The sequence below is a fragment of the Corvus kubaryi genome, unplaced genomic scaffold (genome assembly GCF_017639235.1).
Source record: "Corvus kubaryi isolate FWS band 111438036 unplaced genomic scaffold, C.kubaryi_AGA036_p1.0 37392, whole genome shotgun sequence".
Taxonomy (NCBI): Eukaryota; Metazoa; Chordata; class Aves; order Passeriformes; family Corvidae; genus Corvus; species Corvus kubaryi.
In genome coordinates, this window is record NW_024581131.1 from 7,347,198 (window position 1) to 7,417,688 (window position 70,491).

A 70,491-nucleotide genomic window follows, 5' to 3' on the forward strand; every position below is an offset into this window, starting at 1 on the left:
TTTAAAGAGTGACTCTCTAGTCTGTTAAAGGAAAAGCAGAAACGAGCCTCACTTTCCTTTTTGTTGCTGGTTTTTTTTTTTTTCATCCCACCCCTCACCTTTGCTCGCTGTTTTCTTCTTCTTGTGCCAGGGCTCTATTGGCGCCCCGGCCCTGGCTGGGCGTTTGCAAAGCTTCCCTGCCCGATATGCTGTGATGTCACGCAGGGGACTCTGACTTCATGGCCCTAAAGAACAGGAAGGCGAGCCAGGCAGAGACTTTTCCAGCCACCCAGGGTGGCTGTCACTAAAAACGGAGGAAGTGACGAAGCAGATGGCTTCTGCTACAAAGTTATCTCTTGTGATTTTTCGGCTGGTGAAGAAGTTGGGTAGTTGAAAAGTATCTTTTCTGAAGAGCAGCACAGCTTTATTGTCAGCTGAGATTCCTAATAACCAGCTAGGATTCACCACAGCCTGCTGAAGTTCCCCGACAGGGCTCAGGTATTCTACTCCTGGGGCTGGGCTCCTGTAGCCCTGGGCTGTTGTAAAGGCTTGATCTGAAGGAATTGGCAGTGCTCTGGTCAATAAGTAGTTAATGGCATGGAAGGCAGAGCAATGTCCTCTGTGTTGGTAAAGTGTCTCTCTGAGAAGTTTTGCCTGTCTCTATCTCTTCTTCATGCTCTTATCTGTCATTTCTGCCTCTGTGTCCCGGAGCATCTGCTCCTCACAAGAAAACTCAGCTCCCTCTGTGCTCTGTGTTTCCTTTCCAGGGTGCTCAAACAACTGAATTTACCCAAGAGGCTTTCATGTTTGTTCAGAAATCGAGTGGGCCTTTTTTTTTATTTTATGGGGGGCAGGGTGGGGGCAGACAAGTTTGCAGCTGTCTCAGCCCCGGATCGCTTTTTTCTTCCCTTGCTGCACCTACAGCATCTTCCCACTGCTGGTCTCGCAGGCAGGAGCACAGTGTAGCCACGTGGAGAGAGGGAGGGAGGGAGGGAGGGAAACCTGGTGCAAAATCCACCTGTGTACAAGTGTGTCTGAGAGCTGAAACTGAAGGCCACAGTCCCCCACCACCTCATTTTATAGGTGACCACGCATGTAACAAACCTCTGTCTGAAAATGAAGGTGCTTTGTTTCTTTTTGAATAAACAGCCCTGCGTTTGGGACTGTGCTGGCTGGCGACTTAACCCCAGGAGGTGCCGCTGGCAGGAGCAGCTCTGCAGGTCGTCTGGCAAGACTTGTCCCAGTTCCCATGAGCAGCACTATGGTATGAATGCTTCAGACTTCCTGCTACCTATGGAACGATCCTGTTCAGCTTCAGTAAGCAAAAGGAAGGGGTTGAAGTGAAGTTTGTTTGGTTTTGCCTTTTTTGTGTGTGTCTCCAGTAAGTGGGGGGAGCATACAGCTCAATTCCCGTTTTTAACATTCTTGTGGCATGATTCTAAACTAACCTGCTGTGCTGTCACCTGAAGTCTTCAATAAATGTGCAAAACCAATGTTTGGGTGCTGATTACTGTAGTCCAGGGCATCAGACCAGCTGAAGAGGAAAGCCATGTCTTCTCAGTGATGTGTCTGATTGCACTGCATTCCTGGTTCCTCCCAATCTCTCTTACTTTGTGTCTGTGGCCAGTGAAGGTGGCTTGAAAAGGAGAGCAGAAGGATGCGACCTGGTTGTCCCTCAAGCAGAAAGCCTAGCATCAGTCCTTCCCTCCCGGCCTAGCCCCAGGGTGCTCCTGAGCCACGAGAAAATACACCAGGGTTGCGATGCCCCTTGGTTTCATGTTTTTCAGTAGCTAATAAACAGATTTGTAAGATGGTACTTAGCTTGGTTAGAAGAGTAATCATGTGCTTATGCTCAGAACTGAGATTTTTGGTGAGAGGCAGGGGAGTGCCTTACAGGAGGGGAAGATGCTGAATTTCAGGCCTGTTGAGCTGAAGGGACTCTCTGTGCTCCTCAACGATTTTGTGTTTCTGCACTCCATGGAGGGAAGAGAACAGGCCTTACTCTTCAAGCACCACGCTAAGAAGTGCCTGTTGTGTTCTGTCCGTAACACATCCCAGTGTCAGGTGAGCCTCACCAAAGAAGCAAGCTGCCCTATGAGGAATAGAAGCAGTACATGAATTGTTTAAGAGGAAGTCAGTTGGTTAAATGCAAGCAGGGACTTATATAATACATCCTAAAAAAAAAAAAAAAAAAAAAAAAGAAAGATTTCTGCTGGCAGGAGGTTCCGTTGGGAGAGAAACTTGCTCATCCATAAACAAGAAAATTTCCCAGCCTCCTCTAGTGCTTTATGATTCTTTTTTTCCAGGGCAAGGTAGAGTACAATCAGTCTGTACTCTGAGATGGAGAAAGAAAAATCACCATAGGAGAGCTGACAATGCTCCCTGCATGGACACACATGCCAGTTCAAACAGCTCTTCTTCATCTGCAGTGAGCTACGCTGGTAGAAGCTGTGCATCCAGGAGCAAGCAGCAGAGCATCTGTACACCACTTGGGGAGCAAAACCAACAGGCATTTTCTCCTCCAGACATTCACACCTTTCCTTATGTAACTGGTGCTGAAGTGTGTGCTATAAAAGCTGCTTGCCAAATCCAGGGGCTGGGAGGCAGCACAAATGCTTCTAGCACTCTAGATTAAATTGAGGGGGAAAAAAAAATCCAAACCCAAACACCCAGGAACTCGTACAAATGCGTAACTGCGACTTGGGCATGGTTCAAATGTCTGCAGCAGTGTTGCCCTAAAGAAACTGTACTGGCCTGGGGCAGCACTGGCACCCAGACCACCATGTGATGAGAATGGTGAGGAGCTGACAGTCCAGGATAGAGGGGGCAAGGAGCTGGGGGCCATTTTTCCTATACAATATTTAAAAAAAAAAAAAAAAAAAAAAAATCAGGTAGTGCAGCCCGGAAAAGGGCGCCAGGGAGACTGGAGGTGGCTGAAATACTCTCCTGAATGGTGCCTCGTGCTGACAGAACCTGCAGATTTATAAAAATAAACCAACAAAAAAGCGGGACTGCTCACTCGTGAAAAACAGGTATATCCCTTGCTTTGTGATTTTTGGGTGGCACTGGAACTAGCCAGGAGAAGCATCTGAGGAGAGAAGCTCTGAAGTCCATTCCCGCCCACTACAGGGAAGGAAGACTTGCCCACAGTGCCATGGGGACACGAGTCCCCACGCAGCCAGGCACAGCATCCTCGAGCCACCCTGCACGCTTGGATCCCTGCCTTGCCCGCGAGCCAGTTGTTCCCTCTCCAGTACGCGCCATACGCAAGGCTTTTGGTTTGTTTTTTAAGGGAAAAAACCAATAATTTATTTGCTTTGTTTTAATCTCATAACAATGGGTAATGGTAATTTCTTCCTACCACTCTGTAGTGGCCTAGAAAAGGACAGCATCATCTCCAGTGTAGCAAGAAGGCTTGTCCCAGGGCATAAAATTTTAATTAGGAACAATCACGCAGCCTTGAAATGGGAATTGCGAGCAGCAAAAAAGTCAAACCATCAATAAAATATTCAATGGCAGAAATGTATTATTGACACAGACTTTAGAGCAGATAAAAGCGGGAAGGCGGGGCAGCAGGAGCGGGTATTGAGCCTCGCTGTGTTAAATAACAGGCGGGGACCCGTGCGCTCACCCAGGCAGCGCGGGCCCCCCGAGCCGGGAGGAATATAGGTCACCCTCGCTGGGGAGCTCCTGAGGTAACACATGAGTTTGATTACCACCTCTCCCCCACGTGCACCACAGCAGGGACAGAGGTGTTAATCAAAGTAATTTATTACCTCACACAATGCTGCTGGCCTAGGCAGCAGCTGGGTGATGGTTTGTTGGACACAAAATGAAGAAAACTGGCAAAGAGCCACAGTCTTGAGCTGAAAACAGTGAGGCGCTGGGTCACAGCACTCTCCCGAACCCCATGCCTAGTTATCAGACTTCAGTGGGGGACACAGTCAAGTTACATACTCTATCTCCTACCCACGCAACTGTTCCAAATCCCGAATGCCAGCCAAGGGGCAACAGCTGAAGGGCCAAAATTTGCTGTGATATATGTATTTTAAATCCTTATTTTCCACACCCTCCCACACCTCCCTCCAGAAAAGACTGGTGCTGGTTTGGCCTGTGAGATCATGACTGAACCTGCAAAACCAATAAATAATATATGATCGTAACAGAGGGGGAAAAAATCCCCCACAAAGTCAGTGATTTGGATTAATTTTCTCTCCCCCTTTGGAACTGCCATAAGGGATGACCCTTTTCCCTTTAGTCCTGTTTGTTTTGCGGAAGGCAAGGCTACAAACGTAGCTCCAAAAAAGAAAGATCCAGTTTAAACATGCAGAGGTCAGTTTTTTGGGATATGCAGACGATGTCCTGTAACAGCCTGAAATCTGGTCATGTCCAAGGCAAGTGGGTTTTCTGAACCCACTTTTTCCCCCTATAAGCAGTACTGAAATGCTCTTTACAATCTCCATCACCCTACTATTCACAAGGCAGAATCTTTAAAAACAAGAGTCCAAAAAAATAAGCACATGAAGCCCAAAAAGCAAGCAATCAGGAGAAAGTAGATGCAGCTGCATGGAACAAACACATTTTTAACTAATTTTCCTTGAGATACATGAATTAAGGAGGAGGGTGAGGAGGAGCTTGAAAACAACCCGCCCGAAAAACCCGATTCAATAAAGGCAACTTAGAAATTGCATCTCCCCACTGTGGCGGCTCTCCAGTCATAACCTGAGACACAGCGGTACCAGTGGATCTCCCAACAAAGCAAACTTTAATCCTTTACTATCACTTGATCAGCCTGCTGGGCTGTCCTGGCACCTTGCAAATCAGCTTTGAGAGGGGAGGATGTCCTGAGAGCCCAGCAGAATCTCAGGGGAGATGGTGACGGACAGCAAGAGCTGACATTCCTGGCTGCTCTTATCCAGATGCGGACAAAGAGGCTTGGAGGCAAACGGGAAATTTCCCCTTACCTGCTCCTGTCTGCAGCCGAGCACCACTCCCTTCACCTCCTGTCCTAAAATGCTCCAAGCTGCTGCTGTGCATTATTAAAATGCTGCCATGTTTCATCCCAGAGATGGCCACATCTCACCGGAGACAAGCTGCATCCCCTGGTTGTAAAGCACTTCGTGATTTAAAAAAAAAAAAAAAAAAGGAGAGGGGGGAAAAAAAAAGCAGAAAAGAGCACTGTGTGCATAAGACTCGGTTATAAAATACTCACAGCTCTCATTCGGCAAATAGAAAGAGATGGCTTGGAAATGGAAGAGGCAGCTGCGGGGTGCACAAACCGCTCGGATGTGGCCGTCAGGCACTGAAGCAGGCGCCGGCAGGGACGGCTCACCCTGGCCACAACAGCACGCTCACACTCGCTTTGCTCAAATCCTTTCCCAAAGATTTATTGAAAATTGGATCTGTGGCGCACAGGATTTACATTTGCACAGAGGAAGCGGGGTTTCACGGTGAACGCTGAGCCCAAGTCACATCTTTTGCATACAATACGTTGAAAACAGGCTCGGGGATCTCCCCGATGAACTCATCCCCTCCCCAAACCACTTTGGCTTTGCAATTAAAATACAAGGCAACCCACTGGGACAGATGAACAAAATGGTAACTACTGGCCATCAAGTAAAAAAAAAAAAAATTAAAATATCAGGGAAATGTCACCAAGAGTATTTTGTTCCTGTTCCCCACTCACATCACCCCTGGGGAAGGGCTCATTCTGCAATTTTTTTATTTTAAAAAGAAGTTGAAAAATTAAATGGATTTAAGAAAAACAAGCTCCCGCTGTGTGCTGTCTTGAAGCGTGGTCCATGGCACCACGGAAAGTGGGTTTCTCCTACAGGTTTCTTATAATATACATAAAAAAAGAGGGGCCAGAAATTTGTCTTAAAGCTGCTTTTGTGCCTCCCCTGCAGCCAGTGAAGAGGCTGTTTGTCACGGCCCCGCTTGCTGTGACGAGTTGCTGTAAAATCTGTTAACTTGCTCCATCCAGGTGAGCCTCCACGCAGGTCTCCACTGCAGCTTCGCTCCCCTAGTCAAAGGAACAAGGACTTTTCCAAATGCACGATGGGTCTTTTGAGAAGGCTATGCAGAATGGATGCACTGCTGCTTTCTGTTGAATATAGAAATGGCTTAAAAAAAATTAGAAGGGAGTCGCTTTCATCCTCAGGGGAAGAGGGTTGTTTTGTGTCCTCAGTCTCTAGTTTTACTTTAAAGTCTGTAAAAATATTCTGTCTGGCCATCCACATCCATTCACAATATAAAGCAGTAAAAAAAAATATAAAATATATATATATATATATAATATGGTTTATTTATACAGTTACACTTTGAAGGCAATTGATCCTCCACTGCCTGGGCCCTTCTACCTCCAGATGCTCTGCCTGGTTGATACAACTGCAAGACAAGAGAAAAAACCACCTGAGCAATCCCACCATGGTGGGTGAACACCTGCAAAAAGGGGAGTGGAAAACAGGATGTCTGCGAGCACAAAGCCTGGACTGGGAGATGGAAATGCAGTTGCTGCAGTGTCCTGAAGGATGAAGGTGGATGGATTGGGCTGTGGGGAGGATGGCAGCAGGGCTTTGCTGAGGCAAAGGTGGCGTGGGTGGGAGTAGGATGCCAAGGTGGAGGCAGCATCACCATGGCAGGGAGGTGTCCCTACAACAGCTCACTTTTGCTGCACCCAAAAAACAGGTGCAAGGTGACAAGAGAGTCACAGGAGGTAGAAAGGGTTTTGGGGTGAACTGGTCACTAAGATGGAGCAAAAGTAGCTCCTGTAAAAGACAGGAGACAAGTTCTCCCCATCCCAACTGAGCAAGGTCTTAACCCTAGGGGATACAGAGTGGCAGGACAGGGGATGAGAACCATCCTCCACAGCTCCTGGCAGGGCAGAGAGCCGGGCTGCCAGCGTGAGAGCCCCTGGCAGCAGAGCAGAAACTGCCGGAGTGTGAGCTTTGCGCTTCCTAATGGCATCTATAAATAGCTCTGGCCTCCCACCACCAGCACACGCTTGCTCTCTGCAGCCCATTTTGGGCAGCAAAAGCCTCTCCCCTGTTCCCACCCATCCTCTGCAGACCAGCTCAGGCTCCCAGGGCCCCACGAGAACATACGCACCCTCGGGGTTCAGGCTGGACACCAGGGGCTCCGGCAGGGTCCTGGGATGGCCGAGGAGCTGCTTGGTGCTGACCTGGGGAGGCGAGTCGGTGCCAGCGGTGGGAGAAAAACCTACAGGATGGGGAAAAACATCCAGCTCAGGCAGGGCTCGGCCTCCCACGCTCGCTGGGAACGGCCGCCGCAGTGCCGCAGGGCAGTCACGTCACCCGCTCCGGGTGCTCCGCAGGAGAAATGACCAGGTCCCTTTCCATGAGAACCCCCCGCCGCCGCCTCTCATGCCTGTGAGGATGCAGACAAGGCCCTGGGCACCACCCTTCCCTCGCCAAATACAGAAAGGTCTTTGGCGGCCAGAGCATGTCCCCACCAGCCCACAGCCCCTGGGGACTGACGCTGGCCTTCAGCCACCTGCCTTTTGCTTGCAGCCGCTGTGGTGACATGAGCGAGGCCTCGAAGGAAAGCTCCCTGCAGCCACCTCGGCCCCAAAAGCAGCAATGCAGGATCCGACTCCTGTGCATGTCTACGAGCAGCCCCCAGGCTTCAATGGGGAGGAGGAAGGAGCCCCAGGGCTGGCAAATCTCTGCAACCCCCTGGAGTGGTGAGCGACTGCCATGCCAGCACACAAACCCCCACCTGCCTAACCTGAGTGCCCAGGGGAGAACTGGTCAGCCTTGGGGCTGACCCCTTGGAGAAGGAGGCAGGGAGCGGGCAGGGGTCCCGCGGAGCAGCCCCCGCGGCCGAGCCAGCGGCAGCGTGCTGACCTCCGTTTCTCCGGTAGGCTGGCAGCTCGCACGGGCTCGGCTCCGGCTGGGCGTCCTCCTCCGACCTGGCCTGCAGGACGGTCACCGTGGCCCCCGTCTGCTGAATAAACTGCTGCAAATTACACTGCCTCAGCTCCTTATTTAACTCCTCCAGCTCTTGGGTCTGGGCCTGCAAAACACACACCGAGGGGGGGACAGGGTGAGCCGCATGTTCCCCCCATGCCCCAAGCCAGATTGCATTCATCCCCTGGGGCTGCTCCCCCGCTGGGGCTCACCCTGCCGAAGCCAGCAGAGGGGACCTCAGGGGTACTGTGGCTCAGTCGCCCCTCTCCGAGGGCCCGTAGGAAGGGGGGTGCCCAGACAGTGGGGACGAGAAGGCGTTGGTTTGGGAACAGCCCTGCTTTGCTGCATCTCCACAAGAGGGTGCGAGCAGCCATCAAACGGCGGCCGCCGCCGTGCCGGGAGATGCCAAACGCAAATGAGATGCTCAAGGAAAGACGCTGAAAGTATGGGCAGCCTGGGGAAGGCCCGGCTGGATAAAAGCTTCCCCGTTTTGCTCCACTAAAAAGGACCCGGTGGGTGGACGGCGGCAGTCATGCAGCCCCTTGACCCCCCGATGCTGGGAGGCTGCAACAGGCGAGCTGGGGGGCATCACAGCTCATCCCCAGAGCCACCATCTCCACACTGCACAGCCCCCAGCCGTGAGCTGGGGGGGCACCACGGCTCAGCCCCAGAGCTGCCATCTCCACACTGTGCAGCCTCCCACCATGAGCCCAAGCCCTGCATGGTCAAAAGGCTTTGTGCACAGGCACCATGGGGACCTGTGCTATCCCCTTTGTGAGTCCTTCATCCAAGATGACATTGACCCTTGTGCCAATGCCACCAACCCCACACATGGACCACTTGCTCCAGCACCATTGTCTGTGCTGGAGCAGGGTGATGCTGTGCTCCCGGTGCACTGGTCAGCAGGAGCATTAGCCCAGACGCAGCTTGCACGGAGAGCGATGGGTGTGGGACCCTGTGCCAGTGGAACAAGAATGGTGGTGTCCCTCTGACAGTGATTACTGCTGCTGAGAGCTGTGCACCCAGCCCCAAGTTCACTGCACAGGTGTGGTAACCAACCCCACTCAACCCATTGGTCTAATGCGGCTGGCAAGCTGGTCCCACCCACCCCTGAAGGTCCTGCCACCCCATGGGGTGGCTCAACTCAGTCCTATCTACCTGCAGGTTCTTTTCAGCTTCCTCCAGGGCCTTCTCCACGCTGGCCAGGTTGCTCTCCAGCTGGGTGCCTTGCTTGACCTTGGCCTCCAGGTCCCTTTTCATTTTGGTGGCCATGTCCTCTAGCTCTATGGGACTGGGCACAGAGATCTCCTTCCCCCTCTTGGCCCTCTCAGCCATCTCCCATTGGATCTCCTCCTGCAGGGCTTCAGTCCGGACACTCAGCTCATATATCCTCTGGGTGTACTCCTCCAGGCTGGCCCGCAGGCTCCTAACCCGCTCCTGCCGCTCCCGCTCGCACTCCTTTTCCAGCTGGAGCTCACTCTGCCAAAACTCCTCCTCACCCAGCTCCGTCTCATTCCTCCGCACCAGTTGCTCCAGATAGAGAATCTCATTCTCCTGGCCGGCAACCCGGCTGCGCTCCCAGAGCTGTAGGTCCATTTCTAGGGTGTCCCCATGGGCCTCCAATGAATGCAGCTGCTCCTGCTGCTGCAGCACTCTCCTAAAAAGCTCCTCCTTGGAGGGCTGGACAATCCCACCACCCTCCAAGTCTATCCCATCCCGTGTTTGGTGCCTCCATCGGCCCACAGTGAACAGGTCGCTGGAGCCTGTAGGACCCAGGCTGAAGGTCATGGATTTTTTTGGCTCCCTGGAACGGGGTCCATCTATGCTGGTGAGCCTGGGCTTGATGGGCAAGCTGGCCCGGATGAACGTCCTCTCGGGAGCTTGGGGAGCGCCCTCCGAGGAGGGCCGCTCGGCCATGCTGGGGCCTGTCCGCCGCAGGATGAACTGCACGTCGTTGGCATACTGCCCGCACTTGGCCAGTGACTCCAAGGGACACTCCAGCGGCAGCAGCTGCCGCTCCTTCTCCCGCAGCTTCTGCACCAGCACATAGCGGCCCGTCTGACCTGCCGGGAGGAGGTGAGCACATCAGGTCGAGAAAGCAGAGGCCAGCAGGGGTGTGCTGAAGCTGCTGCCCCACAGGCATCCCCACCACCACAGAGCAAGACCTCCACCCACCCAAGGACTCCTCTTCCCAGGAAGAACCTGCAGATGGGGCGTTCCCCCAGCAGATGGAGATGGCTCACCAATGGCCCGTGCCAGGGCGATGACCACTTCTTGGCAGGTGGTTTGCTCTGAGACTCCACACACGACCCTCTGGATCCCATCCACCCAGACCTTCAGCTCCATCCCCACGGCTGCTGGGCCTCAGGTGCTCTGGGTCATTGCAGGACAGGCTGCCTGTGCAGAGAAAAGAAACAAGGTTTCCATCCCAAGCCACTAACAAGGAATGCAAGAGGCTTTAAAAGCGGTGTCATTAAATCATCATTCCATGGGGTGAATCCTAGACCAAGAAGTTGTTCCCTGCCACCCTCTGCACAGATTGCCTTTTTGCTGATGTTATTAAACACTGATATTCATCTGCAAAGAAAATATTTTTTTCTTCCCTCATGTCTGGACAGTGGGTCCAAATCTTCCCGTGGTGGGAAACGATGGGGTTTGCATGCCTGTGTGGTGCTCAAAAGATGCCCAGGTTATTTTTGCTGTGAGCACAGACTTTTAATGGGTTTGCTGGACTTTCACTGCAATTTCTCTGACAATTTGACAGTGGCAGTGAGGGATTTTCTAAACTGCATTGGAAAAGGCAGAGGAACTGCTAGCTGCCTGCTTTTGCAATGATATAGAGGGAAGGTGCAGATAGTGCACATTTTAATCTTTTCATATTTACATCCATCTCAATTTATCAGAGAGGGATTAAGAAATTAAAATAAAGCCTCTTTCTGAACAAAAGCATGACTAAAGGTAGGGTTTGGGAGGGGGAGCCAGGCATAAACACCCATGACAAAGGCCAGGCTCTGACCAACACCAGGGCACAGCTCAGCTCCAATCCAGTAGCTACTACTACCTTAAAGTAACACCTGTTAGCCTGGGCACACCCAACTCCTGCTCTTCCAGCAGCTCAACAACTGCAACTGTCATAAATTTTAAAAAATTAAGCACAAGCTGTAAAGAACTCCAATGTTTGAGCTTACAGTGTTTTCAAACACCGTGAAAAGATGTACCTATTTTCCCTGCTATAACACTGGTTCTGACAGTATCAGTCTTGTCTGAAAGCCCTGGATGGAGTAACATACGCAAAATTTCCAGGCCCTCCATCCAGGGGGTCACAAACTGCTTTCCCAACCTCACCTGGCTAGTTGCAGCCCCATCATCCCTCTCCTCCAGATGTCCCAAGTTTGCAGCCAGACCGTGAGAAAGTGTGACCTTAGGTTAAACTCCACTTCTTCATTATTTTTTGTTGCCTACTTGAGTAATCAAAGGGAGGGCTTGAAGGGTCCTGTCTCCGGTGACAAAGAATTTTAATCATGGTATGAGAAAGGCAAGGAGAAACCAAGGAAGACACAGCTTGGTGAGGACGTTCTGCGCAGGTGCCAGGTCCTGTTGGTGCCACCTCCCTGCCCACCTCCAAAACACGGGCACAGATGAGCCATTGCAAATACCTCGGCGCTGAGCTCATGTTTGCCTTGGCTGAGCGACCGGGGAAAACTGTGGAGCTGAAGGACACCTTGGGTTCGGCCCACCTCCCTGTAAGCCCCAAACCACTAGAATTTGCTAGATTTAAATTTAAAGCCGTGTTTTGGCACCACTCCTCAATCCTGTGTATTCAAGGCTGCAAGTGTCCACCGGCATGGAGCAAAGTCCAGGTGCCACTGCGGCACCACCCAACTCACTCTGAAGCCACTGTTGTTCACCACCCCCCAACCTCCCCCTCAGCAGCACCCTAACACCAAAACTGGAGCACAACACACCTCAGAGAGCACTCCCTCTTCACCCCCCCCCGTCCTTGGCCAGGGACCAAACTAGTCTCAAATCCGCCTTCTTGCGCTGTGACCAGTAAGGTGGTCAGGAGCTTAAGAATAAATAAGAAAAATAACCCAGCTTGTTGAGTCACACCAAACAGTCTCACCTTGCCTGCAAAATCCAGTGGCTGCTGAATGCTGTGGGCTGTGGGAGCAGGATGGCTGCCGGCACACGGGTCCCGAGCACCCGTCCGGGTTCAAACCAAGCACCAACCTCCAGCCCCGCCTTGGCCCATGTTCCAGGCAATCATTTACCAGCATGCGGCACACCGCTGCCAAAAAGCTGCAAGAGAGGCAGCCAGCTTTCCTCCTCATGTAAGAGAAACCCCCCAAAAAGCAGCCAGGGCATATCCCCCACCACATTCTCCAGCACCCCAAAATCCAATGGATTTTATTGTTTCCTTAGATCCTTGCAAGTCCTTGCTGTAACCTCTGGGGGGGTCTTGGGAGTCATCTCCAGCTCGCTGTCAGATACAGGATGTTATCTGTCCCCTTGAAGGGTATTGTTAAATAGGGCTGGGGGCTGCTCCTTTCTCTGCCTGCCCTCCCCCTGCCTTCTGGGCAGGATCAGCTCCCACCCAAAACCAGCCTGGCTGCCCCTCTTCCCCTAAATCCCTGGCCTCACGAGGGAGCTGACAGGATGAAGGCCCGTCCTTATCTGAGGGCACCTGCAATGCTCCTCGAACCCCTCAGCTCCTGCTTGGGAGGGACATCACAGGCTGCACTCAGCACCACCCTAGTTCAAAAAAACCCACCAGGCAATAAACCTAAAAACATTCACCTTGCCCCCAGCATCACCTTTGCTGTAACCCACTCAGTTCTTTACCACCACTCAAAACCACAGCAGCTGGAGGAGAGTCTCATTGCTCCACTTGCAAATAGACCCCTCTATTCATGAGTTTCTCTGCCGACCCCCTGCATTAATAGTGGGTGTCTTCATTACACCACCGGCTAGGAGAAATAATGGACTCTTTTTTGGGCAAGAATGACTTTTCTTGGGGAAGAGCAGCTTCTCAGCAGAAGGCAGGTTTCCAGCTGCCTCTGTTTGTATTTGCCCTAGGAGGTCACTTTGATCATGAACCAGAAGTGCAGGCAGCTGCCAGGCCCTGCCCCAAAACAGCACCAGGGAAGCCAGCAGGTGGCTGTGGGTGCCAGGATACATGACAGCTGCTCATTTTATTCTTATCCCCTCCTCACTATAGATTTCTAAATAATTTTTATTTGAAGCAGATTAACAAAATGACTAATTTTCTGTTCCCTTTCCCCATGTGATGGGTCCTGAAATTGAGGGTAGGGATGATTCATACCATGACTTCAACAGATTTCCTAACTGAAAGTCAGAATTTCAAATGCTGACGCTAAAAAAAAATTTTTTTTAAAAATTAAAAATCTCAGATCTTGCAGCTTTATTTTGATTCCTGGCACTGCTGTCTCCCAGCCTCCCTGAAACTGTCAGGCTAAAGAAAGAGGAGATGGAGTATTTCTGCATGTGCAGGAGGATACACATTTTGTTCCTGCAAACTGCCATCCTGATGGCTGCTGGGACTCATAAGGGTTTGGTGACCTCCCCTGGCCCTGAAATGATACACACCCAGCCAAGAAAATCGGCCAGTCACCCTTCTCACAGAAGTGAGGACCACCCCTGGTTTGTAGGGCCACCTGCTGTGTATCCTATGGGGTCTCTCAGAAGCTGAGACAGCACCTTCCAGCCAAGGACTGCAAGCACTTTGCAAGAGCCTTTCTACTACAACTCGCCACACACAAGAATTAAAAAAAAAAAAAGAAAAAAAGAAAAAAATCCACTTTGGAAAAAATCCACCCATTTTGCACCCAACAGCAAGGCCTGCTGCAGCCCAAATCCCAAAGCACCCCAACCACCTCTACCACAGCTCCTGAAAAGGACCATCTGAGACCAGAATAGAGGTTTTGAGATGGGCAACCTGCCAGCACTAAGGTTTCACCCATTTTTGCAGGTTCACTCACCTCCCTCACTATGTCCACCCCCTGGCAGTGAGCTGGGTACAGGGCCAGGTGGCAGGAAAGCAGCACCACAGGGAAGGCTTCCAAGAAAGCCTAATTAAAAGTGAAAAGAATCCAGAAGACCAGCCTTTCGTGTCAGGGTTTGGACTGAGGGTAGAGTCAAAGTCTCACAGTTAATAAACTGCATTTGTACTTGGGAGCAGGCTGTGATGAGCCCGCCATCCTTGAAGCACCAAGGTGTCCATGGGGACCAGCAGCTTTGCATCCCTTTGGATGCAGTCCAGGAAAATGCTGGGGTGCTCTCAGTTGTTTTATTTCTACTTCGAACCTGACCCTCTGGCTCTTCTCCCACCCAGTGCCAGGGGGACGCTCATCCTGGCCGTGTGCAGACACACCAGTAAAAAAGCCCCAACCCAATGCATGAGTAAGCAGCAAGAGGGGAGGGGAGGGGTGGCCCTGTGCTGCCATCCTCCATGCCGGGGCGCTGGCAGGCTGGCTGTGACTCACTGCCCTGCATCAACTGCTGCGGTGACACATCCAGCAGCTATTTAATACTTCCTCATGTCTCTCCCTGCTCGAAGTACCAGGCCCAGCTCCCGGGCACCAAAGGGGAGATGGTACTTGCCCATCTGCTGAAACCTCTGGTGGGGCAGAAGTCTCCCTGTTACTCAGGTGACCAACACAGAGAAGATCCATAAATAACTGAAGCCTCCTGACAGCACCTGCAGCAGGCTGGAGGGGATGGAACATGGTCCAGGTTTCCCTCCAGACCATGAACTGTATCTTCCTGCTTCGGGACCCTCTTTTGGAGTGGCATCACCTGTCCTTGGCTGAGCTGTTGCAGGGATTGAGCAGCTCTGCTGGGCTTTCCATGCCATGTCCATCCCAGGACAGAAGGCGATGCTGTGGTCAGGGTTGACCAGCAGGGCCAACACTGAGCACGGATCAGGTACAGCAAGGTTTGATGCCGTGGCACTTCCCAGGCTGGAAGTTCCCATGCCGGGCACAGATGACCATCCACATCTCTGAACAAGCTGTCCGTGCAGCAGAGTCTGGCAACCACCGATGCTCCCTGCCACCGCAGCTGGGAGCACCAGGCAAAGCCCCTGCCTGCAGCCACTTGGTGCATGACCTTTCCACCATTCCAGCTCGTCCTGAGGATGCTGGCCCCAGGATCCTGAAGGAACACATCCCCTGGCCCGGTGCAAGGCAGTCCAGACGGTCGCCTACCAAAGAGGGCAGTGTCCTGTCCATCACCGTGGGGGCTATCAGAGTGTGGGCGAGATGCTTGCACAGAGCTCCAAACTGGAGCAGAAAATGGGTTAACTTCATCCCTGCACAAAGAGTTGACATGGGTTAAACAAGCTCAAGAGGTGACAAACGAGTCCTGCCAGAGTGGTCACAGCCCAGAGAGGCAGCTCTTTACTCTTCCACTGTCACAGGGAGGGTGTGCAAGGGCTTCTCAGCCCCCAGGCCTAAGGAAGCCACCAGCTCTTACGCAAGGCAGCCACAAGCACCCAGGAGCAAGGAAGCAGCAGGATGGGGCTCTAATTCACGCCCAAGCAGCTTATTTAGGGGAAGCCATAATAACCCCATATCCTCAGTTCACCCATCATCTCCCATCCAGCTCCCTACTCTGATATGTTGCACCTGACAGAAAGCCCTAAAACTTAGCCAATTACCAAAATAAGTAATTTAACCTGATGGTGCACTTTTACCAGGGATGTATGGATGGATCCGAGCCCAAACACTCCCTAGGGTCTGCTGCCTTTCAATAGCAAACAGCTTCTGCTGGGGGCATCCTACAATACATAATGCACACTTGGCATCAGCAAAACTTACATCCGTGTTTCAAGGGCTTTTTGCACTAAAGGAGATCAAAGGAAAACTATGTCTTGTGGCATTTGCATGCTCGAGAGCTAAAGCTTGACTTGAGCCAGAAGTCACAGACCACCACCAAAATCCTCTGGCAGCCCACGGGGGACTTGTCCCACACAAGGATCTTACAATCTTGCAGGAACTGCCCAAAGAGACAGATTTCTGGAGAGCCATAAGCACCATGTCAGCAACCCCCCATTAAGAGAAAAATAGAGGCTTAGAGGTTTTCTGCTCCACTTCCTCCCAAAAATTACAGACCCATGCTAACATGCCTGAGGAGGCTGGCCAATGTTGAGCAGGGCAGGAAGAGTCAGGGACAAATCCTGCCCAGGGCTGTGATGCAGGATGGGGATGGTCCTCAGGGTGATGGCCTTCAGCAGGGATTTAGGGGAGGGAGGCTCACATCATGACTGATGTCAAAGACACTCACTCCATCCCAACCCCACCTGTCAGGATTTCTAGTTTTTAACCCAAGCTTTTGGGCCTGTTACAGCATCAGACCTACATGGAAACTTCAGAAACAGCACTGTGAAAAAGCAGGGAAACCTTCTCTCCCTCTTAGACAAGTTAAGATTAAGATTTGTGGCCATGGCAGGTCAGCATTGAGAGTCATGTGAAACATCAAGAATCACAGGCAGTGACATTTTAGGGATGATTACTAGTCAGTCCACCCCACAGATGAGCCACCAACCAAAAGCTCATTATAAATTAAAAGCAGCAAAAACACCCCTCCACCTACTGCACACACTCACATTACAGCGCTTCAGCCTGGAAGCGGAAGGATCATCTTTCACACCTTCCCGCATCGTGTTTCTCCCCTGCAGCACTAATGGTTATTGTCCATGGGGGGAGAAGAGCTGGCAGGGCTGGCTAGGAAAGTCTGCCCTAAACACAAAGGTTTGCAAGGGAACCATTGGCAGCACCTGCTATTCCTGTAACCATTACTGTCACCCCCAGTCCCACATGCGAAGAGTGACTTCATGAAAGCAGCTGGAAGTAAATCCGTAGTTTCTTCACAAGGGGGAGAAGAAAAATTAGCAAGTGTGTAGATTAGAGGGGAAAGACGAAAGGCTATTGCACTGCCATGCTCTTTTTTTCTTGTGCAGTTGTGTGCACCCTGATGCCATGCCCAGGATGGACCTAGCTTTGCCCCCAGTGCAGGGGCAAGACTAGGTCTAGGTATCTTGGGGCTCTAGGCTGATCTAGATTTGGTGCATTATCTTTAGGGGATGACTCACAATATAGCTCTTAAAAGGCAAGCTCTGAGGGGTATTTGCCAAAGCATCCACACAAACACAACTATGGCACTCATATGCCAGCAGGTCCAGAATGTCTGCTGTGTTCATCTTCCACAGCATTCAGTCATCAGCGAAAGCACAATGCAAGTTGTGAACATTGCCCTGTTATTACACACAGTCCATTCCCCATGTCAGAACACAGGTTATATTTGTCACCACACAGAACACAGGAGGAATCTTGAGAGGGAAGAGCCTGCTCAAGCCTTGGAAATACTCCTCCCCAGCCAAAGAAGAGAAAGAGAATTTCCATTCCCTTGCACGTTCAAGGATGAGACCAAAATGGGGAAAACCCAAGCAATGAGGTCTTTCTCCCAATGCCTCCAGAAGAGTCAGAAACGACCCTCAAAGCACAGCTTCCTTGAGATGCTCGCCCAGTCCAGCCCAGAGGATGAGATGAGCCTTGGCAACCTATAATGCAAGTGGAGACAGACACTCTCCCTGTCTCCTGTCAAATTAATCAAGAATTTAATCTCCATAGGATTACAGGAAAATTCAGGCTCTGTAGCTCTCCTGCAAGTAGGACCGGGGACATAGAAAAGCCAAATGACCTACAAATATTGTCCCTCCAACCTGCCTTCCATCCTCCTTTAGAAGTGCTGGTGTCAGCCACCGGCAATCCTCTTTCCACTCCAATTCTCCTCCTACAGGAGAGGGTAATTAACAAATTAGCAAATGCACAACTAGGGATAAACCTTCCAGATTTTACTCTCCATTTCCAGAATAACTTGCAGTTTCCTACCCTGCTTCAGAAAGCAGCCCCATGTCAAGGACACACTGCTGGGTGTCCAGAAGAGAGGATGCAATGATGAATACGCAGGTGCATGCTGTCATGGATATTTATTTATAACTTTGTAGGATTAAAAAGGATTTTAATAACCCTTTTCAGAGAGCTGAATAGGCTCCTTTCTCTCACATACAGAGACACGAAGACAAATAAACAAGAGACTCAGAATGAATCCTGGCTGAAACCTTTGATAAGACCCTTGGGTAATTTAGAAGCCTCTGCTTTCACACTACCTGGCACATGACTAATTAGGTGGAGGTGCTATCAATCCCTGCCTGAACCCACCCAGAGACAATAAGCTCTTTAAAGCAGTAAAATCACGGCATATCTCCAGAGAGGCAAGTGCACCTGGGACATCCATCCAGGGGTACAAATCACAGTCCTACAAGTGATGGAAATCATGGCTGCATGACCAACTCTAATCCCCCAAACTGCCTTGCTGGACCTTTGGCTGAAGGGGTTTTAATGCCAGCAAAGGACTCCACCTCCTGCTCCATACATAGGTCAAGCACTCAGTGATACCTGAAGGACCAAAATGGGATAGGAACACATGCTGGGGACTGGGCCAGCAATCCTGCCTGCACAGAGTGGGAGACTCAATAAAAATATATTGTTTCTTCTGAAGCATTTAGGTACTTAATCCTCATGCAACTAATGCTCACATGGGATTGCTTTGGGGAAATACGTACTTTTGAACTTCCTAGCCTAACTTCCTTTAATGACCTCCCAGCAGGTCATTAAAAAGCCAAATGAATTAAAAGAGGACAAGACCAAATCCAATGTCTCAGTCTAGGCAATCCTCAAACTGCATTAAGGCACTCCAAAAAGTACTTGAGGAGAAGTAGCTTCGAGGGACAGCTAGTCCTCAGCATGCAGCATCTCAAAGATTCAAAGCCATGTTTCTAGTCCCTCCACTCCTGGGTCACAATGATGCTTCCTTTCCAGAGTGGGAGAAAAAAATGTCCTTTCCCAACATACAACGCTGAGTTTGCAAGATTTTTAAAAGACTAGAAAGAGCAATAGAAAAGGTCTTTAAAAAACCCAGCAAAAACCCTCAAACAACTACAGGAATCCCTTATGCACTAACACCTGTGCAGACACAGCTTTTTTTCCCCACTGATGGTGGGCAGGTGGGAATACCTTGGATCACGTATGATGTGGTACAACCTTGTGCCCAGGCTGGGTTAGCCCTGGGAAAGCCTCACAGAGCCACTCCTTTGGGATGGGACCCCAAGGACTTGACAAGCTGCCCTGAGAAAGTCCCATCCCAGAGGAATCAGGGCAGGGAATAGAGGAAGGAGAGATGACCTCAGAGCAATCCTGGGAAACACCTAACTTTCTACAGGCACACACCATCAAGCAAAGACCTGGGCATACTGGTCAAGACCCAGGGAGATCACGAGCTGCTTTCTGACAATTAAGCTCAGAGAAGAGTGTGTGTGTTTGTGTTGCAGGAACCAGCCAGCACCGATCACAACATGCAAAGAGGTCCACCCAGCATTCCCACTGCAATTATGTTTGGCTCTTAGCAAAACAGAGCGCTGACACCTCCAAACATTGCCAGAACTTGGAAAAGAGAATAAAAATTGGCAAGTGAAAACAGCAACCACAAAGCCTCCAAAAAAACCAACACAACCCATCTTTATTCTTATCTAGAGATGCCTATGGTGTTTATCTAACCTGCTGCACACCACTGGCTGCCTCAGGCAAGCATCCAGAGGCAGACACCAGCTCCCTGCTGCACACTCATATTTCCTGGGGAAAGCAATGCTCACAGCAGGAGTCACTAAACCAGCAAGAACCCTACAAGTGCTCTCCCAGTCAGACAGCTTCACAACACCATCTGGGTGCCAATGGTTTCCTTGGGCTGGCAGGAAAAGCAGGGAGCAAAGGGGAGCTGCCACTCACTGGGCTTCTCTGCCAACACAGCTACTCTCCTGCAGGATGCTCTAGGTGCTTCCAGAGTTCCTGCTGTTCACAGGAGCCCAGTGCTAGGTCTAACACCATGCAGGACATCCATGGAGGGCTCTGGATGCCAAAAGGCTGTTGAGAGCACTGTGACATTCCACTGTCAGTCCTCCCAGATATGCAGGAGGCACCAGGGAGGACACGGGAAGGTTGAGCATGTGGCTCCAAAGATGAAGAGTTTCAGCAGGACCTGAACTGCAGCATGGTTAGGAAGCAGTAGAAAAAACCTTCCCAAATTCAGATGGTGCTCAACTGCCCCAAAGTTTCCATCCAGCTTAGGGCTGATCCATCCATGTGTTTGGTTAAAAAGTGTTTCAGGTTATTCCCCCACTTTTTTTTCTTTTTTAGCAACAAGTTATTCTTGATGACTAGCCTGGGGCAGCTGGAAGCACCCCAACCCTCAAGAAATGCTGAGTCCAGCCCACAAAAAGCCAGATAATCAGCCGCTTTTAGGAGCTCCTGAACCTGGCATCTGAAAAATGGAAGGACATAAAAATGTTAGCAATCCTTTACAACAATAGGATTCTGTTAAAAACCTTCAGTGGAGCCACGCTTATGCTTTCATTTGAATACACAGGTTTACAAGGGCTTAGACAAGTTGGGACAGATGGAAGAACATCCTTTAAAAAGATGCTCTTGAAAACAATGCATACACACAGAGCTGACACTTAAAGTGTCCCTCGCCTTTATTTAAACTTGGGCACAGAGCAACCCATTGTCAAGCAGCACCTGGATTTCTACCTAGCTCACCACAGCACCCAACCTTGCATGACTCCAGAAAATACTCTGCTCTGAAGCCTTGGCACACACATCATTGCCTCCCAGCCAGGCAGCATTAACCCTTTGTCTGGATTTGGTCCCAAAGCATTCCCTCCCCAGCACATGGAGAAACAACAGAACATGGACTTCAGTCAATTCCGAGCCACCACTGGAGGCTTTTCCTATAGAAGACAACATGAACAAGACAGGACAGAGAGATGCTGGAAAACATGGAAGGGATGAACCAGTGTGGACCATGCAGCTGCACTCAAGCAATACTTCCCTGCAGCACGTGGCAAGAGTGAAGGCAGCCACAGGACACATCTCCACTGTGGAGGTGGACAACACACCCATGTTGGCAGATTATTGCTTGGGTCTGCCTCTTTAAGACCTGGGCAAAACTAATTCCCATGTCCCTCTCACACTCATTTGCAAAGAGTTTTATATTTTAGAGCAACTGGCATCCCCTTGCTAGGAAAGAGTGCAGGACCCCCAGCACTGCAGTGCCCAATCCTGTGAGTGCTGCAAGCGGCACTCCCTGGCCTCGCAACTTTGAACAACATGGTGGAAGAAAGGCGTCAGGAAAATGTATGCACTTGTGGGAGCTTCTGGATTTCCATGCCATTTCTTTCAAGAGGGCACAGGGAAGCCAGTGGAGCTATGCTGAGAGGGAGTCCAGGCGCCGTGCTCCGGCTCCCCCAGCAGATAACTGGGATGTGGGAGGATTCCTGGCATTCCAACGGTACCAGCAGAAGGTAAGAACATCCCCCCTTCCCCACAACTCCTTCCTGAGAAGACATCACCGGCACTGCCTGATAAGGAAAACCAGCAGCGTTCGGAAAACGCTTCCCACTCCTACCCACTGCAGATACAGCATGTGCACACGGTTTGCTCTCTTCTCTCTAAGAAGAGCTGCAATTCCTGCCTCATGAGGAGTGCAGCTCCCCACAGAGCTGCCCCTCGAGGTGCGCTGACAGGTGTGTGCAGCACCGCTGCCCCATCCCGGCAGGCGCCAGGGCTCCGCCATTTGACAGCGGAGCTCTGGCGTTCGTGCTCCCACACGCTGCCGGGGCCCGGTGCCTGCCTGGCAAGTCCCGGCAGAGCACGGGGCCCGGGCCCGCGCCGTTAGCACCGGCATCCCGGGGAGCGGGCCCCGGCTCACGGCGAGGAGCAGCCAAAGCTCCCGCCTCGCCTCTTTCGACCATTTCTCGTCTGTTTCCGCCCAATTTCTCCTGAAATCAGCCATCCCAAGAGGAGTGCCATGGGCTGTGCCTGAGGCAGCCACTCTGAGTCAGAGGTGCACGGCTGTGACCCTTTCTTCTGTACAATACCCTTGAACCCACGTTTGGGTTTCTAACCTGCAATTACAAAGTGCTGTTGCAGGGCAGGGAAAAAAAAGCCAGGAGAGGAGTTTGGTGTCCCGTCCCGCCCCCTTCTCCCCCCCGCAGCAGGCCACAAGTAGAGTTACGAAACAACCTGCCAACCTGCCGGCAGAGTTCACAGAAGGCATCAGAAGTATGCGGCTGGAGCACGGCTCTTATCGAGGAATTTAACCCCTCTCCTCGGGGAGCCGGAGACGTCTCTGAAGGGAGAAAGGACGGGCGGTTTTGCCCCACGGATGCGAGGGGAGGAGGCTCCTGGCACGGGCAGCTGAGACCCCCACGCCGCCTCGGCTCCTCCGCTGGGGGCTCCGGACAGCGTTTGCCGCGCCGGTGGGGCCGCGCCGCTGCTTCTGCCAGCAGGGCCTGGGTGCACCGTGCTGGTGGGCCGGGGCTGCTGGGGATGCGTCGGGGAGGTGGGAGGCAAAGCCACTCGGTGCTCGACCGACCGGGACACGACCGGCGCGGCACCGGGCAGGTGGCAGCGCGGCTCGGGGTCTCGCCGGTGCCGAACGCCGCTCCCAGTCACCCCAGCCCGGGCTCTCCTTACGGGAGCCGGGGTTACTGCGGCGCCCTGCCCCAAGCCAGCTGCTCGCCGCCCCTGCCCCACTTTGCAGCCCCGTGGGGCTGTCCTCCGCCCCGGTGGGCCCTGCCAGGCGGGCGAGCCGCCGGCAGCCCCGGGGACGGCTCTGTCAGCGGACACCCGGGGCCAGGGGCCCCGCCGCAGCCGCAGCCCCCCTGCTCGGCGCCGCTCTCGGCGGTACCGGCCCGGCTGCGGCAGGGCAGGGCCGCGCCCCGTGCTGCAAAGCAGCGGCAGCCGCTGCCCGGAGGCCCGGCCCGGCCCGGCCCCACCGCGCCCGCCCTCACTCACCTGCCGCCGGCCCGGCCACGGCAGCGCAGCTGCAGCTGCGGCTCCGGCTGCTCTCCTGGGCGGCGGCAGCGGCCGCCCCGCTCCCTCCGCTCCGCAGCGCGGAGCCGCGCCGACCTCCGCCCCGCCCCGCCGGGCCCCGCCCCGCCAGGTGAGCGCCACCCCCGCCAGGTGAGCGCCGCCCCCGCCAGGTGAGCCCCGCCCCACACACGAAACCCGCACCGTCACCTCGGCTGCTTAAAAAAAAAGTCTGAAATTCTTCTTAAAAAAAAAAAGTCTTAAATTCTTCTTTTAAAACCTCCCCCAACAACCTTAAATTCTTCTTTTTAAGAAGTCGTAAAACCCCTCTAAAAAACCAATAAATTAAAATTCTCCTTTTAAAATAAAATCTTAAATTCTCCTGTTTGGTTGTTTTTTAAGAACTGATAAATTCTACATTTTCCTCCTAATCTCTTAACTTTAAAACTCTCCAATCAAAATAAAACTCGTATAAAAAACTTTTTTAAAGTATTGAATTCTGCTTTTATTTAAAAAGGTTATTATCTTTAAAAAAATTTCCAAAAAACGTTATCATATTTTTTAAAAGAAGACTTAAAATCTCCTTTCCTAAAAACAAACCAAGCAAAACCACACTGTACTTCCCTATCCCTGACTCCTGGCTCTGTGGGGCCATATGGGCAGGCTCATTCCTGGCTGGAAGTGCTCAGCCTGTCCGACAGCAGGGCCCAGACCTCCACCTGCCCCAGCAGGTCCCTGAGTAGAACAGAGAAAACAACCCCTTTTTGGGGAGGAAGAGATTGGCCTGGCACAGGAGGAGGGTGCAGCCCTCAAGCCTCGTGCCCTTCAGCTGGCCGGGGGCTTAAATCACCCTAAAACCGCAGAGAGATGATGGCAGGGAGACAGGTTCAGCCGGTTTTGGAAGAAGCAGGTGTCTGCTGCCGTGCTGGAGGCTTTGGAAACTTCTCACCTCCTTCCTCTTTCAGCTTTTGCCATCCTACCTCTCAAAAAACCCACCTGAAAGCTCCCCCCACCCTGTATATCAATGCCCATCCTTTGTGGCCCCCCAAGCAATGGGGATGGCTGTGATGGCATCAGCATCCCATCCTCCAGGTCTCTGCTGGTGAAGGTGCTCCAGCAAGGCCTGTGCTGGTGCAAGCCCAGTGCCAGACACACAGTTACCTTTATATTTCTTTATCCAGAATGTCTTGTGAAGTGTCCTACTACTCATGAGAAAGGATAACCCACCCATCAGACCCTGGATCCTGAGGCTACTGCTCCAAAACAGATCTCAGGTTTGCTGCTCCACCACAAAATATGTGTCAATTTTAACTTAGAGTCAGAAAAATCCCCATCTCATATGGGCCTTATGATATCCATATCTAAGGTTTATGATATCCTTAACTACTCCCTTCTCCACATGGAAGCTGCTGGGATTAGGAGGTGATGCAACACACAAGTACGTAGCTGTCACTCGGCAGCTTTAATTGGGTTTTTAAATGAAGTTTTCTGTTGTTCTGACATATTCCTCATAATTATGATCTCCTAAAATCAGATAGTACATCTGGCGCTCTGTAACACAGGCCATGCCCTGGAGACCTTACAGCACAGGAGGAACAAAGATCTATAAAAGAAAACAACAAAGGCTGTTCTCAGGAGATGAATATCTTATTTAATAGGTTGGATAGTCTTCTGAGATCCCAATCGGACACAAGCTGAGCAGAGGTTCATTTGCCACTAGCAAGGACGGTTGTCTTTCTTTTAAGAAAAAGATTTTGAGTTTTAAATCTTTCTACCTTTAGCAGGTTGTAAAAAGATTGGAAATCCCTTTTCACTTGTAAAGTTATTACTGTGAAAAATAAATAAACTAACTCTGACTCGCATGTCTGCATGATCCCTTGATTCCTCACCCTACAAAGAGTTCTCCACACCTTCTATCTACTGAGATGGATAAAAATGTCTCAGGTATAATTTCACACTGGTGAGCTTTTCTAGACTGGCTCATGGACCGTCTTCTCCAGCCATAGCTCTGTCTCAGCCCACCTTCAGATTTATTCTTAAAGCTCCTGTGATGCTGAGGCCATGTTCAGGGACTGACCAGGAGTAGTGAATGAGCTGATTTCTGGGTTTATGCTCACTGGTTCCTCTCTGGGTTTTCTACAGGTGTATCTTAGAGTTTTGAAAAGTCACGTGCTCGTTGTACACTGAGCAGCCAGGCTGCTTTAGGGAGGAGAGCAATGCTGTCTCAGCATCCTGAGCAGCTGAATAATAACCAAGCAGGTCCTTTGCTCTCTCCAGCAGCAGATGAGATAGTAATCCTATCTGAGTTTCCCCAAAGAAGATGATGCTGTCTTGCTGCTGTGCTCAGGAGCACAAGAAGTGTCCTTGTTCTGAGGCTTCTTCAGATACAGAATACATTTGCACAAAAACCCCATCCTGAGTACAAACATACCATGGGTAAGCAGCAGGTCACCAGATGTAGCCTCTCTTAGCAGAGCACATCTTCCCTGGGGCAGCCACCCAAGCCCAGCAGTGCTAGTCCGTGCTACAGTCCACGGTCAGTATGGGGGATGAGAGGAAAATGGGTATTTGAGGGACCAGAATCTGCAGAGCTGCTGGGTTTTGGCTTTTGGCACAAACCCAAAACACTCTGAGCTGTGGTTGGGAGGAGAAAGTAGAGGAAAGTCTCTTTTTCAGGCCCCTTACAAAAAGGAAAAAGTGGGAAGCCAGATTTTCAGGGGTGCCCCACATCCCCTGCTCCCCACAGGAGCTGGATGTGGTCAGCATCATGGCTGTCAAACCTTCCTGCCTGCTTTCCTCTCCTTCTCCCCTTACCAAGGACTTCTTGAGGCCTTGGGAATGTGCCTCCAGATCCTGCAAGCCTCAGGAAATTTGTTAGTCACTATCCTTTCCTGACACAGCTACAACATTTCATGTACCTGAGAGAAATTACCCAGTGCATCCCTTGCCTGGCGGAGCACACGGAAGGGCACGTTTTCCCCAGAAAGATGAGTTTCCCTCTCAAATAAAGACAATTGTCCCCAAAATCCCAGTATTTCCAGGAAAGGCCTGGCACCAGGAGTGAAAAGTGGTCAGTACCATATGGCATGTTGACTTTCTCTTCCAGCAGACACCCTCCACCTCAAAAGCTGTAATCCAAAACTAGAAGTGAGGACCTCTCTCTCTCTCTCAACAATATGTATAAATAATACATATAATTACATCCCTAAAAATATTTACATATACATTCACAAGAGTACTGCCTTCTGTTGCTCAACATACATTGGTAGCAGTGTTACGAAGTGCTCATTGACCCTTTCAGTACACTTAGGGCTTTGGGAAAATTTGGAGACTATTAAGTTTTTCCAGGTTTCTTTGGAAGGCTTTGAACTTGCCGTATATTTTCTGGCAAGGGTTTTATTTTGTGACCATACACTGTTTTGGTGAGAGGCAGCAGACGCTGCCTCAAGCGTAACAAAAGGGTTTCTCTGGAAAAATTTTTCCTCTGTTTCTAGGACAACAAGAGACATGAGAAAGAAAAGATGCTGCAGCATCACACGAAAGCCAAATTGGGGCTTGGCACCGCAGAGCCCTGCAGCTGACTGCCAGGGTACTACAGACTCTACCCCCTAATTTCCACCTGCAGCCCTGCTTGGGCTAGGGCTTGCAGGGAGGAGAGACCTTGGATTGTTGGGTAGATGAGCTGTTCTCCTTCAAGGGCAGGCCTTCTGACCTCTGAAATGTGATGCATTTCCTGTCCTCTTGCTTTATTCAAGGTAGTATTCCTTCCGCTTCTGCAGCAAGCCAGGAAAAGTTGCTGAGCACTTGTCTCCTGCGGCTGCAATAGGAATGGGGATGCCCAATAGCAGCCTGCAGGATTGCAGTCTGAATCAGTCAACTTCTTGGCTACGCTGGTCTCATGTCTTTGGATTGCCCTGTGCAGGCATACAGCCCTTTCCCAAAAGCACTGACAGCCACTGCAAGGTCTGCATGTGCCTCTCTGCTTTTCACATCTCTGGTGGTGAGCACTGTGAAGGGAGACATGCAAAAGGTCTCATGAAAAGTGGTGCCCACCACACTCAGAGTACAAGAGGAACATGAAACCCATGATAGAGTCAGAGCAAAAAATTCCAGGTCTCTACATCCTCCAGAAGTTTGCATTGCCTGGTCTTTGCTAGAACGGCTCTTGCAAAAGGTCCAAACAAGAAAAATCTACCTTCAAAGTGAAAGCGAGTAACTCAAAATGAGAAGCAGGGCTCTTAAATATCCCTTTTGCAATAAAAAGTAGGAAAAAAAAAAAAAAGATTTAGTTAGGTTGGAGCTCCTGCATTCCCATTCAGCAACCCCAGGGGACAGCATGGCTGGATCATTACAACTTCATTGCCATTCCCCACTTCAAACAGCGAGCTGAGCTGTGTGACACTGGGAGCAGCGGAGGAAAAAACGGCTGAAACAATGGTGGATGGAAGTGAGAGAGAGAAAATGGATGGGAGAAACAGAAAGGGGAAAAGGCAACAGTATCTGGAGAAGAAAAGACGCCCAGGGGCACATCCCGAAAGGTTTTGTTTCCTGTCCAGGTGCTGGGCAGAAGACCTGCTTTTCGCCTAGGAAATAGCCTCATTAATTATGGCTGTTGAGTATGGGAATGCAACAGCTCTTTGCCATTCTGCTGCTCGGGTAGCCTGTGACCCGAGCTGTTTGGGTTTCCCAAGCATTTAGCAGTGTGGTCATGCTAATTTAGTTCAGTTTTTCAAAGGCTTGTGGGGAAAAGTCCTCTTCTTCCCAGAGGCATTGAAAGTTTTGACCTCCTGACCCTCCCTTTTACTAGGAGGTTCAAAAGCAGCATTGCAGCTGTTAAAGTTTTTCTTCATGCCTCAGTGATTCTCTGATGGGGGACCAAGCTGGTGTTTATCTAGGCTTGACCTCTCTTCTTTGAGCCCGGAGATGTCTCTTTTGTTCAGTGCTACAGGCAGGGCAATGCTGGAAACCTCCCTGCCTTGCCATTCACTCCCTCCCTGTGTGCAAATGCACCAGTACCCATTACTAATCCATCCCCCACCAGGAGCTGGGGTTCCCGGCACTGATTCCATTTGTCCATCACACTGCAGATTCATTTACATTTAATCCACCATGACTTGTCTATGAAACACGACCCTCCTCCTGCTCTGATGTTAGAACCCATTTGGCTTCCAAAAGTCAACCGTTGGTTTCAGGGGAAAAAAAATTCCCCTTCCCAACAGGCTGAGCTTGCATGGACCTTTGGTGTCTCATCCTCCCCTCCACTGCCAAAGCTCATTATTTGCAGGGGACATTCTCCCCTTAATTTACATCTCTGTCACACACCGAATCCAGGGAGACAGGCTCCCTCTTCTTCAAGGGCCGAGATCCATCAAAGCACTTGAGCACAGGTTTAATGTCAAGCATCTTGTTTCAGGATGTCGCTCACATGTCACATCCCTTACCTGAGACACTGGAGAGAGATTGCCTGATTTGTTATTGTTGCATCCTGGATATTTACTCACAGCAGTCAGATTTTCAAGCCAGGACAGGGGTGGTACCATCTGCTTTGCACAGGTCTCACCAGCTCATCTCAGTGCTGGAGCATTAGGTTAGGATGCTAAGTGAGGTGTGAGAGGGCAGGAGAGGAATCGTCTCTGAACTACTGGTCTCCAGAGCTGTGGGATTAACCACACTCACACTGACAGATTAGGGTCATTAACGTGGTCATTAAAAAAAGGGAGAGTCCTACTGTGAATAATGGCTGGTACTTCCATACACTGGCAGGTGCCTGGTCCCTGTGGTGGAGGCTTGAAGGTGATGAGATAGTGATGAGTGTGAGGCATCTCCAAGGCAGGAGCAACACTCACCCTTTTTACACCTCTCCTGCCATCTGAAAATGGAGGCAAGCACAGGAACGTGCATGGATGAAGGACTGAATTACCCTGGACCACACCCCCAGTGCCCACATTGCGCTCGGCAATCTGCAGAAAGGTGCTTGCAGTCGAAGCTGGGATAGGGGCCTGCTCTCTGGGCTCCTGCACCCCTGCTCAGTTATTATCTCTTTAGGTGAGCTCAGCTTCTCGAGCTGCAAAATTGGGATAATGCTTACTTTGCTTCCAGGGGTGTGGAGGAATAATTAATTAATGTTTATGAAATGCTTTCAGATCCCTGAACAAGAGGGGTGAGATAAGCAGCAAGGGTTCGTGAGGTAGGTGGAAAGTGCTATGATGAATTATTGCGATTCAAAGGTAAATTACTGTTATTGCTGCCTAATAAGCAGACACAGCCATTAGCCTCTGACAATCTGATTTCTAACTCTGTTAGTTCCTTTTCCCCTCCGTCTTCCCAATAAAAAAGTGGTTTCATCTTTGCTACTCACACCCAGCTGAAGTTGACTATAATAACCTGATAAATCATGTGAGGCTGACCCTGGTGTTTGCGGATGGGACCTGCAGCAGGACAGCTTGCACCACTGCCATGAGCTTCTCACCTGTGATAGCATCTGGGGGAGGGAGACTACTCTTCCTTTGCAATGGGGAGCATCCCCAGATGCAGTCTCCTGTCCAGCTTCAAGGACAGGACTTGCTGTGTGAGTGCCAAAGCTTGTGGCAGGTCAGGAGATGAGGGTGCCTAGATGTGATCCCACCACTCATGGTTACCACCCCTCAGGTGGGCTGGGAAACATGTCCTTGTGCATGACTCTAGCCCAGCCTTTGCTTAGAAAGGCTTATATCCCAGGAAAGACCTTGCACTGGTGATGGGTAGGAGTGCACAGGGGCAGGAACACAGTGAGCGGGCACACAGGAGCTCGGAACTGCTCTAAGCTGAGCTGGAAACAGTCCTTAGGCAGCTTGGCCATCTTTGCCTGGAAACCAAAGCGAACCTGACCTGTTTTAAAGCAGTGTGAGTAATGTGAATCCTGGGCTGGTGTGAGCAGGTTTTTCTGGTTCTTGCTCCAGCTATTCCCCCTCCTTCCCTGCCTGGGCTCCCAGTTTCGAGCTGGGAGGGCACCTGAGCCTGGCACAGCTTCCACCCTTCAGGACACCTTTTCCTGCTCTCTACCCGTGCCATTCCCATTGGCCCCTAATTGCTTTTCCAACAGGTCCACCTGCCAGGCTGTGCTCTCAGAATCCCCCCCATTACACAGCCAGCCCTGCATCTTCAGCCTCACAGCCCTCTCACACCACCAGCACTGGAGGTTCTCTCCCACGCCTCGCTCTACTGGGGTTGCTGGTGCGAGGTGTCAGAGCACAGCACAGCCTTGCACGAGCTCTGTGCCTTTGTGGTCTCCAAGTGGGGACCTTGGGCAGAAATAAGGAGGGTCCCAAAACTGGATTGCTTTAGGTACTGACTTGGACACCCAAGACCACCTCTACATACAAGCTCGAAAAGTATAGGCAAGATTTTTCGTTTCTAGTTGTCCTTTTTATACTCAAAACTTTTATTTTAAATTTTTTTTTTCCCTGCTGGGAGGACCAGGGCTATGTATAAACACCCCAGTTCAGTAAGATGTATGAAGCCCAGTTCACCTGGGCTGGAACCCAACACTGAAGACTTAAACCCCTGAAAGATTTAAGCCCGAGTTTCAGTCCTGTTGAGTCTTTGGAGAACAGCATTGAAAGCCTAAAATCATTCCAGTTCCTCTGTGCTCCCTGGAAATCCCAGTCTGGTGGGAAAGCAGCTGTCTCTTTTAAAAATACAATGAAGATAACAAGAGTTATCCTTAATTGATCAAGTCCTAACTGGATCCTACATGCACCTGTAACACACAAATAATACCTAAACAAAGAGGAACAGAGATTTTTTGTTTTTCTCTTTGACAAAATTTTGCAGTCTTTATTTTAATTTTAAAGATAAATTGCTATCATCTTCAGGAGACGGATTTCTTATTAGCTATCGATTTTACATGAAGATGTTATTTGTCAGGATACTTTATCTGCTCTCCATTTCCAGAGTACTCGAGTAGGATAGGTAATGTCAACTGGAATTCACTTGGGGAGCCAAATAGAAAATAGATTTTATAACCTCCTCTGCTAAGAATAAAGAGTACCCAATACACTACAAGGTATCATTGTCTTCTTAACCCAGGGTTTTCTAGTAACTACATAAATCATGCAAAGTCGCTTTTCCATTTGTATGTTAGCAGCATGCCTGAAACAGAAATATCATCCAACAGATGCACATTCAGCATGTATCTTCCTTTCTATTGGAAACTCAGTAAATTGGCTTTTGCTCCCATAATGCTGAGCTCTTGGCAATTTTAGAGCACAGCCGTACTCAGCACACAGCAGGCAGCTCTAATAACAGGCCACCTAAGCAAAAAGGAGGATTTAGATTGCCCTTGCTCACCGAGATTTTCCACCTCTTAATAGTCAATATTTGCCTTCAGGCTGTGGGTTAGTTAAAGAAGTCAGGCCAGCTCTGTACCAGTGAGGCTTTGCAAAGTGCAGCTCATCTCCTGCAGTGTGTGAGCCAGCACAGCCCAAAACACACACAGCAGCCCTGAGGGGGACATGTCACAGCATATGTAGTCCCCTCCAAACAGTGCTCTGGTGAGTCCTGTTTTCCTACCAAGCATCCCCCTTTTTCCCCCCAGGCATGGGAAATATGCCTGGCTGCCATTCAGAGTGGGAAACGACTGAAAAGCCAGAAACTTTAGAGGGGATGAAGCCTGGACTGTGTCGCCCTCAACAAGTGGGAGTTTTAGAAAACACCACCTTTGTGAAACCAGAGAGAGAAAACAATACAGAGCCTGGCATGGGCAATGAAATATGTATGTACCTAGGACCTCATCCGGCCCTCTCCCGCCACTGTACCTCTTGCCTTTGCATTCAAGGGGCACTGGATCTCATCCAAAAACGATGCAGGGGAACAAATGTAGCCCTGGCAACCCCACCGAGGGCAGGGAGGAACAAAGAGGACCCCCAGGCTGAATTTGTTTCTATTTTTAATCCTTATCTTTACCCATCACCCCCATGCATGGAAAGAGGCTTCTCAGCTGTATAGATTTGCATTGCTATGGGAGTTTGAAGTGATAAAACATTTGGCCTGCCTATTCAGAAGCAATTAGTGATTCAAAGCAGCCTGAGACATCTTAAAGGGGCCTGGTTTTCCAAGAGACAGGTGCTCTGAGCTGACTTCAGGGGAAAACAAAGTTTTTTTAGAAAAAAGAAGTCACTGGCTGCTTGAAAAGACATTTCCTTCAAGGCTTAGTGATGAAAAATAAATATTGCACAGAAAATTCCAGATTAGGCTGGTAAAATCTGGGAGGAGGTGGGGAGAACAGGCCTGGTTTACGGTGCTGGTAGAAGTAATGTTTATCTATCTCTTGAACACACATAATTTACATTTTTATCTTACGGGTTTCCCCTCCACCGCCATGACTAATGCAGGCAGAGCCATCTCCCACTAAGGCTGCCATCCCAGCATCCCTGTCCCAACAGCATCACCGTCCCAACACCATCACCACCAAGAGAGAATTTCTCACCCACATCTCCCACCAAGAGAGGAGGTGTTTTTTTGAGCATTGCTGCTCTTAGACCTTTAAATCTACCTCAGCCAAAGGGCAGTTTACCAGCCTTTGATCTGAGTGCAGTGACCAGCACATCCTTGCTTCCACTGTTGCAGGGCAAACTGAGGAAAGGAGTGAGACCTGCACCACAGCCCATGCTGTTACAGGCTCTGGCAGGATGAGAAGCCCTGGGAAGGCAGTGTGGGGATGACTAACTCTCAAGGTCCCAGGGAAAAGCCAGGAAAACTCATGCTAAGGGAAAGATTGCCTATGCAGAGACATCAGGGCAGGACAAGCTGGTATACAAATGTTCAATGCAGAGGAGAAAGCATCCACTCTCCCCCTAAAGGAGTTGTCCTGTGGTGTCCTCCCCATGCAGCTCCTTTTCTCCCTTTAGCACCAGGAGCCAAAGGGGTTCCTGCAACAGGCAACTGAGAGCAAATTGAGGCTTTTGCTTTGTGCTGTGGAGGCTCCAGCTCCTCTCTATCCCCGTGCTATTGAGTTATGCTGACACAACCACTGAATTTCTGTGTTCAGGAGAAAAAAGGGAGGAGGAAGAGATCTCTAACTTCCATCTGGAGGCGTCTTCTCCTCCCCACTGTACTGTGTACAGCACCTGGACTCCCTGCAAAAGCATCCCAGTCAGCCAAAGTCGTTTCCACTACACGTGCCACGTTGCCCGGGGGCTGCTGCTGGGGCTTTGCCAGGCAGAGAACAGCACAAGAAGACTGCAGGAAAGGGTAGGGCTGATTTAAAAAACAACAACAACAACAACAAAAAAGGATTTCTTCCAGAGAGCACTTGAAAGCTAACAGGGCAGAGGGGCACAGCTGGCAGGGGATGTGTTTTAAACTGCTTTTTAATCTGAGAGCAGATACATCCATCACCATCTCTAACATCTGTCTGGCAAGATGGATGGGTGGGGGCAATAATCTCCCAGGCTGTTACATGCGGACTAACTAAGAGAGAAACCAGGCAGCAGATACATTCAGCAGCCCTCAGGGGCTTCCAAGGCAAAGCACTGGTTGTGAGCAGGTGCTGCTCGGCCCCAGCAAGCGATGGAGGAACACCCAGGTGGTGCAGATATGTCCCTTTTCCCATAGTGCTGCGGGAATCAAATGTTCATTGGGGAAAAAAATACCCTCCACTACACGCAGCTCTGCAGGGCTTAAAGAGCATCTCAGCCACTCAGCTCCAGGGCTGGCTTAGTGTGATCCAACCCAAGTCTCCAGCTGAGATCAGGGCCTGCAGCATGCACTTGCACACCTGTGGGGACATCTACCCCAGCAGCTTGCAGGCTGGAGAATAGTAATAAAAGGAAAGACAAGAAATACTTCTTCTTATTTCCCAAACATGAAAGAAAACTCCCAGATCCAGCTTAAAAGCAAAATAAACAGCATGAAGATATTAACCGGCATCTTCAGGCACTTGTATGTCCTCATGCAACTGATCCTGACTGGACTGATTTTCACCCAAGCTACAAAGCATCAAAGGCAAAGGCATGAATTGCAATCACTTTCCCTGGTCCCAGGCTGCTAAATCTGCACTTCCCTGCCCATGCAGAAATCACTTGGCCAAAACAAGGGGCCAGACCTGCAAACCTATTCCAGGTGCTCTTCAGAGTGTGCTACATCTGCAAGAATAACTTCGATTTAGGGCAAGGTCATAAGCACAAGTGAAATGCAAAAAATGGCAGTAAGGAGAGAACCACAGGTGTAATGGAAGAGGCCCAAGACACCTGTCTGGGGCTAAGCTTGGAAGATCCATCAGCCCTCACGGCATCCCCTGTGTTTATTGTCTCCTCAACAGTAGCTGTTTGTGTGGATATCTCACTTTTCTTAGCACGTACACATGCACCACCAGGTTTTAACTCCCACTGTTGCAAAGACATGTTAGAGATGTGACCCTGAAATGCTGGAAAGGTTCAGAAAGCAAAGCACACTCACAGTTTACTTATTCAGTCTAACTTTGGGGTTGTGCTGCTTCTTGAGTTGGCAAACTGGCGTGGGACAAAGAGAGTACTAAAATGCCAGAAGTTATCCCCCCAAATCAGGTGTCAGAGAGGATAAACAGGGTCTGATGGCAGGAAAGCAGCTACAGGAAGGACTTTCCTAGATCTCATAGGACCCTCAAGACCATATAGCATCCACCTGGAAAAACGCACCAAGCAAGAAGAAAGAGGAGGTACAGCAGGACCAGTAGGTCTGGAGGTGGTCCAGAAGACCATCTCCAACCCACTGCTGATACCACCACTTACCCCCTTCCTCCCAAAGGAAATTTCCACCTATCCTGGTTTGCTCGTGTGTCAAGTTTTCCTCCCCTACCTCTGCTCAGGTGTGACTGTATCAGCTGTTTTGCAGCCAAGAGGATGCTTCACACTGAAGGGATCCAGAGACAAGCCTTGTAATTAGGGCATGGGTGCCACCCACCAGTTAACCCCTCCTCCTTCCCTGTTTAGCCTGGGAAACATATAGCCAGGTTTGTTTATACTGCCCATACAACTTATCATTTGGGCATTCTGCTTTCTGTCTTCAAAGCTCTTCCGCAGGTGTTTTGCAAGCTTCTTCCCAACCCTCATGTGGCAAAGGATTTAGACAGGAGATGGAAGGGGATCAGGGAAAAGAAAAGCTAAATAATTTGCCCCAGAGCAATGCCTCTGCATCAAGCAGTTGGAGAAATGCTCATGCCAACAAAGAAGGTGGTGGAGCAGCAAGTGCTTGGATCAGGCTGCAGAATGAGAACAGCTTAAACTCCTTTTCCCACCACTGGCCATAACAGTAGAGCAGCTCCAGGCATGTCCATGGAGCTTCGGCAGTCTGGACCAGCACTATCATTTCTATCAGCCTGTACCTGGAAATTTTAGGTCCAATTACCCAAAATTCTTAATATATTGATAACCCTGCCACAGCTTTTCTGTCGGCACTTCTGACTTGCTAAACCCCTTAAACTCTTGCTGGACCAAGAGCAGCCTGGGAGGTTCTGAGCCCACAAACTACTTATTTTGTCCCCATCACTGGAACAATCTTGTACTGGAGTTTGTTTTGCTGGTTTTGCTGCACTCTTTCTCTCTTGCTACAGAAGGAGAGGAAACCTCATTAAGATGGAGAGAACAGACACAATCCCCATCTTTGTCTTTTAATCAAGAGGCAAAATGAAAAAGTTCTAGCAGATAAAGAGCCACCTAACGAGAGCATTCTTGGTACCAGACCCGCCGAGGAGCACCACTGTCAGCCCCTTTGTTCTATCAGTCCCTTTGCCCCTACCTAATGCCATTTGCTCTACTACTGTCATTGTGTGTCAAGGCTCTGTCTCTTGCTTTGCTTCAACCCTCCCAGATCTAAAATAGATGTAAGACATACGGCATCTTTCCCAAAGCCCTCCAGGACCTGCTGATGAAGACTCAAGAGGCATTAGAGGACTCCGGTGTCACCATTGCTTTGGGGATTACTCCTTTCTGGGGTAGGAGAGGCTGGAAATTACAGGGATCAAGTCTCCAGCCCTCTCCTTCATGAGCAGGGAGGGCAAAGCAATTTTGGCTTCTCCACTGCTGGGTATGCAGGGCAAACAAACACAAAGTCCCAAGGCTGGAGACCGCAGGCATTGGGGTGATGCAGGACCAGAGACAGCCTCAAACACTAGGGCCAGGTGAGGACTACCAAATCCACATATATGCAGGCTGAGTAATATCCTGAGGAGCCCAAACATAGATGGAAATGGCTGGGACTTGAGAAAACTTGCCCAAGGGCCAACGGGGCTCTAGCGAGTGACCGCACCAACTTATGTAGATCCCACATTCATTAAAAGTAAAATTACTGTCTCCCTTTAATAACACCATTAATAATGTCTGCTGTCCTAGGAACTAGGATTGCTTGGACCTCACATCTGTGGAGGAAATCTGAGCTTATGCTGAAGCCTTCTGGTGAGTGAGCTTTGCCAGGGTCCCTCTGCTATCAGGCATCTCTGGTGTCTAACAAGGTCTGGTCTATGCCAGGCCTTCCCAGGCCAGGGTCAGTGAGGGAGTTTGTCTGTCTTTCCTTCCCTCAAGACCCATTTTCATAGCACTTGTAGGTGTCCTGAAGCAGAGCATCTCTACTTCTCAACAGCATTTAAAGGGTATCAAGAGAAGGAACGGGCACAGGCTGACAGGCACATGAGTCCTACCATGTCTGTCTTTTCTTTAAGAAGAGACAGGAAAGAAAACAGACCAAGCATTATTTTTCTTGGTGAGGAGAAGGGATAATTTCCTGTTCATGATTCAGTGCTGTCATGTGGAGACAATGACTGTCCTTTATCCTCCTCACAGCTTTGTCTTTAAAACACCGCTCATGCCAGCACACCTCTCCAGGTAAGGTGCAATTACCTGGGAGTTCACTGGCTCATCACTAGCAATTATCCAACTGCCCTGTGTCCCATCAACCCACCCTAATCACTACAGCCCTAAAACTGGCAGCTCCTACAGTAAATACCATCATTAAACCTCTGGGAGTGAATTTACTACCAGCCACAGAGTGATTGCTTGCTGGGGTCACTGCAAACTGAACAGAAGGATTGTTATAAAATACGATCCCACTCAAATAAAAGCAGATGCTATTAGCAAGCAACAGGCACTGTTTATTCCATAAAATACCAGGAAAGGCAAGTTATTTAATGACTATCTGGGAAAGTCCTGCCTTGCTTCACTGGGGCTAATGTTCCCAGTTCATAAACCGCCTTGGCCAAATTGTTGGGGAGATACAGAGCGAGCTGAATTTGTTTCTGTTTATGGCCTGCCTGCAAGGTGTGGGTACGTTTTTCCCTCTCTTGGGTTTCAGACTGACATTACTGTTCATGGGTTTAATAAAGCCTGAAGAATGTACGCACCTTAACCCTTCAGAGAAACAAGTCTTACTTCAACTAATTGGGAGCAGGGAGAGCTGTTGGTCCAAGTAGGAACACCGTCCAGTCCCAAGCTGCTCAATTTAAAAACATGATTGTTGAAAAAATAATTTAGATACCTAGTTTGTTTAATTCACCTTTAGTGAATTTTCATGTTTATTTATTTTCAGGTTCATCTAGGTCAAACCTCCTCTTACTACATGGGACAGACATTTTTTGTTAACTTTCATTTAGATACAAAAAGCATCACTGATTCTCACAGATCTAGTGACTGGGTTTTCTAGGCAAAGCCTCTGCTGTAAGCCCACCACTCCAAAATTGTAAACTTTGGCAACACTTCAGTATGCAGGATATATTTTTTTTAAACTGACAACTTGTGCTACATATTCCCATTTAAACAGTGAAAAATGATGTATGTAACAGGCATGACCCTTTCCCTCTCTTTAATCTCCCACAGCCCTGGGACAAGCTGACTGTGCTAATCTCACCCCTCCAGGTCATCAGTGCGAATCCAGGTCAGCAACAACACGTTGCCAGCAAAACCCTCTCTGCTCATTTTTTGGTGTCCCTCTGCCTTTCCCTGCCACTGGCATGCTGAGGAACTGCTCTTCTACTATGATACTAGGAGGGATCTCCAAGTCTCATCATGCCTTTGGGTCTGTGAGAAAGAATTGTTCAGGCAGGTCTCAGCCCTGTGCCCTAACAAATAACGCAAGCTGTGATCCAAAAGGTCTTGGATCACATCTCCCACTTGCAGCAGGAAGACCTGAATCGTGATACTGCTTTTCAATGTGTGCCACTGAATCCGTGCAGGACACCAACCCTTCCACAGGCTCACCACCTGCCACTGAGCCAGGAAGCTCCTCCGGGATGGCTGTTACCCCGTGCAGGTGGTTTCTCATCTTGGACAGCTTGGACGTGCCCCGTCATTAATGGCTGGCACACATTTTCACAGACACAGGTATGTCTCTGCTAGTTTTGACAGGTGCAAAATGGGCTGTGCTGAGTGCTGCCTTCCCCATGCCGGCAAACTCTTCCACCAGCCAGCTCCTCGTATCTCTGCTCGCATCTTCCAGGTGGAGGAAAAAGCCTTTTCTTTACAGCACGCCCCCGCAATGCCCTTTGCTTTCCTGCACACAGCTGAGCCCTGGGGCGCCCTTCCCTCCTCACCCCCCAGCTCCAGAGGGACGGACATGCGGGTGGGTTGCGCTGAAGCAAAAGCAGAGCAGCTCTCTGTCAGCAGGAAAAACAGTTTCATTTCAATGTAGCCATCTTCTAGCTCATCTCAGAGCCCCGGGTGCCCTGCAGGGCTTTTGTGAGTTTGATTAATCAGGCGAACCCAAAACTAGCCAAAATCACTTGCTCCGTCCTCTTGGGGCAGGAGAGCTGACCACACAACTGTTGGAAGGTCCCTTGACTTCCCCCCTCCCTGCACAGCTTCTCCCCAGGCATCCCTCCCACAAACACCACTGAAGGGGCACTTTCAAGACCCCCCAAACACCAGCGATTCCCCCCTGCCCACTCCCAGCTGCAACCAGCTCCTCCGCTGCCTGTCTGTGCGGGAGCGCAGGTGCCGCCTGTGCGGAGTCGCAGCCGGCGGCCACCTGACACCCGCACCGGCTGCAGCTCATCCCAGCTCCCGGGCTGGGGCTGGGGCACGGCCCGGCACCGCGCACAGGGTACCTGGAGGAGAGCCAGCGGCCCTGCGCGCTGCTCCTCGCCCGCGATGCCTCTCGCTTCCCAGCACCCGCCGTGCTCCCGGAGCCGAGTGGGGACGGGAAAGTCTGGCTCCTCTGCTTCTCGTTGCCAGGACACCTTGGCGTTCAAACCTGAGCTGGGACCAATCAGCCCCGGGGCTGGGGAGCACCAGCCCCACGTCATCCACTGCTGGCGTTGATTTGAGCGAAAAAGCGTGACAGCGGTCACAGAGCCCGTGGGGAGCTGCCTTTGTGCGGGTGGGCTCTGCCCCCACCCCTGCCGCTTACTGGAAGCCTCTTCTGTCGGCCTGCGGAAAACAAAAGAGCCGTGGAGAAGGGAAGGGAAAAGAGCACTTCTCCCCAGCTGCCAGAACTGCGTTCGCAAGCCTGGGTTCTTCTGCATGTCCTCTTTCTCCACCCCCCGGCTTCCCACCACATCCCGGTGGTCACCTCACCAGGGACAGCCTGCGCTCAGGTCACCTCTGCCCGGGAGCGATGGAGCTTCCTCAGCACCGGCAGTGTGCTCCTTGTGCCCCAGCGGGGCCGCCTCCACCTGCCTGGCTCTGCCCCAGACAGTACAGCGTGGGTGCGGGCCCGCAGACCCACGGCTCCAGGGATGCTTTCTGGCTTGGCTGCAGTTGCAGGGGCATTTTTTTCTCCCAGCCAGCCCCTGCAAGATGGTTTTGACGGAGCCCAGAACTGGAGCCTTAAGCCCCTCATGAGCACAGGGGACTCAGGTGCACAATGCAAACAGTCCATCCTTCGTTAGGGAAACTTTCCTGTCTGACCGTTCAGGAAGCACTCTGGCCACCACACTCCCGAATGGTCAGACAGGAAAGTTTCCTCAACACCTTGGTGCTGGCTTCTCTACTCAAACACATGCAGCTTCTGCCAAGGTGCACACCTGAGTGAAAGATGCAGCCATCATCTGGTTTCCTGCGGTGCTGGAGGTGGGAACTGGTACATTTTGACTCCCCACAGCCAGAGAGGGTTCTTCCCAATCCACCAGGCTCCTTCCCAAGGTGGGGTAGGTACAGGTGCCTAGGTAGATTCTGAAGAAACATATCCACATGACCTTGGTGGTGGTAGAGGGTAGACAACAGCAACGCAGGTATCCTGGCAGAGCTTCTCCCCTCAAGCCCCCTAGACCCTCCAGCCCAGGCATCTATGTTCATCTCCTTCCTGCTCATGGGACAAAGTTGTAGGACAACAGCCTCCATACTCAGATCTCATGCTGAACCTCTGGGATAAGTGTATCTGGTTTCTGCTAACCCTGTTCCCTGTCATTTATTCTCCCCAGAAGAAGACCACTGAGGTTTTGCCAGCTCACAAGAGAAGATGACCTGAAGAGGGGTCTGAGCATGCTGGAGGGTGGAACCATAGGATCAGCTACATGTAGTGCTGTGCCTGACTCACTTCTCCATTATACCACATCCCAAACACTCATTTCACTCCATGAATTAGCTATGCTGCCGAGGTGCTATCCACCCCCATTGGCCAGCACTCGGGCTGGCTTCCTTGCCACCCCACGCCAGCAATTAATGAATCCAGGCTGGCTCCTCACCCCACTCTGCCCTGCAGGCGGATGTGGATGAGCTGTAGAAGCCTTTTCCCAGTGGACTCACATCTTGCCAGTACAGCACCAGGCAGCCTGACTGCCTTCCTTGCCTTGGGGCTCAGTACAGCTCCTTGTGAATGAGGTATGATTTAATTAAGGACACTGTTCCTGCAGAAGATGGCCCGTGTGAGGCTGTAAAGGTCTTGAACTCATTAATTTTCAGGACATACCTGCAGTTAATTTGCGGTGACTTTATAGAGCAGACAAGCGCAAAGGGAGGTGTCCATGTGGCTCTGAGGTTGCTCTGCTCATCCTCAGGACCAAGCCTCCAGCAGTGCTGGTTAGACCATGGTTACAGATGTCCCTTGTTTGGCTCAGATACTGGATTTCCCCATTGACTCGATGCAGAAGAAGAAGGCGAATGACAATCACAGAAAGTGATGGCATGGATTGCACCTCCTCATTAGCTCCATCTCCCCACTGCCATACACAGAGCAGGAGGGTAAAAACATTGACATTTCTGGCAGCTTTCCCAAAGGGAACAGACAACATGGCAGGAGGTCCGGTGTGGGTCAGTGTGGAGCCAGGTGGGTACGAAAGGACTTCCCTATCAGTGCTGTCAGTGCTTTTAAGAGCAGGTTACAATGGCTGAACAAGGCAGTAAGACCTGGCTGTCTGGGCACTGCCATGGTGTAGCAACACCCATGAGAAAGGCAAATAGCAGCCCTGGCCAGCAGTGGGGCTTGGGGACAAGGCTGTCAGAAATACTGAGCTGGGGTTTTCACCAGCATTTCTCTCATGGAGAAAGAGCCATTTCTGCACTCCTTGCACATGATTTAGAAGCATTCCCCTTTATCCCCAACTCATTTGGTCCTCACCTAAGACAGGAGTGAACTTCCAGCCCTGCAATTTGCCATCTCTTATCTCAGGCTTTAACGCAGGCTGATAATCTTGGGCCCCAGTAACCTGGGGAGATTTTCTGTCAATGGAAAAATCCCACTTGAGAGTGATTTCTCTCTCAGGCGACTGACTCAGCCCCTGGAGGTGCCATCTTCCTCCTCTGCTTAGGCAGGAGCCAGGTATAGTCAAGTGCCTCATGTTAGATGGGAGAGGAGTCCTGCCTCCAGGCAGAATCAAAGAATGTGAGATATCAAAATACTCCAGAGGGCCTGGGCCTCACTTCTTGGCTAGGAGCCACCCCCCAGCAGCCCCACACATTTTGGCCAGGCATGGGCAGCACTGGTGGATTGCATAAGTGAGCTCAGCTCCCTCCTCCAAGCAGGAGTGAGCAGCTCCTTCAAGAGCTGAAGACACTGCAACTGCCAGCACAGGGAGGTAGCACAAGGTCCCCTTTTGCACAGCTCTCCTGCAGCTGAGCTGTCAGCAGAGCTGTTGTGTCTCCGGACAATGGACATCCCTCCAGACAGCTGGGACATCTGACCATGGAACCTTTGAAAGAGTTACAGTGGAAGGAAGGCCCAGCAGAGGCTTCCTCCACCACGTCACTGTAAGTGTCATCAGGCAGCAAGGCTACAAGATAGCAATGGAATGTGATAAACTAATCCAATGGTGGGGCAGAGTGAATGAAACCAGTCAACCATCCAGGGCAGAAAGCGTCCAGTGGCTCAGTTTTGCCCCTTCTTGCTTCTCCAAGCAAGATCTGCTCTGCCTGTATTTGGTGCAGGTATCCCATCCACAGCCACCCAAGATCACACATGCTGACCCAGTGACAGCTGGAATAAAACCATGTCCGGATGCAGCAGCACAGAGTGATTTCCCTTAAAGCAGTTACTCCTTTGGGAACTCCCCAAAATCCCCAGCTAGCCACCATCAGAGCTGGTGGGCTGGTGGAAGCAGAGAAATAAGTCCGTTGTTTCTGGAGGGGCTGGAACAGGGCCCAGCAGCTATTGATTCAATTCTTCATTCACTGCAGGTTTGAGTGAAGCAATTCAGAACCGTTCCATCAATTCAAACTTGCATAATAACATTAGCCAAAAAACTCAGGAACTTGGTCTATCTTTCCTAGCAGATTCTATTATTCTGAATCAGTCCCTGAGGAACAACAATAAAATTATGGTGGCCTGATACACCAAAGCCAAAAATCCTAAAAGTCTAAAAGTCAAAAGTTTTGTTATCATTTTTCTCTGGACAAGAATATCTATGAGAATGTGCCAAAGACTCAGTTCCCCGCCTTCCCCATACCTCGAGTAAATAATATTATAAAAGAAGAATAAGAATAAAGTAGAATTTATAGGTATTTGATAAGCACATTCAAAAAATAATTAAAAAAAAATAACACTTGCAACCCCTTTTCAGCACTTGGACCAGCCAAAGCCAAGGAAAACGGCAGGGCTAAGGAGGAATGTTGTGTGGGCACTGCCAGTGTGGGAACAGTGTGCAGGGTGGAAACCGTGATCCCCACATTTCCACATGTACACTGCACCCTTACAATAGACTTGACACTGTGTGTTTTCTCAGTCCAGTAACACCTCCAACAAACCTACGTCCATCTCCACCCACCCCTGCTCTCAGGTGATCATCTCTTCTATCCCATACTTTTGGCTTAGACTGTGTATTCCTTGGAGAAGCTCCTCCAAGGTGATATTCTCCTTCTCTCCCCATTCCCCCTGAAGGCTTCTCCTTTCCCATCAGATTTGTTTTTCCGCATGGCCAGTGGGAACCGAAATGAGGGTAAACACACATATTCATGTATGTCTCCATTCCATGTCTATCTGTCTCACAGGTAAGATGCAAACCCTGCTGAGAATAACAGCTTTAACCATGGCAATGCGCTCCAGCAACATCAACACAAAGGCACTGAGGTGGTAAAAAGGCTGGAAAAAAGAATGAAAGGAGGAGATGAACTGGGTCCGTTGAGGCCTGTTAAGAGCCAGGCAGATGGATCTGGGTTGAGCAGCCAGTTAGTAGGGTTGGTACCTCTTCTTCCCATTTTGTCTCCCTTTGTATTTACATCTCCTTTTGTACTTAACATCTTGCTAAGTGGAGGTCTTATTCCACCACCTCTGCCTGCACTGGGCTTGACTGACCTGGAGGGGAGCTTCCTGCCTTGTGCCCCAAGTTGTTGTAAAGAAATGTTACAAGTGAAGATCTTGGCTGCTTGAAAAATCACAGCGCTGCATACTGCGTGGCCTGACGGAAAAACCAGACCAGTGGTGAGGTGCCATTGTGTCAGCTCCACCCTCCTCCTGTGGGAGGAGCTGCATGGCTCTGGCCATGAAACCAGCAGCCCCTTCTTGGGATATGGGGTACTCAAGCCCCTTCCACGCCAGACTCCATTACCGTCTTGCTGTGCTCATAGGACAGCTTGGAGCATACCTGCTGGCCGGAGAAACCAAAGCACTGATTTACTCATGGAGAGGACAGAGATCATTGCTGGTATGGAGGACAGAGGTCATTTCAGCTGTACAGAAAGCACTTGAAATGCAATCAGGTCACTCCTGGCATGCTCAAAGCCTCCAGTGAAGACTCTGGCACTGTTACGAGAGGCTTGAAGGCCAAAGGAGCAAGACTGATGGGAGGTGTGAACTGCATTTTCCAAAGACGATGAAGAGGAGTGGAAGGGTTAAGTGACCCACAGTGACAGAAGTGGTCAGAGCCCCACTGCTGTTTCACCTCTCTTGTAGTTGCTAATACTGTTTAAGACAGCCAGAAACACAGGACTGGCACCTGATCTGGGTGGGAGGTGAATCTGTGCAAAGCAGCAGACTTTTCCTAGCCACAGCAGAAATGTCATAATTTCTGGATGATTTTGGCTCTATGGTGACCTCAGACCTGATGTGAGTTGTTTTGGTTATTTTTGGTGAAAACCCAGCGAGCCTTTGCAGTCTGCAGAGTGAAGGAGGTGATGATGACACTGTGTACAGACAGTGACACTGGAGGGGACATCCATGGCTTAGAAAAACTGTCCCCTTGCAAATCAGTGAGAGGGGGTGAATTGGAGCAGTGTGGGGAGAGGAGCACCTTCAAGGGAAACTGGTTAGCGAAACTGGTTAGAGAAGGGTTAAAAGGTTTTAGTGAAAGCACAGGAGGGACTAAATGGATCAGAGAGTAAAAATCCAATTAGGAGATCTAACAGGAAGAAGCCAAGCCTTGAAACAATAAAGATAATAGTTTTAGCTGCCAAAGAAAAGATTAGAGTGAGAGCAAATTTGCGGTGGGGCCAGGAGGAAGGAAAAACTGTAGCAAAAAAAAAAACAATAAAAAAAATATAAAGAGTTACTAGTCCTCAAGACAGATTCACATGACAGATTCACATTACAGCCTCACCTACAGCAAAGTTCATCTCGGGACCCAAACTGTGCAGCTGGTTCTCACCTCTGTAATTGGCTGAATGCCTTCAAAGAAGTTTGAAGTTCCAATTTGAGCCCATCATGGTCTTATCGACACGAATAGGCTGGGAGTGAATTGACCGCAGTGAGGTTTGGTTGCTTATTTTGCTTTGCTGTGTTATCACGTAAATACATTTTACCTGGGATAAAAGCCAAGGAAAGGAGCTGGAACAGCCCCAAAAGTGTTCCCTTCAGCTCTCAGAAAATGCCAGGCTCTCACCTACAGTCCCTCAAACACCATGGGGTCTCTGCAGGAAAACCAAGCAGATTTCAAATTGGGAGGATGGATTTGCAGTCAGGAAAGAGACCCAACACTCATAAAAACACCCAGACGACACCTCTCCTCTTCCAGAGGAGAAAGAGCCCTGGATCAAAAACACCCAACACAAGCTCCGAGCTGGTGATGCGTGGTATGCACTGCCAATTACTTAAGCAAACGGGATCACAGGAGCTGGCACAGCCTGTGGCCAAGAAACAGCAGCATCTGGAGGGAGCAAGAGCTGTGGGGCAGGCATGCTTGCCAAGCCACTACACTGACCTGTGCCCCAAAAGGCACCTCTTTGAAGCCTCGAATCCAAGATGTAATAAGGCAACACGGAGAAGGGGATGAAGGAGGATCAAAGGTCTGGAGGAGCCTTCCTGCAAGCAAGGACTTGTGCACACCAGGACTTCTCAGTCTGGAAAAGACATGGCTGAAGAGGTTATGGTAGAGGGCTACAAAGTCAGGCATGGCCCAAAGAAGGCTGACAGGGATTGGCCTCTTCCCAGTGCAAAAAATGGGGCAAATTTCAGAGCAGGGAGGTCCTTGTGTGGTGGGAGTCAAACCTGGGGAACTCCTTGCCCAAGGATGCTGTCAGCTGTCAGTATTTGCATGAGTTCAAGGCAAGACTAGATGAGCTGATGGAGAAAAAATAATCTGGATTAATAAATGCAGACAAATGCTGTTTAGGAAGCCTGTGGGACTGCACTCTTGACCTGTGTTAGTAGCACATGGTGAGGGGACATATGGGCCACACTCTGCCCATGTAGACCTCACTCCTGGAGGCAATGACAAGGGGTAAGGATCAAGGGAGTGCTAATCAACTTATCCTTGGGAGCACCTACTGCTCCCTGAAGCCTCAGGATGCTCAGCAAATCAGACTCTTGATCTGGCTTACTGCAGGACTTTTACTTCCTCATGGCTAAACAGCCCCATGGATCCCAGCCTTGTCCCAGGATCAGAGCTGTGCTACAGTTTATCAACAGGAAAGCAGAACACTGAGTGATTTCTCCCTGTAGTGTGTGTCCTCAGCCTACATCAAAGAAACTCAGCCACAGCCTCAACCAACTTATTTCTAAAGTGTGACTTACTATACTTAGACACAGAGGTCCTCCCACTGAAGAATCCCACCATGCCTTCAGAGGATCATCCATCTCTCACACGGTTCAAGCTCCATCTCCAAGCTCATGTGATCCCACTCAGTCCATGGCCACAGCCGTGTTCCTCCACCACCAAAAGCACACTGCTCACATCAGGCGGCACAAAGCCACCCACCTTCCTCCTCCCACCCCCTTGTCAGATGGGAACACAGTCTTGCCAGCTCCCAGATGGGAAGAGGAAACCTTTGCCAGCCCCATGCCAACCCCAGGGCAGCAGGTATCCCTGCCAGCTTCAGGTGTACTGAACCATATTTGCCAGCTCAGGCAACCACAGAGCTTTCATGTTTAATCAAGTGAAGGCTGCAAGGGCCTGGGGGCAGTAGATGGCTGGCTGTAGGTCAAGATGCCCATGTGCTCCTTGTCCCTCCCACATTATTTCTTCCTCAGCCATCCCTACGACCTTCCTCGGAGTACACATGATGTGCATGTGGGATGTGATGTCAAACCAGAAACGGCAGCCTGGCTTTTATGGCCTTGTGGGATCACCAACCCCAATAAGAGCTGCCAGGCACCAGCCAAACCCATGTTAGGTCTGTATCTTGTGCCTATTGGGAACCACCTCATCCTGGCACACAGAGGACCTTGCAACCTCAGAGAGGCCTTTGCAAGTTCTCATGAAGCCAAAAAATGCCGGTGTCCCTGCTTGAATTATATTTTGCCAGCTCAAGGACCCCAGCCCCAAAGCACAGCACTGCAGAAGCTGTGGCAAACCCCTGTCCCTGGACATCCTGGGAAGGGCACAGCAGAGGAGAGCTGTTTGAACTGGAGCCACTGCACTCCCTGTGCAGGATAGAAATCTTGCCTAAGCCAAATGTTAATGAGATGGCAGAAGCTCTGGGCAGGCTTTGTGCTTTTTTTCCTCCTGGATTAAGCAGTGGCATGTGAGGATCATGGAGCTGAATGGCTGACAGCTGAAGGTTAACATCAGGTCAACAAGCCCTTTCTTCCTGCCTTTCAGTTCTGAGACCCCGAGGTGGGAGGGTTACCTAAAGCAAACATTTTTAAAAAGACAGTTCTCATTTCTTCCCTGTCTCTTTCCCTTTCTTGCAGAGGAGCTGCCCTGGGTTTGAAAGCCAGATGGGATGCTGCTTTTCCATGAGCATCAGGATTTGGGAGCAATGGCAAGCCATGGCTGTTCTCCCATCTGAAGTCCACTGGTCTCCCTTTCCCAGGACGAGCTCACTCCTACGCACCTGCAAGTGTCTGCAGGCACCTGAGCTGTGTGCAGAAAAGCAGGCTTCAGCTCCTGACTCTGCAGCTGATCTCCTGGGAGATGCCAGGTGTGTTGTTCACAGCCTGACTCAGCCACCCTTGGATTTCCTTGTATTGCAGAAGTGTAACCGAGGTCTGCGCTCTGGCGTCTCTTCTCCAAAGCAAAGGTCTTTGCCCTCCCCTCATCACCCTCTGGTGTGTGCCAAGATAGTGACATTCCCAAAGGAGTGGTGGTTTCTGTTTGATCACCCGGGTGGTACCACAACTCAAACACCACAAGTGGCTTGTTTCCCCCCATCCTCCTGTGCAGAGGGCCAGAGGCTGCCCTGGCCTGCTCCCAAAACCACCCATTCTCATCAATGGCATTAAGGACAGTAGAGCAAAACATGGTACCTTAAGGATCTTTTTGCAAGGCAGAGTTTGATGACTCAATTACTACGCACCTTTTGAAGCAGTGTTCCAACAGCTGCACTGGATGGGGGGATCCAGGGCAGTTTCTCCTGCAAAGAGAAGTGACTTGGGGGGGTTTTCCTGAAGGGATCCAGCTGGGCAGTGAGGAAACTTCAGAACAATGGCTGTCCAAGCTACACCCAGTCAAGTGTGCTATGGGGATGAGAAGAGGTTTCCCAATGCTTCCCGCTGCCTCTGCTATGGATACATCAATCCTGAGCAGTCAGAGAGTACTGAGCAGCTGGGAGAGGAGGAAGAGGGGAAGGAACAGGAGGATAAACATGTCATAAACCACCACAGATGCTTCTGTCATCACCTTCTGGCCACTGCTTCAAGCCTTGCTACCATTCAGATGTTACACTGATTTAAAGCTGTTGGAGTAATCAAAGTGGAACAAATTTCCCAGTCATTGTTTCTTCACATAGACACAGGCACAGACACACACACACATATATATTTGCAGACACACACCTGTAAAATGGAAGCATGATCCTTTACATTGCCATACCTTTTTCTTGCCTGGGAAGGAGGTACCAGTACAGATTCTCAAAAGATGTGTTATCAAGAGTTGCACCCCTTAAAAGGCAAAACTATTTCACTTTCAAAACACCTGCTACATTTCTGATTGGGTTTTATACCAATAAAAATGTCACATGTCCTCTTGGAAAATTAATCCAAAATAATTTATCCAGCAATCTAAATTAGTGGAACTACATTAAGTCTTGCTGTATACACTCTCATCTTAATTCAGGTTAATTTGTAATTCTTTGAAAAAATCCTTAATTAAATTGAAGGGATCATTAGTCCATTATGTTCCAAATAAGACTGTCAAATACAGCTCTTGGCTGATTTTAAATTGCCTATCATAATTACACCAGAAGAGAAGCACCTGAGAGTTTCCCTCTTCTTTGGGCAGCCAAGAAGCCCTCAGGGTCTGTGAGGGGACTTGGGGACAGTGATAACACATCCAGGCCGTTTCTTTAAACCTGGTGCTGTGGACAGAAGCACGAGCACTTGAGCAGAAAAACAGACCTTTTAGGCTCTCTATCCTCCAGTCTCAGCCTCTTCCCACCTCCCCACCACCTGCTGATCTCTGACGGAGCTTAGGAATCGCTCACTTCCTAAGGGTGTGTGGGGAGGGAAAAAAACCCAATGCAAAACAAAATTGAACAGAAGTGCGGTTGACATGACATGGGATAATTATTGGGACAAATGGAGGACAGAGAGAGTTGTTTTTGCTGGAATAGTCAGTTGGACAAGAAGAAGAATTTCCATAGAAAAGATGTTTTTGATCATAGTCTGTGATATGGGTTAATAATGCTTTGTTGGACAGTTTAAAACAGGTCCCTTAGATGCTCTGTGCTGGTAATGCTTTTCAGTAGAAGAAAGCAATGCTCAAAGAGAGCTATGCAGTCAGGTAGGGACTGAAACAGTGAGAAGTGCTGGTAAAGGAATTTGGATTGTTTTACCAAGGAAAGGGAGGGCTTTCAAAACAGAATGGGCTGTGATGGACACCAGGGTTGGTGCAGGCAGAATGAAAGCAATGCTCTGCACTGGGGGCAAGGGTGCTCTGGGCTAGAAGGGGGAAAACACCTCTGTGTAGCTGTCAGGATAGCAAAAACAGTGCTGGTGCTGCACTGGTGGGAACTGGCAAGGAAAAACTGTCAGGAGAGCCAGGGCAGGGCTGGGCAGCATGATGTCACTTCCCCATGCCCTTTCCCCTTGCTCCTTTCCTCGCAGCCCAACAAAACCGCATGTTTCGTTTGACTCAGGCGAGGAAACAACACAGGGGATTAGCTGCCTGGTATCATGACAAGGCAGGTGAGAGCAAACAACAGCAAGGAGCTTATCATGAACTTATCTTTGTGTTTGGAGCTCATTGTTGCCAGCTGGATTTCACTCACTGACCATGTGGTTTGTATCACGGAGATGCTGCAGCCTGCAAAAATGAAGGAACAAGGAACAGTGATGGTACCCAGCTCTGAATATTTCCACTTAGATCAGTGTCCCTCAGCCTTGAATAGTGTTGCTAGCTGATGAAGGGAAGGAGACTTTTCCTAGAGCTACCAGCGTGGAGACGAGACTACAAAATTATTCTGTTCCCGCATGCCAAAGGCACAGACGATTACAATTTTTCTTCTGACTCCTACTCATCCCGCCTCGTAGAGACCAGATTAATCGTGGCACATGATCAAAAAGATTGAAATGAAGAAACCAAAAACCAAATGGCTGCAGTTACACTGCTGCAAAACTTGGGTGCAGATAAGGACTGTAATTTTGCTGTGCAATAGCCTGGGCTCAGAGATGTGAAGAACAGAGTGCTAACCCCATGTGTTTTTATCCTAACAAATACCCTGGCTGCCCTGTTTCAATGAGAACTCTCTTATCACATTGCTAGCTTCAAGCAAAAAATCACTGCCTTTCGGGAGAGTAAAAGCAAGGTGCGAGACCCGTGAAAATGAGCAGAGCTGCAAAGAGACTTTGCCATGCGGCAAATGCACGTGGTGGCTTCGAGCACTTGTGGGCTGAAGCTCCTGCACACAAAGCCGGACATATCCCCAGGTCACTGTGGGGTCACTGTGCAGTAGGCCTTCCCCTGCACCTGAGCACCAGCATCACACCACACACAAGCCCCTAAACCCACCACCCTTCTCCTGGGACAGAGCAGCTGCTTTAACAAAGGATTACCATCCTGCAAGGGAAACTTGGCAGTGTGGGGCACATGTATCCCACCCATTCCTCCTCCTTCTCATTCTCCTCCTCCTCTCCTGCTCCTGGCACACCACCCACAGGCCCCGCTCTGGCCACCCTCGGCAGCTCCTGGGAGAGCTCCTGCGAAGCAGAGCCAGATGGAACTGCCAGCTTTCCCGTACGAGATGGCACAGGCTTTCCAAGCCGCCTCTTCCTGGGGCTGCCTACTCCTACGTGGGAGGTGCAAGCGAGGCACGTGTTGCTTCTCCTGGTGAGGTTTCCTCCAGCGTGTCCCAGTGCCACCAGTGCCAGCACTGAAGCCTGTGCTTGGTAGTCCTGCACAGCTGCCAATCATCAAAGCCAGCTCAGATAAGCACCATGTCACCTCTTCCAAAGGCCCTCTGGGTGGAGCACAGTTCAAGGCCAAGCATTGCAGCTGGTGATCCAAAAGCCAAGGGATACAATTTTCATGGTCACCCTGCTGTGTGAAAAGTGTCTGCGTGCACAAAAACCCCATCCACGGACCCTGGCCCACCATTGTTTGAAGTGGTGCCAGCAGCAGAATTCCCAGCCTGGGAAGTGAAATTCCTGGGAAGGCCCACCTTCTTGCACACCCCCAATTTGCATTCCCACTTACAACTTTGGGAGGACCACAGGGAAGATTATCCACCACTGCCCCTTAGAAAGACTTGCCCTAGGCATCCTGTGGGCTCTATTGCTTTGAAGGACAGCTGGCAGGGGAAGATGTCACCTGCTGTGATATGTATCAGATGTGCAGATGACATGTTTGTGCAGGGTGAGAAGAGCCAAGACCACTGCGGGCTGATGGCTCTGGCAAATCCCATCCTTAGGTAAAATCCTGTCTTTAATTCCCAGCATTTACTATTGTCAGTAAAGCCTAGCAGACACAAGGGAGGAAGCAAAGGCACCCTGCCTGCACTGCAGTGTGCCAAAAATGAATTCAGGTGCTGGCTGTGCTGCAGACACTTGCCTCACGTTGCTGTGGGGCTTTACCACAGTTTCGAGCCTGCTGCCACCAGAGGTGCTGGGACTGCTGCCTTTGGAATATGGGAAGTGACCAGTATAGGACTGCATGGGAGCAAGCAGGCGGGTGTTGGGTTTCCAGTGCTTGGGAAGCAGAATGCAGCCTTTTGTAGGCTGGATGAGACCACTGGGCACAGACTCTCTTGTCTCTCGCTATCATTGACAGGGATCAGGCTGTCTTGACAGATTTCTGGGAATCTTCATCTGTGCTGGAGAGGCACTTTGGGCCTTGGTAGCCTTGCTGACCGGGGAAGGACTGGAATGCTCAGGGATGGAGCATTTCCTTTGTGGGGAGCAGGCAGAAACATCTCACCCTGACATATTTTCGTGCTGAGCTTTCAGCACTTGGATAAACTGCAGGCAAAAATCTCTTGTAAAAGGAGAAAAAAACCCTTTCACATCCAAAATGGGAAGCCTGGGTGCTGCCCTGGGCCCCAGGGCTGCTGTTAGGGGTCTATCATCTCCTTGGGAGCCACCACCACTCTTGCACAGGAGGAAGGATGGCAAATGGTTCATTTTAGCAATGTGGACTTGGTCCACCGTATGTGATGGTGGCATCTGCCACACCAGGCCTAAGGCCACCACCTTCTCCAGTAAGAGGGCTTAGGGGGTTTCTAAGGTTTATTGTGACCAAGGGTGGTGGTTGTCACCTGCAGCAGACCCCATGAGTGACAAGAGACACATGATAATAAAACAAATACACAAGAAAATCCCTTTCACCCCCTCTCCGCTGGCCTTCACCCAGGATGCAGGGTGCGTCCCTTCGCTGGCTCAGCTTTCTCCATGGCAACAGATGGATGTCGCAGTCCCATCCCCCTTCATGATACTGGGGCGGGCGGGTGGGAGACAGATGGCAATGGAGGGGAAAAGAGTCCAGATCCTCCTGAGTGGCAAAAATTGCAGGAATCCCTGATTGCTGGAGCCAAGACGTTGACCCAGAGCTGTGGGAGGGAGGGAAGGCGGAGGCGCGTGGCTCTGCTGAGCCCGGAATAGCAGAGCAGCTGTTAAGTTATCACTTGTAATTATTACAGCATATGGGAGGGAAAGAATAGCTCTCAAAGGGAGGAAAACAAATAAGGAAAAGGCGGGCTGCCACAGGGCTCAGCAGCGGGAAGAGGGACATTCGGCCCTGCGGAGGGTCCCCACCAGGTGGGCAAGGGGATCGGGGGACAGCTCTTCCTCTCCACAGGCCCGGCAGGAATTTGAGTGCAAATATTTGCACCTGCAGCATCACGGGCTCACCTATCTCCCAGGGTGCCCACTGGCCACTCAGGAGCATGGATATGCTGGGGACAGGACAACAGTGGCCAGGGTGTCACAGAGGGATGGAGCCTGGCATGCTCCCCCCGTCCCTTCTCCATGCACAGGTCCTACTGCTTGCTCTGTAATTTGAAGGATGCAGGGCCATGGGCAGCAAGTGACAATGCTAGAGCACAAAGTGCCCCTGTAAACCAAAGGGAAAAGCCTCAGGGACAAGCCCTGCCTGGGAGAGCCTGCTCCTGGAAAAACATGGGACAGGGAAGAGGTCACATGCAGCAGCATGAGACAGAGTGGGGAAATTCAGAAAACAGTCTGTGAATGAGTAGCAGTGACAGTCTCTCTTACTCCACTTGGAAAACAAACACTGTATCCCCTCGTAGCAGTTGTTATTCTGGGCTTTCAATGTTAGAAAGAAAAATGGCAATAAGTCCTTGGAAATGTGAAGCCATTGGCAGTTGCACCAGCTGCATCCCAGTGTGGGGACAAGGAGTGTCAAGGGAATGCTACCACTGCCCACATCCCTGGAAAAAGCCTGGGAGCCTTAATGGAGAAAAATCTAACCATATCTGCTGTGTATTAAATGCAAAGATTTAAGTTCGCTGATGAAATTTACAGCTACTGAGCTACAGATTTTCCTGAGAGCCAGAGAGCATTTTGGGCCCATTTTGATGTTTACTTATCCTGCAACAGGCATGTAGCCACAGAGGTGAGGCAAGATGAGGAAGAGATGTTACTTGTTACCTGGGCATTTGCTACTGCCTACAGTTGGAGATGATGCAGGACCAGGGACAAAGGGTTAAGGGGTTAGAATGTACTCTGACAGAGAGATTTTTATACTCTCTTATACTCACCTCTCTCCTACTTTTCAGGTATATTTATTTGTCTACTGCTGCCTTCTCCCTGGCAGCACCATGAATTCCCTCAGAGCAGATGAATTGGCACCTATCTGCTCACCTAAGTGAACTCTAGCTCATCCCTGGGTCTCTCATCCCAAGCCAACTTGATCCTATTGTGAAAAGCTTGTGGCTCCAGTGAGAAGCACCAATATATGTCTGAGCAGGAGACAGGGAACCCTGGACACACTGGGCTGATATGTCAGGACCAAAGCACACCACTCCCAGACTTAAGCCGTGAGCTTGGAGCAGTGCCACCCAGAGGTCAGCAGGACACAGATATAGATGGGTGCTGAGCACCTGCAGGTCTCATGGGAGCCCGGGAGATGCCCTGAAGCTCTGGTAGCCCACCTGGACACGCAGCACAGGCAGCTGCTGAATGGCAATGCTACTGCAAACAAAGCTGTGCCAGAAGCATTGGAAACAGGAGATGGTTCAAATTCTGTGATCCAGAATAGGAATGAATCGCATGTGGCAGACAACAGCCCCAGCACCCGTTAAATAAACCAGCCAAACCCTGCCAGCCCCCCAGGATCCTTGCCAAGACAGGCACTGTGCTTGGAGATTGAAGGACCAGCTCTGCAGCTAGCACATATATGATAGTCTGGGTGAAAATCAGGGAGGCAACACCAGTTTGCACCAGATGATGCTTTATAAACCACCGGCCCTTCCAGGAGGGCTGACCCCACCCCATGCACCCGTGTTGCTGCTCAAGGACTTGCCTGGGTGACGTCTCCATGGGTGGCAGAAAAGGACTTCTGCTGCCTTCCTCATGAGGCTGAAATGCTGCTTGACTGCTGATGTGTGGGGTGACCCCACGACACAACTGAAGCTCCCCACTACACTGACACCTCAGAAGAGAGGAAAGCAGCAATGCTGAGATTTGCAGAGCTGCTTGGGCCTCGTGTCCTCTGTCAGCAGTGACCCAAAGCAGGGAAGGGCTGTGACAGGGCAAATAGGGAATGTGCCTTGGGCTAGGACACAGCTTGGGGCATCCCTGCTCACGGCATGGGGCTGGAACTAGGTGATCCTTAAAGTCCCTTCCAATACAAACCATTCTATGATCTAGAATGAAAGGATTCTCACAGTCTTTGAGCCAGAGACTCCTTGGGAGACTGTGCTGGCTCAAGCATCCAGGAGGAGACAAAAAGCCTGCCAAGAGCTGCAAATGGAGGAGGAGTGTGTTTGCAGTTCTTTACTATCTCCACACTGGCTCTGGATTGGCAGTGGCTGAGCTAGAGACCCCATCAGGGTCTTGGGGGCTAAGCCCTCCTTGTAGCAGGATGCTCTGCCTAGGTGGGGATAAAACAGCTCAGACTTTACCCTATTTGCAGAAGTTATCAAGTTATCAGTGGCAAATGGAGTAGGAGGGGTCAGGCTGCTTTTGGTGCTGAAGAATGCTGAGAGGAGGCTGACTCATCAAGCCCAAAGTTAAACATTCTGAGGATGTGAAGAACAATGTTTCCTGACAGAAACTGGCACTGGTGAGGAGGTGGCAGACAAAGCCCCTGATAAAGAAACCAACAAGTGCTAGTGCTGATGACTTATCTAATGGCGCTGAGCTGAAGGCTGCAGAGCTGACACACATGGCCTACAAACATACGTTTGACAGTCAATCACTTCATACTGTAAAAACCCAGTCCCACTTTTTAATGGCAGGGTCCTCTAACACCCCCCTTCTTGGGTCTGTGTGGAGATTCCTCTCTTGAGTGGGGATGCCTCAAGTCTAAGCAAAAGAGATCTGCCCATGGTCATTGATATGGGTGAGTAGCATCAATCTTTACTAAATTATTTTGCCAACTTTAATATAATTGTTTCAATATTCATGAAAAGTGGTGCATTATACTAGTAGTTAAAACTATCTGTATTATGTAGTAAACAATTCTGATTAAAGTTTTTTTAGTCTAATCATTATCATCATCAATTGAAATAAATAATTTATTTCATCCACATAAATATATTTGATTAGCCATCCTTAATTCTGTGGCACAAAACTATATACAGGCTCAACTACACCTATATAATTCTTTAGACATAAACCATTGACCAAGTCTGGGACTAGGATTGGATCTAGATTCCTCTCTGAGAAGGAGTTTAGAAACCAAGGGGGTCCTTTCTCACCCTTGTGACACAATGGGAGGGTCTCCATGACAGACCTTGTCTGAAACTTCCATTCTGCCTGCAACACTCCTGCATCCCAAACCAACCCTGCAGCTCTCATTCGACCTCCCATGCCCTCTGCTCTTGTCTCAGGGCAGCGTGACAGTGATGCCAGAGCCATCCCTGCCAGGGCTTAGCACCTGGCAGGGAGCAGACACACACACACGCACACACACACACAGGTGCACACACACAATCTCCCTCTTGCATTTTTGGCCACCTTCCTAAATGCCAGCATGACATGGCAGCCCCTTCCATCTCTGTCCCTTCTTGTGTACATCACTTGCTAAGTTGCTTGATCTTAAGGTAATTGCTTTTCCCACAGCAGCAAGGGCCTCTCATTTGTTTTTACATGCCACTAATCTCATCCACAGGTTTGTGTCTGGACTCCTGCTTCCCCAGGACTGTTCATAATAATAAAAAAAAAAAAATTCAGGATTGGGCAATAGCAGTTGAAAGGGAAAAGTAATACCTCTCTTTTTCTTCTTTAAAACCACCAAAATGACACTAGATAAAAGGGACAGGAGAAATCAGGGAAAATAGAGGCTTTGAGGGCTTTTTCTCCCTATTTAAAAATTCATTTTGTTAGTGATCATCCAGGGGAAAGAAGTATTTGTTGCTTTGACCCTACAAGACCTTTAAATATTTTTAGTTCCTTGCTATCATTGTGAAGCCCCACCTGGGGAGGTAGCAGGAGACATTCCTTGGAGGATCCTAGCAGCTTTTGGGACTGAGCTTCTGAAAAGAGAAGATTTGGTGACTAATCCCAGGAAATCCCCTTCTCCCGGACAAGATGACCTGTCCTGATCCTGACTGTTGTTCCTGGTGTGCAGCATTTTTCTAGTAAGGGCTGACAGGTCCATACCCAGACCCTGGAAGGTGCTTGCCTTGGCAAGACATAGCAGTCATTTGGGTGTTCTGGGCACACCACAATCAGCTCTAACCCCTCCACCCTCGAGGGGCCAGAGGAGGATCTATCACCCCTGCCTGGTTACTACCTCCACCTCTGATCCAGCAGAACCAGCTTGTCCTCCTGTGACAGGACTGCTGGTGCTCCCAACCTGACCTTTGCTGCTGGTGTGTCCATCTCCCCTGTGCTGCCCACTGGAGTTTCCTCCTCTGCTTGCTGAGTGCCTTCCTCCTGGGACAGACCTCCCAAAAGCTTCTACCACTACGTCCCATGGCAGTTTCACCTCTTCTTTCTCCCCTGAACCTGACATCTCTGTGTCTCCTTTACGTGGCAGACAGTGCAGCCACGCTTGCCTGTATCCTCAGTCAGCACATGCCCAGCACAGCCCCGGTCCGGGCAGCCTTGATTGGCCCAGGGCACAACCAGAAGGCAGCACGGCCAGGGCTGATGTGTTTGGGCTGGAGAGGAGAAAGCAGGTGCTGTGGTACTCACCTTCAGGTCCCTGTCATAGCTCTAGGTGTACCCAGGGGTGTGGATGATGCAGGTCACGGGAGCCTGCAGCAGCAAAGGGGCCCAGGGATGGAGAAGGGACTGAGCTGGTGCTCTCTGTTGGGGAAGAAGGGTCTGACCCTGCCCACAGAGCAGCGGAAAGAATGTGGGTGTTGATTTTTGCCAGCTTCCACATGGGGAAAGGGCTGGGACAGAAATTACACGGGCTGGGTAGTGGCAGATGTTGAGGCCTTGGGACTGGCCTTTGTGACCTGCCAGGGTCTCCCAGTGTTGTCTGGACATCAGGAAGAGGGCCAAGGTCCCTGCAGATGGAGCCACGGAAGGGAGAATAAAAGTCACAAATGCAAACCGTGTCCACCTCACACTGCTCCTCCAGAGAGGCCCTGCCAGGGAGGCACCAGGGTGCCAGCAATTGCTTGCAGGTGGTGGCTGAGCTGGGTGAGAACCAGGAGCAGGGCAGGGAAAGGGCAGAAGAGACAAGGGTGGGGATAAAGGGGAGAGAAGTGGCAGAGAGCTTTCACACAGCCAGGCTGGGAGGGGGCTGGTTTCAGACTGGAAAGCAGGGACTTGTCCAGAGGCACTGGGGAGCACAGTCCCTGAGGAAGCTCTGCCTGTTCTGCTGGGTTCCAGAGATGGCAGGGCCCTGGTCACCAAGGGAGGAGAAGCTGGAACACAAGCCATGCATGGTTTTGAGCCTGTTTGCAGCTTGTAGCTCTAAGCTGTGACAAAGATCATATCTTTGAGACATGTTGGGGTTGCACACAGCATTATCATATGGGCATGTCCTATAACACCCCAAAAGCACCTCCGCTTTCCTATGCCAAGGTGGGTCTGGGATGTTCTCCATTACTCTTCGTGGGCATTGCAGGTTTCCTAAGAAAGTATTCCCATAAACCTCAAAGTGGTGTGTGATACAGCAAGCCACTACCAGCTCCGTGCATTTGGGGCACCATAGGAGGTCAGCACACCGGATGCTGGATAGGTAAAAAGAAAATGTTGAGCCCACTGAGTGCCAAACTCCTCCTGAACGCCCTGGAGCTGCTTGAGTTTGGTTTCCGAGTCTTTTAGCTTTTGAAAGTTGCACTTGTGACACTCTCTTCTTCCCTCTAGCGTCCATTCCGAGGCATTCCTCTTGCTCTTCAAACCCAGTAGAATCGGCGCTTGCCTGGTTGCACTTGCACGCACTCTATTCCTCAGGCACAGGTTTTACATCTATAAACGATATTGCAACTCTCCACCCAGTAACCCGACGTTTTCTTTCTCTGGTTTACGCTGTGCCATGCAGGAGGATCCTGCTGCAAGGCCGTCGTCTCCTGGCAGCTTAAAAAATTATCTCAGTTACTACCTAGTTTTAGCACGATCACTCTCAACTCCAGCCGGGGATGCGCAGACGCGAGGCTTCTGATGGCAGTGTGGAGAGGACGCCTCGTTTGAGGGATGGGTCAGAACGTGCCCCTGCACTTGTTGCCTCTGTAAGACCATGTTACACCTCCTCCGAGATCACAAGATTTGTCCTTGGGCTGCAGGAAACCGGGGCAGAGATCAGAAATTACTGCCCCTAAGGCTGGATCAAGGCTGTCACTGAAAGTTTGTTTTATTTCTGGTGACAGCAAGAGACCTCCAGGGTAGGATCTCCATCACCTGGGTCACCTCCCAGCTGGCTGAACTGGTTTCCAAAAGTCCAGCTATAATCTTCCTCTTTGAGGAGAGACATCCCCCCTCTTCTGGGGATGGAGCAGCAGATCTGCTCTCCCAGATGCACCTGCACCAGGCCAGCTCTCCACCAGCTCAGGGTCTGCTCTGGCACCTTGAATTCAGTCCAGGACAAACCCTCCTTGCAGTCCTGCTGCTGTCCTGCCCTACCTGCCTGTGCCTCTCTGGAAGGTCCAGAAGCTTCCCAGACGGCTCAGAGAGCCACGAGCACTGAGGAGTGCTGCCCCAGTGCCCACGCGCTGTCTCCAAGGCTGATCCTTTGTCTCAGCCAGGACATTTTCAGTATCTCCTGGGGTAATTTTAGAGGAGCAAGACATAATAAAAACATGGCCAGGATTCTCTGGTGTAATGAGAAAGCCATTGCAGGGCAGGATTCATCTCACCTGGCATCAGATGGTACCAAGCAGACATCTAAGCCATCACAAACCCTATTTTATCAGAGGAGAAACTGGCACTACTGGAGCATGAGCCGTCTGACTCATCATACCCCAGAAGTACCTGTGTTCTACTATGGGTGCAGATAGTGCCCATGGCAAGAAGCCCAAGCCTGTCAGGCTCTGAACAAGCCAAGGAACCATGTAGGGAATGATCCTGAGTTGACCTGTCACTTGTGTGTGTTTGAAGAGGGAACATGTATGAGATTTTCCTTCCTGAACATCTCCTGGGCTTACTCGTCCTTGACAGCCAAAGAAAATATCTTCTCTTCATCCTCTAACGAAGATTAATTTGTTCCAAGTGCAAAGCAATCCCAGGCTTTCAGTGAGAGTAATGGCCTTGGCACTGAGCACAACAGCCATGAGCCCTGTGCAGGTGGGCTGTGCACACAGCTGCCATGGGGACTGGACAGGGAGAGCATCCCCTTTGGCCTGTTCCCAAATGGGATGCTAATGTGTCCACAATGGACTGGGCTCTGCAGAGCTGGGAGGTGCAGAACCCAATCCAGGTCTGAGCAGGAGCCACCTTTGCTTGCCAGGGCCCATTTGTCTGGGTGGGTTGCTGTCGCAGACATGCTCCCCTGCAGGGGGAGGGATGATTCTTAGTCACTGAAATAACTGGCTGGCACACAGCTCCCTACTTCTTTCTCCCATGTTTTTTTTAAAGTTCCGGCTGAGTGGAGCCTTTCAGTGTGCAGGGCACTGCCAGCCACTCCAGCAGGGCTGTTCATGGGACACTAGCTGAGTGATGCTGAGAGGCCTCCTGGATGGATCACTCTTCTGCTAATGCTGCAGCACTGTCACTTTGGGCCAAATCCCTTTGCTCTGAGCCCAGCTCCCTCCAGGGCAGCTGTTCCCAGCTAACCACCCCCTCCCTTAGCAGCGTGTACTGGTGAGACTTGGCTCCCGGTAGAAAACTCTTCCCTGCAGTGCTGATTTATTAATAGGTGAGGGGAGCAGTTCTCGCCCTTCTCTCCAGCTTACACACTAGATATCAATTTGGCAGCCAGCAGCAAATCCCATTAAGGCAGTGAGATACTTAAAGGCATCAACAGCTCCTGGCCCATTACAGGAACGAGGGGATGGACTCTGGTAATGTACATCTCAAACTGGTCACATCCAACTGGAAGCAAGGATCCTACTGAGACAAAATATTAAGAGTCTACAAAGGCAGGGATGGGAATAAGCTTATTCATTAAAGGACTTTGTCTATACTCAAGGGACTAATGCGTTATTTTAACAGAGGAAACAGTGGCAAAATCCCCACAAATGTAACTCCCCACATATTTCCCTTTTGGGCCAAGAGAACTGAATTCACAAACAGCCCATCATGCCTTACATTTCCTAATTAGCCTGTTAAAGACCTGACTGCCTTTTCCATTTTCTAGATGAAAAAGGTGAAAGATGGACAAGCAGAGGCTAAGCCAGGGCAATGATTTTCCCTATGGGTCTGTTATAGCTGTGCAGACAGCAATGACCCTGTTTATTTTCCTTGCCCTGGAAACTGCAATAGAAAACAGCATGGCAGCCCTGGGAAACCCTGAGGTGCACCTGCTACTGGCAGAGAGAAGAGAGTAGGCTACCAGCCCTTTTTCCCCATCAAACTGGGCTGTGATCACAAACTTGCTCTCTTAGCAAGCCTCCCTGCTGCTCCATTCACAACACCCTGGTCACTCAGTTCTGGACACCAAATCCCCACAAACAGGAGCAGATGGCATCCAGCCTGTCTTACACATCCATCCCTACCAATACACACCTGAGGGGGTGATGGGCCACCAGCTGATGTGGTGATCAAAAGGTAGACTGGACATCTCCTCCTGGCCCTTTGAACATACCACACCACTATGCAGCATTTGACCTTGGTTAGGCCACCAGTGGGGCAGAGCTGATTAGTGAGGGGCAGGTGGCTGTTCTGACAGTCACACATGGTCTGCACCCCTGAGAGTTATCACTGGAGGGCCTGATGGGAAGGTATAACAGGAAACCCGGAGTTAAATGGCTTTGATGAAGCCCTCAGGCACTGATTTCCCACACACAAGGGCAGAACTGTTTGTCTGACCATTTCTCCTCATCCTCTCTGCCAGCTCAGAGAAGCTTCTTGCTCTGTGCACATACAGAGCCAAGTGGAGTTTGCTGCAAGATGAGACTTTCCAGATCTGTACCCAGAGTTTGTATCTGCAGATGCTCATGTCAAGGCCCAGTTTACACATCCACTGATCCTTTTTTCCCCCTCCACCCCTCTGAAATGAAAGATGTCAATTGAGAAGGAGGGTCTGAATATCTGGAGAAGACAGTCCTACCCACCACCCCCCGGTACAACCCTGGATATAGAGAAGAGTCACTGCGGTCAGTGTCTTCTTTCTTTTACAAGCCTAGCTTTCTTTTTTTTTTTTTTTGTGATGGTATGGTCAGTGACACTGGCAAAAAGTCAAATTTAGGAGCCTGTTGAAGGACACAGGCACTGTTGCTAGGTGAAATCCTGCCTGCATCCATAATATCACATAGAATCACATACCACACAGTTTTAAATGATTTTTGATGGATGGTTTCTGCTAGGATACAACAAAACTGGGCAAACTTGCTTCAAGCTCCAGACTCCAGTGCAAGGAGCACTGTGACAAAAAGAAGTTTTATTTCTTTGTCTATTATTCTGCTTCTCTAAGTTAAGGTGGCCAGCAGAAAGGAAACAAACCAATTCATTAACTCATCATGTAATTACTGTTTTATAAACTGATTTAAAAATATAATCTAACATAGTAATATAAACTGGAAAAAATGTGATGATGCTTGGTTTCAGACTGCAACATTAAGTTGTAAGGCACAGTCATTTGGAACAGCCTCTCACAGACTGCAGTCACTAAAACAGATGATGTGAATCTCACCCGAACATAAAGCAAATGCCCTATTGAAAAAACAAGAGATTATTCCCTTACTTCCCTTCTTTGCAGCATCATCACTTAAAATTATCCAATTATAAAAGTTGGAAAGTCTATTTGATCAGAAAAAGCTAGAAGTGAGATGGAGGTGGAAGGCACATGCAAAGGATGCTCTGACACCTGGTGACAGAGTCAGCTCTGCTGGAGAACTTCTGGAACACAATCTCTACTCAGAGGAAGCGAGACAAATCCCTCCAGGTAGCTATGGAGCAAACAAACATGTTAATATTGGGATAAGCCACTTGTTCAGTATTCGTGCCCACAGCCTACAAGAACCTCCATTGCCTGTGCATGGGGTGAGCTCCTGTGGGGGCATAAATTCTGAAACCATCCAGCCTTCCTGGGCTCCTCCTCAAGCAACCCACCCTCCCTTAGAACGTGGTCTACAAAGAACACTTCCTCTCAAGCCCTTGGTTTTGGCCCTCACATGTCAAACATCCAGGACTGCAAAAGACACATTGCATGCCTGCTGGTAGGTCACCTCCAGCCCACTCCACAAACAGCAGGCTCCATGCTCTGCTTTGTTCACTGTCCCTGCCTGACTCACAGAGATGGGCATGGTGTGGATGAGAGGAAGTGTGATAGGATTTATTCTTTTTTAGTGTGTGAAGGTTGCAAAAATAACCACATTTTTCTGTAATAAGAGGTTAATTAGCTCATTGGTTGATCAGTGGTTGCTCTTAAAATATTTCTGGACCAGCTGTATTCTGAATTGAGGCAAATCACGTCATTTGTTTGAACTGCTCTATTTGCACAGCTCTGTGTTTAGCTTGCAGAAGAAGCTGCAAGATAGCATTGATCCTTCATGGCTGTACTGTGTACATGGCTCCAACACATGCTGGCAACTGGATATCTTCTAGGACTGAGGACTTCTGTTCTGGGATGTTTTTGTGGCAGTGGACTTTTTGGGCAATGACTGCAGAAGGGATCTGGCAGTCAGAGGCCAAGCAGAATTCATTGGCCTAAACCTCTGGGAGGCTTTTGTGGATGAGCGGGCAGCTGGGCGCTGGTGGTTGATCTCTTTAGAAGGGCTCTCATCCATGAGGGGCCTGAGGAAAAGAGAAAAACTCTGTGGTGAGACTGCACTCTGGATTTAGATATCTGCATTCTCCTCACCTGCTCTGAAAACTGAACCAAAAGCTGCCAGGCCTGGGAGAAGCCCAGGCACACAAGCTTCCCACATAAGGCACGTGCTCTCTGCCTATGCTGACTCCAAAGTGACTACATCAGCTTCAAACCCAAGCTGTCATGTCACAAGCCCTCAGTTGTATTTCTTCAAAGAAGCAACAACATGGTGCTAAACTTACAGCAAACAGGTTCAGAAATAACCATGTTTTGGTGCATGTGACACTTCTCTAATGCCTACTTTATTTTCCAGAGCTCATTCTAACATGAACTTGTGTCAGGGAAAAAACCCAAGTGGGATGTCAGGAACTTGTGTTGGGGTTTGCTGGAGGAGGATCTTGAACAAGTGCCACAAGATCTTTGCAACAGACACAGCATTGGCTCTGGGTGGGGAACATGAGAATGGAGCAATAAGAACACAGCAAATTTCTGGGCTATTATTCAAGAAAATACAAAATTTACAGCACTCAAGCTATAAGGAACATGGGAAAATGTTTCATTTAGCTTTAGACAGTCAAAGGTAAATGTCAGTACAAATAAACGGAATTCTTTCTACAGAACAAGCAGGAGACCCCAGAGACAACAGAGAAATCTGCTTTTTCCTGCCATGAAGTCTTTTCCATTTTCCCCAGATACACTGCAGTGCACATACCTGATCCTTGATGACCCAACAGCTGCTGGTCCTAGAACAGGCCTTTTCTGGCTGCTGCAGCCAACAGGCTGGTGCTGCCTTTGGGATCCAGAGGCAGCGGACAGGCTGTGCAGGCCCAGGAAAGCAGGTTCTTTGTCCAGAGGCTGGGCTGAATTCTCTTGATGAGCCTTTGACTGGCATTGCTGTGTACACTGCCTGTACTCCTCTTGGGTGGGTATTTTTAGGCCTCTGTGGTTCCTTGTTTTCCAGGGTCTTGTTGCACCATCCATTGCAGAGGCAGGTGAAGGGTTTTTTGGAGGGGATGGAATTAGATAACGTTTTGTGTTGGAGAACACTGCACCCTCCTGAGCCTGTGATGAACCTAAAACAGAGTGGAAAGCACAGTGATTTAACAGCTCATCTGAGTGCTAAATGACTAACCCAGGGAGTGAAAGGTTTTGGAGACGCTGGGTGATGGAGCTGGGGTGGGCAGATGTGTCCCAGTGTTGGGCATGTTGAATTGCTTCCTCTGATAGTTGCTTTGGGTTCACTACCAGCCTCCCTGCCAGCGCTGCTGGTGATGTGCCAAGCATGGAACAGTTCACAGGCAGAGCTCAAGGGGGACACACGAGCTCACGCACCCTCCTGTTCTCAGGCAGGATCCCACCTGCGTCATTCCCCGCCTGTGTTTGCACTGACTTGTTCTAAATACCTTATGACTCCTTCCAGTGATCTGAAATGCAAGGCACAGGAATAAGCACAGATGAGTGGATCCACTTTTTAAATCAGAGATCACGGAATCTCCTAATAAGTGCCTGACTGCTGGGGAAAATACTGGACTGCATGCAGGGCTACTTTCTGGCTGTTCGTATTTCAGCCATGTAATTCTTTCCATGTAATATGTGCAGCACATAGAGAAGAAAAAACTTGCTGCTGACTTATAAATATAACAAGAAGGCACACATGCTTAGAACCGTTCTGTAAATAGCAGGGATCTGATTGCTCTTGTCTATTGAAAGAACCAACCATTCTATAAATAGCAGGGATCCAATTGCTCTTGTCTATAAAAGAACCAACTGTATGTAAGTGCCTGATGTGCAGGGTCCAGGGCAGGAACATAATCTAAAGAATTTGCCACCAAAACTCAGGCCTAGAAAGTTTATCTTTGTGGCTCCCAATTGATGGGCATGTATTTTACTGCCTAGGTAAAGCTGATAAAAAGTTTCCATGGAACAGTTTGTATCATTCTATATGCTTTTAAAATGTCTAAACTTCATGTTTGTTTTTAAGTATAGCCACTCAGAGACTGGTATGTCTGACTCAAGAGCCTGAAATAACATTCAACGCCTTCCAAAAAATGCAGTTTATACGGATCTGATGCTGCAAACATTTTCATGTAAGAGTGGCTTTGCTCAGATGACTTGTCCTTTTCTGGTCAGAAGGACTGCTTCCAGCAACAAGTTCTTCTGTGAGAAACTTATATTGGACTGGCCACATTTCTACGTGTGATTTAGGACCTGGGTCAGTCCCCCCTGCCACCTTAGAAAATTCGAGATTTCAAACCACTCCATCATCTCCCAGCAGATTTAGCTAGAGGATGGACAGATGCATGTCCAACCATTGATTTTCACAGTGCCAAAGGGCATGACACTGGTACACTGTGAGGTGTTTGTGACACTATCTTCTAAATATACAAATATAATGAGACCAACATACTCAATGTAAAAAAATAATAAAAAATCTGAAAAAGATCAGATTAAATCTAAAGAGACCATGAGATCATAATCTAAGACTTCTGCGGTCACTGGACAATAGGTCATTCCTGTAGATTTTTCCAGACAGCTTTCATCCTTGTTAGGGAGACATTGTTTATAGGACTGTTAATACACACAGAGACTTCAAAAAGTTTCATGATATTTCCATTATTTTTTCCCAAAATACACTATATTTTTACAAATTTTAGTAGATCCATTTTTGCCCTTTAAAGAAACGTAAAATGAAAACACACATACTTTTATTTATTGAGAAAAAAAAGAGTTGCTATTATTAACAATGGAAAAAAGATTGAAGATGTAATTATGTAATGTCCTCTATTTGATATGTATTTGGAATAACCATTACTAATGTTTTTAATATTCTTAAAGACAATATTCAACAAGTAGTGAAGAGTGGGAATTCTGCTTTCATTCATGTAAATGCAATTTCAGAGAAGCCTTTGGCTTTATTCCTGAGTAGAAGATCATGTTCCATTTTTAAACCCTTTATTGAATGCATCCTTTTTGTTGCATATCTTTCCAGAATTCCCAGTTGCTCAGTTAAACCTTAATCATTAGCTCAGCCATTATGTACATCAGTGCCAACTGGGTTCAAATACAGCTCAGTAGGAATGACAGAGTTTTAGACTCACCTGGCACTGTTATAAATTAGTGACACAAGGTAAAAGATAGAGACGTGTCCTTCTGCTAGACTTGAGGTTAAGCTAGTGTGAGATCACCTTTGCTCCTCTTAATTTTACATATTCATGCTGAAATATCTCAATTGATGGTCAACACAGCTGGCCACAATGTCCTGCTTAAAAACTGGAATGGATTGCTTAGGGTCTGGCCCTGCAATGGCATTTTCCAATTGCTGCCCTAGAGCACAGATGCCAGATCTCATAAAACACTGGGGTTACCAATGCACCTATTACAAACAGCACATTTTAGTGCCCAGTGCCAACCCTCCCCCAGGGGTTTAGGTCCAGTACCTGAGGAAGAGTGGGAGAAACTGGAGTGGGAAGAAGGCTCAAGTGAAATCCTTTCAATGAGGTCCTCATCACAGGCCTCCCTCAACTCATCTTGTGAGCTGTCAGTCAGGCTCCAGTCTTCACCCTCAGTCACCTTCAATGCTTGGCTGGTTTGTTCTTGCAGACCTGTTTGCAGGCACCTGGACAACATCAAGGATCACACCACTAATTAGCTTTTGAGCGTGGTCAAGTGCAGCTTGGCATGGCCACTCAGGCAAACACCCAGGCAGTGGATTTAGTTACCCACTGTTATTTCACACCTTCCAGGAGATATGAAAAATCATTTTAATTGGATCAGCCATCTAAGATGCCTGTGTCTGATTATCTCAAGTGTCTTAATCAGGTGAAATGGAATGGATTTAAAATTCTACCCAGTGAAGTAAGCTCAGAGAAATAAAACTATTTTTATTTCCAAAATAACCATTACCTGTCTGTGAGATCTATGAGATCTCAGCAAGGTGATATTTGTCTTTCAGCCTTTTGTTTGCTTAGGCCAATGTGCTGCTTGCAGAAAACCTCATCCCCTTTCAGCTCTTTTACTGTCTGAAGTAGACACGGTCAGGGCCAAGAACGGCTCACCAGTTATGAAAAGTAATTTCCTTCTCTTGCTAAGGAAGTGAGCCCATCCTGCCTGTGCTCCAGAGAGAAGGTAGAGGATTCTTCTTCCTTGCCATCCCGCAGATACGCCAGGCAGGAGGACTGCCGCCCAAAGCAGGGACAGGAAAGCAGGAGGCCGAGACTATCCCTCGAAACCGCCACCAGGTGGCCAAAGCGCTGATTTTAATTTTGCAGCAGAAAATGAATGCACAGTTTATTTATTGAACGGCAAGATTTCCCCGGCGGTCTCACCCCTTGTGCTGCTCCGTCCATGCTGTCTGGTCGGGGGACATCTTTTCCTGGTGCAGATCTCTTCCTCCTCCAGAGCCACAAAGGTTTTCTGTCGGCAGGCCAGACGGTTTCAAAGGGCTCACAGCAGGTGGCTGCGGAAATGGCAGAAGTTATCTAGATATCCCTCGGAACTCTTCCCAGCTCCGTTTCTAGATGTGGATTTTAGAATGCATCAGAGCCCACTGCTGTTTCTGAATTTTTAGATCACCCCTCACCATTTTCTAACTCCTCAGTTTTAAGAAGTCCCACTCCCCAGTCATGTGCTGTTACAGCCTGAGGAACCCAGGGTAGCAGTTAAAAAATTGTTGATTTATATTTCACTGGATATAAGCCTATAGTACCTATACCAATAGGCATTATAAGACCAGTACCACAGAAACTGCATCACGCAGTATATGACCACAGTCTCACTCCACAGCCTAGTTTTCAGCACACAGTAATTCACTGTAAGGTTCAAATTTGTTTCAGAAAAGCTTCCTATACTGAGGCAGTGGCAGCAGAAGGACAAGGGTGATACATACGCTTTCCCCTGCAGTTCTTTAACATCTGTTGTCAGGATTAAGTCAGCATCCTGTGCATCTCCCTGATTTACCACAACCTGTTTAAACCCACACATGTGCAGCTGTGCTGTGTTGAACCTGAGAGCCCACAAAAGCTGACCATGACAAGCCAGGCTGCTCCCCTTTACACACATGGGTATCCTCTTACTAAATTACTGCTGAAATGAGCAGGCTGACCCACAGGGCAGGGGTACCACCCCACTGCCAAGAGGAACAAACTTTGGATTTGTGTTTGTTCAGTCAGTAGGAATGACCTTGCAGTATTAGCAAGCTGACTGTTTATGCCAACATCAAAGAAACACTGCTGAAAAAAATCTTTTTCTTAACAGCTGTTGTAGAAATACCATCAAATTTTGCAATCCTGCCTTGTACTTGCTCATTGCAGGATGATAGGAAGTCTGCCCCCAGCAGCTGATCTGTGATTTTCACGTGTTCCCTTGCAGCTGATAGTCCACTGCTGCTAACACATGGGCACATGCAACATCATGGCCAGAGACCCTCTGTCCTCCCCAAAGGCAACAACTGCATGTTGGGGGTTCTTGGGCTACAGAAGAGAGGGAGCTGCCACAAGCCACAGTGGGAGTTCAGTTTATCCCAGGAGTTATGGGGGTCACCATGCAGGAATATGAAGTATAAAAAAACATACACCTAGCTTTTGCCTCCTTTCTCGAAGGGCCTTGGCGGGGTTCCCACATATAACTTGACGGAGTCCTAAGAAAACCAGGAAAAAAGAAAACATTTTACTCCAGCATTTAACAAACAGTGCTGTCTTTGAAGCCAGTCCATATAATTTCCCATAGACAGGAAGTTGTAGTATTTCATGGTGTAGGTTCACAGTATCACCTGGCATGGCCTGCCACTGCTGCTAAGAGGCAGTTTCTCTCTTTCCATCAGAATCTGTCTTCTTCTGCTCCTGCCCTGTCTCCTTAGTCATGCTGGTGCAAATATTTGTGTGGACACATGGTAAGTCAGATCAGGGAACAAATCTGGATTAAAGCAAAATATGATTTTTTGGGGTTCTTTTTTAATTTATTTTTCTGGATCTAGATCAAAATCAGATTAACAAGAGGTAAGGCAGCTAAGGGTCAGAAGAAGCAGTGAACACTGGGTGAAAAGAAGAAGCAGTGAACAGTGAAACTGTCTCTATCAGTAGTGTTAGCTGCCTAAAAGTACATGTAAAATTACAGTCTCATTCCCTGACAAGCTGTACTTGGTTTCCATGTACATTTCCAAATGTGCACTCAGCTGTTGACTCTGCATTGCTTCATCTAATCCATCATCCTGAGTCCTACCTAAAGACAGGGAACTGAGGAGAGATTGGCATCTGAGAAAAGCAGCCCACAATGCCTGGAAACAAACACCATCTTCCTATCTAATCTGCACTCTGTCGGCTGGTGGAGTTACACCGTCAAGGTGTTTTCAGGAGTCAGGGAAGGATGGGTAGTATCTCCAAGTGACTAGGGTGAGAAGGGCAGTGGCTTTGGGCTAGCCTGTAGATCGAGATGTGAAGTTAAGGAACTGACTCCTCTTGCTGAGGGACCAACCTACGGAAACCCAAACCAAAGTGCTCATTGACAGCAGCGATGCTGCTGCAGTATGACACTGCAGCACACACAGTCCGAGCACACGATCCAGGGGGGAGCGAAGGTGCATCACAACACCTTTCTAGGGGACTACCTTGAACCACATTCCCGTGGCTGAACAGGATGTGCCCAGATGTCACTCAAGCAGGACAGCTGCAATGAGGTCTGAAAGGCAGCACCAGCAGGGGAGCACCATTGCAGTATGGGGCATGGAAAAGGGACAGCAGCACAGGGTGCATGGGGGCGAGGGGCTGAGGAGTGGGCAGCCCAGGCGACTTGCACCTTCTGCTGCAGGGGGAAATAAAGGAAAGCCTATGCTAGAGCAGGTGAGTCTCATGGAAGAAAACATATGCTGAACCTGATTAGCAGTGGCATGGGTGGGTGGTATTCAAAGCACCCTGGCTTTCATCAGTAATAACATTCAGAAGGAGGTGGAGGTGTGGGAAAGAACAGGATTAAAAAA

General features: G+C 49.6%; 2 protein-coding genes and 1 long non-coding RNA gene across 12 annotated transcripts in view; 1 reads left to right on the top strand and 2 right to left on the bottom strand.

Moving 5' to 3' along the window:
- Window positions 1-5,345: 5,345 nt before the first annotated feature.
- On the bottom strand, window positions 5,346-49,731 carry LOC121669412 (ras association domain-containing protein 8-like). 5 transcript variants are annotated; one of them, XM_042038325.1, is made up of 6 exons: window positions 47,899-49,731; window positions 10,151-10,304; window positions 9,066-9,970; window positions 7,845-8,013; window positions 7,087-7,197; window positions 5,346-6,366 (listed from the first exon to the last, which is right to left on the bottom strand). In XM_042038325.1, the coding sequence occupies exons 2-6, from the start codon at window positions 10,251-10,253 to the stop codon at window positions 6,335-6,337; spliced, it is 1,320 nt and encodes a 439-aa protein (XP_041894259.1). In that variant the 5' UTR covers window positions 10,254-10,304; window positions 47,899-49,731; the 3' UTR covers window positions 5,346-6,334. The 5 variants fall into 5 exon arrangements, with proteins under 5 accessions (XP_041894259.1, XP_041894258.1, XP_041894256.1 ...); XM_042038324.1 differs by lacking the exon at window positions 47,899-49,731 and adding an exon at window positions 38,904-39,346; XM_042038322.1 differs by lacking the exon at window positions 47,899-49,731 and adding an exon at window positions 22,841-22,949.
- Window positions 7,194-7,966, top strand: LOC121669414. The gene is made up of 2 exons (XR_006017751.1): window positions 7,194-7,367; window positions 7,509-7,966. It is a non-coding gene; the product is annotated as an uncharacterized LOC121669414 (long non-coding RNA).
- A 12,378-nt stretch (window positions 49,732-62,109) lies between the features above and the next one.
- Window positions 62,110-70,491, bottom strand: part of LRRC56 (leucine rich repeat containing 56) — a 60,245-nt gene continuing 51,863 nt past the window's right edge. For all 6 annotated transcript variants that reach the window (XM_042038320.1, XM_042038317.1, XM_042038318.1 and 3 more), the window contains 5 exons: window positions 69,092-69,156; window positions 67,847-67,977; window positions 66,959-67,137; window positions 64,234-64,594; window positions 62,110-63,505 (listed from right to left, as the gene is read on the bottom strand). In XM_042038320.1, the coding sequence (XP_041894254.1) occupies window positions 63,313-63,505; window positions 64,234-64,594; window positions 66,959-67,137; window positions 67,847-67,977; window positions 69,092-69,156 (929 nt within the window). In that variant the 3' untranslated portion in view covers window positions 62,110-63,312. The remainder of the gene's footprint in view (window positions 63,506-64,233; window positions 64,595-66,958; window positions 67,138-67,846; window positions 67,978-69,091; window positions 69,157-70,491) is intronic.

Coding starts and splice junctions, on each gene's coding strand:
- LOC121669412 (XM_042038325.1), bottom strand. CDS start 10,253: ATGGAGCTGAAGGTCTGGGTGGATGGGATCCAGAGGGTCGTGTGTGGA. Junction 9,971..10,150: donor CGCCCTGGCACGGGCCATTG/GTGAGCCATCTC, acceptor TCCTCCCGGCAG/GTCAGACGGGCCGCTATGTG. Junction 8,014..9,065: donor AAGCTGAAAAGAACCTGCAG/GTAGATAGGACT, acceptor TGTGTTTTGCAG/GCCCAGACCCAAGAGCTGGA.